Here is a 70,705-nt window from a genome sequence, read left to right as displayed (position 1 = left end):
AAAAAAAAAAAAAAAAAAAACTGATTTTGTTCCCCCTTTGGTATGTAGCCTATTTGGCTTAGGCTAGTTCCCCCCCTGGTTCTTTTGGGTTTGTTCCTTTTCGGTTTGTTATCTCCACCCCCCCATCATATTTTCTCCTTGGTAATGAATTTATTTATTCATCCAAAAAAAGAAAACCAACCCCTCCAATTCAAGATTGGTCAAGTTGGAATCGTTTTTAAGTCTCCAATGAGTTATGTGGCATGGGCCAAATTTTTTTAGGTTTTCTATTGTAAAAGGCCAATTCTTTAAGGTAAAAAATAAGGTTGAGTCCTATACGAGATTAGGTGTTAGTTTCTATTTCCAAAGTTCGAGTCTATCTAAGGCAAGGTTATAAATATATTTACAGCGCTACGCCCTCACACACGATTGGATAATTGAACAGAAGCTTTGCTTTGTTTGTTTATGTGGTGATTCAGTAGAATCCCTGGTAGAGATTCCAATCTGAGAATCAGGTGGTGATTCCTGATTCCTATGCCTCTCATCTTCTTCAATTTTTCTTTTCCTTCAATCAACCAAGAATCTTTCCTAATTCAAATAGGGTTTCAAATCTTTGAACCTGATCTTTCCTTATCTGCTCAAAGATTCCTGCAGTTATGGAACAGTTTCTTTTCATCTTCTGTCACTGGTATGTGGATGACCTTTAAGATAACACACTAGTATATCTTGGAACCCTTAAGAAGTCAGGTAAGTGCTTAATGAAGAATTTATTGGCTCTTAAGAGAGGAGCTCCTGATTTAAAAAAATTCCAGCAAAGGAACCTACATCAGAAATCCTAGCTATATTATCTTTCTTGGGCTGAACTTGTGTGTTTGCACTCAATTTATCTCCTACTGTACCGAATTTTAAGATCATTACTAATATATTTTATAAAATTGACAGGGTCCTGGATTCTGGAACTTGACCAGCAGCATTGGATTGGCTGTTTGGAGGCCCTCAATTATTCGAATTGAGACTTTACAGAAGCTGCATTCCTATTCCTACCCATGTTAAAAGTTTCATGGAGCTTGTGAATAGGTCACACCCCAGGTCATAGCATTGCTCCTGCACAAATGCGCAATCCCAACTCTTACAGATTTGGTGAAAGGCACATGTCAATGTTTAGGAGTTGCAGCATAACACAAAAACATACTTTTCCAAATCCAAATCCAAATCCGATTCCAGAGAACAAATGGAATGCTAGTATTCCTCCTTGAGGCACTCTATAGTAGACATTACGAACCACTTTAGCTTTGCACACACGTGTGCACTTCTACAAAAAGACCAGAAATAAACAACCCATACTTCAATTCCTCGAGCAGTAGAATCCAATAAAAGAAGAATCCCTTGGATGTGCACACAAACAGGAATCATCAGAGGCTTAAAGAAAGACATTACCGTTTTCACTGCGGACAGTTCTTTCATTATTCTCGGGTACATTTTCTTCCAAGAACAACTGAATTGACCTCCAATAGTGGTCGCCCCCAGCAAGCCACGTGTCCATGTGCATACCAGTGGGGAATTCAACAAAAGTACACCGCCTGTTATGTGTGGCTGCTTTTACATAAAGCATCTGCATGTGAGATGGGGGAACCATCTCATCTTGCAATCCAGAAAGAAATAGGATTGGCTGCTTGATCTGCAGTAAGTTCAAAAGACCCAGTGAAGACAACAAGATAAATGAGCATAATATGCTCAAAAGAAAGCTTCTTCACATGGTTGGCAGTCAGAAGAATTACAAAGGCTGCAGATCAATATTTTCTATGAAGATGCAAACTCACCTGTCCAATAATATCAATTGTACTCCACGGTGAACGTACAAGACAATTGAGAACCTTGGGGCCTTTAGAACCACTGCCTCCAATAAACCACTTGAGGAAGGGGAACAAAACTCCAGCCAGATCTAGGATGGACGTAAATGTGTTCTCCAATATCAGAGCAGCAACCTGCAATACAGAAGACATATTTACAAGCTGATACATAACAGGTAAACATAAATCATATGTAACTACTTAAGGTAAACCACTGAAATTGATGCTGCAGTCATCAAAGCTAGAGTTAGTGCAAAAGTCGTCGAAGACAACATACTAACATAGCATGCTAAGAAGCTACCTAGCAGAATTCCAACAGCTAGAGCAGTGGCCACTTGATCATATTGAATGTTCTCAAATTAGAAAAATTGAAGAATGTTATTTAATCTATCTGATTGGCAGGACTCTGAGAGGAAAGGAGAGGAAGAGAAGGGAGCAATAGGAAAAAATTAAAGAACTTATAGCAAGAAAAAAATGTACATACAAAAGAATGAGATTTTGTGAGAACTAGCAGACCTTCATAGCTAACAGAAGACAAGTGCAGTAACAATTTTATACTATGAAGTGCAATTAAATTAAGCACAATATATATGGAACAAGGAACAAGACCTCTGTAGCAGTCCATCTTCAAGGGGTATCAATACATGCTCAGCAAACAATGGTACAATACTCACATTTCTGCACTTCTCTCCGAATGGATACAGCTAATCAGTAATAGAATATGCAAGCCCATATGGTCATTCCACTTGAAACTTCGGATTGCACTGCACAATCCTGTACTACACTCATAGTTCAAGGTTTCGCTGAAATTTCGTGAAATATTATGGTTTCAACAATTGTCAAAATTAATTTTGAACAATATGGAAATATTGCAGTTTTTTTGTTACAATTTTGCTGTTTCAGTGAAATTTCAACAAAATGTATCTTTTTGACCGAAACAATTCATTCTTTTAATATAAAATGTCAGGTTTCAAACGAAATAGGTCGAAATTTTGACCCATTTTGTTCACTTTGCCGGTTTCAATAGATAGGGTTGATTTTTTGCCAAATCACTCTCATGCAAGCATAGAACAAGTTGTGAGGCCATAGTCGAATGCATCAGAAGCAAAGATTTGCTACATTTGTGGAAGATTTGTGCAAGAATTTCAATTTTCCCAAAAAACGAAAAATTTGGCAAAAAATAGGGTAGATACTTGGTGGTTGGCCTTAGAAAATGTATACAGCAATGTACAACATATACTACCAACTTAAGGGAAGTATAATCAAACTATCATTTTGCCACTTTCTTTCAATGTAAGGATTCCATTAAATTTAAAGGGCCAAAAATAGGGTTTCCTAGAAGTTTCAGGACCTAATTTGGGCATTTGGGCATCAAAACCCTCACTCAGAACAAACCATCAAAACCTTCAAGGTTTTCACTAAAATTTCGTGGTTTCACGAAATATTTCAGTTTGGAGCATGGTTGAAACCTGGAATTATGACTACACTTGCAAATAGTCAAAAGTTCAGAATCTCCCACTCAAAGACAAATTCTTTCCCCTTCTACTTCAACATCATATCTCCCATGTTCTTCTCAGTGTTTCTCCTTTGAGGCTTTGAATCCCTTCAGGGCTTCTCCATATCTTTTACAGCCTTATCTGCAAGAGGGAACCCCACACTTCATACTATTGCAGGCCCCTATTGAAAGAATGGTATCTTAGATCCCATGGATAACTATAAGTATTCACATAATGCAGGTCCGGCAACAACTCAATTATATTTATTAGTCCATTCTTGGAAACAATTTCCAACCTTTTAATTAAACTATTTGCCAAAAGGTTTAATCACCCAAACATAGGTAATCATCCACAAGTAACAAGTTAAAACTCAGTATAGGGGAAGTTGAGAAGGATAAGCTTCTGAACAAATCATAATTCAAAATTCATAACTCCAATACTCGAGGTGGTGAATAGTAAAGATCCTCTACCAGGAATACAACCCTTTTTTCCACAACGAGACAGATCAAATTATTATCAGTCATTCACTGAATCGAAACGCAAAAAGTTCAGAAATTGAATAGACTGTCAAATTGCTGAGTACAAAACTAAACCCCAACTGAGCCGAAGGAAAAGACAATTTACTTCGCAAGGTTATCTAGTATCTGTTTTTTCTTTAGCCCTATATAAAAGAAACAAATTATCCTCCAAAGAAATACCTAAACCCAAGACCTTAAATCGAGAGCAAACTTTGGCAGGTTCAACCTGTTCAGACCATATCAAAACCATATACACTGCCAAAGTTATAAACAAGTCTTAAAACAGCAAAAGTTTTTCCCCTTGTCCCTTGGTAGTTGGTACCCTAATTAATATAAGTAAACTACCTCCACACAGATCAGCAGACATTAAGCAAATCAAAACTTACAATCTCATTCCCCACCCCGAGATTTTTTTATTTTTTTATTTTTTTTTTGGGTTGGGGGGGGGGGAGAGGAGGTGGGGGAAGGGATTTAAATCTCGGGAATCAGATCGGTCTCCATTGATACTGTTCCGTATTGATCCGTATCAGTCAGTTTTACCCCTAATTTTTTTTAAAAAAAAAGGGTTTCTCTTTAATGATTTTACCCTTGATCCAATACCAATACCTAATCCAAGATCGGCCAGGTATCGGGCAATACAATCCGGCTGATCTGATACCGATATTTAGAGCTGAGGGGGAAAAACTGAAAATTCAAATGGGAGAAAACTGCAAATAAAATATGGTGAGAGAACACGGTAATTACCTTATCAGGATTGTTTTTGGCAAGCACGGCTCCAACTGCTCCTCCAAGTGACCTTCCGAAAACAACTATTCTTAATGTGTCAATGTCAGTTCGTTGGGTTAGATGATCCAACGCGGCCTAACCAAAAGCAACAGAAGCAAATGATCAACGCCATAGATAGAACACAAAAGAGTTGTATAATTAAAGATAATGGCCTTGTTCACATGAGGATGTAAAGGGCTGTATATTCTCCCTATTTTATATTAGCACATTATCCCCCCCCCCCAACACAACACACACACAAAACCCAAAAAAGGTAAAATTTTTAGCCAGAATGTATCTAAACAGTAGTGCATAATTAGAATTCACTGAAAACATACTCTACTCAACTAGCAAAACATTAGCCCAACTACCAATAAATGGAAGGCCAAAACAGAGACAACACAGACCTGAGCATCCCTTGTAATGCCAAGTTGGGAAGGGTAGCCATCACTTGCTCCATATCTGATGATAAAGAAAGAAAGATTTAAGCTTGTTTAGTGAACTGAGTAGCATGATTTAATGGATATCGACCCAGAGCCATAAACACACCCTCTGTAAGATAGCATGAAGACATTGCATTGCAATCTCTGCAACATTATGCGAACCATTTCAAGACGATGGGCGATATCTCCATGATTAGAGTCAAGGTCTCCCAAAAGAACCTGAACCTAATTAGCTATGCATAAATCGATTAAATAAAATTAAGAATACCAACAATATCATTGGGAATACAGAATTATTAGGATACTGCCGGCATTTTCTTGGAAGAAGAGAATGGTTGGACCTGCAAGACAACTTCACCCTTATAAGCGAAACCATAGTCACAATAATTCAGAACTGATGAGGATGAGAACCAAACAGAAAAAAGACTGACCAAATATGATTTTGGATCACAAATTGTGCAAAGCAACAGAAACTTTCATAGGAATTATCAATGTGCAGGTTGCCATAGACCAGCTAAAACTCTTGCACTCACACACTTCCAATTTTGTTTTTGCACAGAAAATGATACAAATCACCTCCGTGACAATTTCCTAGAGAGAGGTAACCTGGTCCAACTGAAACTTACACATAAGAACAGAAAGTTGGAAACCCCATTGACCCATACTATGGGGAGACTCTAGTGTGTCAATAGCAAACAAGACAGATTATTTATGTTATCTCCAGGACAATTCTCACAACTACCACTCGTTGCACTTTTTCTGTTATCTGCACTGCCACATTATTTAGGATTATAACACCCTTTCGAACAAAATCCATATAATTTAAGGGTTTTTTTATTTTTTTTGGGGGGGGGGGTGGTGGGGGGATTGTGGAGTAACCAGTAGCAGTAACAGGAATTGAATCCGAGCCGCTTAACCCTAACCGTACATACATTTTATTCCGCGGAATTTGATTTTGTAAAAACAAATGAATAAACTTGCAATTCAAATTACCAGACAGAAATGAAGAATAAATGGAACTACAACAATATACTAAACGGAGAGCAACAATCAGAAGGTTAAGCACTCAAGCCCCATCCGTAATCTCAAGTCGCCCATGGAACTTAAAAAAAAAAAAAAAGACGAATCGAGAAATAGAAAATAAAACGCGAGAGATAAAGCTAAAATGAAAATCCCAGAATCCACAGTAGCTCCACGAAAATCCAACTCGAGAACAGAAATGGCTCCAAAGACTAAGATGAATTAAAATTGAAGAATCAGGAGAGATATGAGGGACGGGGAGGGGAGGTATATAGTTTATGCACCTTTGCAATCAGGGAAAAGCTTGATGAACCAGGCATGAAGGCGAATTCCATCGGAGGATCTCAACCAGACGTCCTCGTACTGAAGGCGGAGACGAGCAGGGGTGATCTGGTAGGACTTGGCGAGGCCTGGCAGCACGGGTACATACACCAGCTTCTCCTGAAGCGCCACTAACAGTGCCAGACCCGCCACCATTATCCCTCCCACTCCGTAGAACAACAAACTCACATACGACACCATTATCCCTTCTTCAATTCCGTTTCTTCCTCTCTCTCTCTCTCGCTCAGAGGTCGAAGTAGATAGTGCTGAAGAAGAAACTCAGAAAGAAAGGTTTTGTTCCTTTGGGCTTTGGCATTGGCTGGCTGGACCGCTGGAAAGGAGCCGAAATATTGGAAGAATTCAACTTCTACCGGGGAGCTGTCTTTCCCTTTTCAAAATGACCCCTCCCTTCCTACCCAGTAGTGTAAAGTGTATACCGTCTCATTTACCAAAAAAAAAAAAAGTATACCGTCTCATTCATGCGGTTTGGGGGCGGCGTGGCTATCTTTTTTTTTTTTCTTTTCTTTTTTACCCTTTTTATTCTCAAAACATTGTTTATTTAAAAGTGACTATAAAATGAGAAACCTTAACAAATGGGTCCCACCTATTGGGAGGTGAAAAACAATAATTGAAAGTGGGAGAAAAAACAGATGTTATTTTTTCATTCCATGAAGAGTGCAAGAGTCCCACCTAAGGTGGAATTTTCCAACCACCTCTCAAGATCCATTTCCCTAACAGTCAAGTTTCTTTCCAATTTAATGGACTCCGTAAAAAATGGAATGGAAGGCATTTCATTTCAATAATCAAGCAAAACATGTAATTTGTAAGAGATTGTCTAGCAACTTTTTCACCACAATTAACCAAATACTTCATTTTTCTGCATGAATGAGAAAATAATTACTAATTTTTTTATTCTTTAAATCTCACCTTATGAAAAAAAAAAAAATTTGGCTAACGACGGGTATTCAGGCCTTCGACCTGAATAGTCCCGTGGGTCCATACTGACCCCACAATCACATGGACCAAGTCATACTGAGGTTGAATGATAACTATTCAACTTTCATTGAAAGCAGTGAAGAGCACTAAATACCTCCGTCTGAGTGGCCCAAGGTGTGCCTAGTGGGAGTCGAACTTAAAATGTCTAAGTTTACGGCTTGTACCTAGTTCGTTGTTCACCAACTGCGCTACCCCTTTAGGTTATGAAAAACTTTTTAAAACAAACGTGGCCAAGTAAAAAGAATCTCTTCATCAAGGATTGGACTATAAAATAATGAGTCTCATCCTCAACTCTCATTTTGTTAACTTTTTGGGAAAAAAAAGTTTGTGACAACAAAGTGCGAAGGAATCTACATGTCCTCTTACATAGTTACCCATAGGTCCAGATTAACATTCTCCATCTCCACAATAATCATGTGGCTCCCTTATTTAATGATCTGTCTCCATGCTCTCTCTCATTTGTGGAGTTTTTCACTCTGAGTCATGAAATGTTTTTAACTCGATACTTTTTCAAGAAGAATAAGTATTATAATTTACAAGATAATTATGGGAAAAGATTGGGTATGCCATCGATATCAAATATGCTAGCACCCATTGTGTCTATCTCTCTTTTCCTTTTTTTCTGAAATGACCCTCATATCTTTCCTAAATGATACTCCATCATGTGATTCTATTGATGCTATCCGCTAGCATACTTGATATTTGTGGCATACCTATCCCTCTCCCTTACATTATATATATATATATATATATATTTATATATTATTTGACAGTCCTCTTCTCTTAAAACTCTCTTTCCTCCATTGATCATGTAGACTTGTAACCAAGCTTCAAATACTCCATCTGCACCCATTGGCTTGATATGGAGATGCCAATACATGGTGGCAGGGCATAGCCCCACCCCGTACATGAATTATGAAAAACAATAAAAGATGAGAAACAAGAGAATCACTTGTAATGTTTGTTTGGTCTTCTTTGGATTTTATGTTAATATAAATTAGTTTTCCTCAAAGATCTTAGAGGATCATATTAAAAAAAGGGTTCATCTATTTGTAACCAGACATTAGATACCCTAGTACATAGTTTAGTTCAATTTTAATAGAGGATAATTGACGTAATTTCATAATATTAATTGACCACTATTAATTGATTTCCTTTCCCCAAATTCATCCATTTAGTTCAAGGGTATAATAGGAAATCCGACCCCAAGATCCCATCCCAATCTTCTTCTTTATTCACTTTCCTGTCTTAACTCTTTCACCCAAAAAACAATGATATGCTTAACTCGTCCGAGCAGTAAAACCAAAAATTGAAAACTTTCTTTGAAGGAGATCGAGTGTTTCATGAAGGAGATCAAGAAAGTAATAGTTACACAAGAGAATCATTGGGTTTGATTTCATATTGCGAGAGTTCAACCTATTACTAAGATCATGCATCATCCACGTGATTTGTCTTCCCCAATTCCCAATATCCAAATCCAATTCAAAAAATGTATATTTAAGTCTAATACCAAGGAAAGGATGTGTATGGAAGGAGGATTAATTGTAACCTTTTACCTATTTTAGATTAGTGATATGGGTCAATTTAGATCTCTCACATAACAATTATGAATTAGTGACATAGGTAGATTGCAATAAATAAAAAAATGACTGATTTGTATCCCTTTCCTTATTAAATATGATACCCAAAATATTTACTCCATTCAATCTACACATATTCTACTGCAAACAAAATAACACTTTTCACATAAGAATATAACTATCCCAGTTATCTCGGCAATGCTAATTATAGGGATGAGCTGGATCATATAATATTGTGCTTTAACCAGGCCTAATCCAGCCCAACTCAAATCGGTTTTGATTTTAACCCTGACTTATATAATTTAATATAGGGCAATCATCCTATCCTTTTATTTGAAATAATGAAATCTAGGTCATGGTTTCTTATGGTCAGAAATCAATATTTATGATCACTAATTCCAATCCAAATCAAGCGATTGAGCGATCCGATTTCCAATTATTGGTGAAAGAACCAATCTGTTTCGGAGAGGCAAAACTAATATTTCATTCACATGTAATTTGTTATAGATCAGGAATGTGTTTGAAATTTAAAAATAATTTGAAGTTAAATTATAAATAAAGTCATTCATATGGTATAAAAAACAAATAATTAAGAAACATGTCATAATGTGTAAATTACAAGAAATTCTTCTCCACCTGGGAAAAGTGAGTAACCAACACTCCCTCTATTGTTTTCGTGATAGTACCTTAATACCCATAAAATACAAGCTTTTAATAAATTTTCATTCAATTCACTAAAAGTGAAATGACAGTTTAATTATTAAAGTGGCAAGAATAATGATTATCTATTGATGGACATAAAAGAGAGGTTACAACTTATGTTGTAACCGCCAAAGTGACAAACAAATTAACCCTTAAAAAAAAAAAAATCAGTTAAACTTGGGCGCACTTATTCATCAAAAAAAAAAAAAGGTTGGGTGCACTTGGGATGCCCAACTTGTGTCATTCTCTCTCCTTCCCCATTGGTTGAACTCCTAACTCGAAGAAAGTTAGCGGCATTCCCAACCCTCTCCCCCTTTGTTTATGAACCAAAACAAAAGAGCACACACATAGTAATGGGACCTTACATCTTGAACTTATTTACCTCACAAAACACAAAATATGCTAATTATACTAGAGGATATTGTCTCCTAATAAAATTTGAGGGAAGCGTCTCTATCTAAGAGTGCAGTCCTTGCATCAGTATGGGGGACAATGGGAGTGCATACAGATGATCAACAAGACATCTATTGCCTTTCAGAGGGTGGAGCAATCATTTAGCACCTCCTGTCTAGCACAACCCGTACACTCTCTCCGCAAAAATCATTTTCCAATAATCGTTTTTCATAAGGCTCTCTTTGGTATGATTTCTATTTGTATTTATTAATTATTTTTAAAAAAACTATTTGCGACAATAAATTATGGACCACAAATAATATTTGTTTAGTTACTACTTATAAAATAGATTATATAATGAGAAAATAGGTTTCAGTTTTCACCTTCAGTTTTGAGCGAGAGAGATGATAAGATTTGAGATTTTTTATTGGAAAAGTATAAACATACTTAAGTTACCTATTTACCATTAATTTTGAGTAGTTTAACACATGTACTCATTTAAGGTAGTAAAAATCAACATAAATAATTTGTCGCCACAAATCACAAAGAGCTTGAGAGTAATTTGTGATTTGTTCTAATTTATTATAAATAGAAAGTACTATAAATTATACCAAACGATTGTAAAAATAGAAATAATTCGAATAAATAGAAATAGAAATCAAACCAACCATCATGTCCACAAAAGCATCTACCACATTTTCTACCTTTGATCTGATGGCTAGATATCAGCCATCGGGAGGGAAGTGCAACGCCACCTAATTCTCCGCAGCTCCAAACACTACTACTGTTTCGCAAACCATTCTGCGATTACAACTATGGTCAGGCTTTCAAATGCCAAAAAAATGTAAAAAACAAACCATTTGTTAGGTGAGATTCAGATTTTAAGCTGCCCAAGGTCCAGGATGAAACCTAGAGAACATATAGAAGAACTATCACCAGTATCTTCAAACAAGTCTTTCTCAAGTGTCCAATTGTTTTCACAGATCCAAGAAACCAGTTAGTAACACTCTCCATGTCTACTGGCTTTAACAAGCAAGCCAGCAAAGCATGGAATATCAAAACCGCAGTAACAGAGCCAAAGATGATGAAACCTAGAGAATATATAGAACTATCACCAGTATCGTCAAACAAGCCTTTCTCAGGTGCCCAATTGTTTTCACAGATCCAAGAAACCAGTCAATAACACTATCCATGTCTATTGCCTTTAACAAGTAAGCCAGCAAGAATGGAATATCAAAACCGCAGTAACAAAGCCAAGGATGAATTGCCTGAGGAATACCACGAGGCCAGAAAGAGGTTAATCATGATCCAAGATTCCCCTAGATGAACCACTCATCTGCCTGTAGCTCTCCCAATCTCTCAATGCATGACAGGTACACGGTGCTGCTACCCATCACCACCTTGCATGGTCGGATCCATGTCTGGAGGGTAGAGTAAGAATCTGGTATCTGATTGATGGTAGATTTCATCACCATTGGAGCCACTCGTCACATCAGAACAAGATGTGCAAGAAACACTACCATTCCCATTCTCTGATTGAAGTACTTCCGACTCCGAGAGATTTCCACCCAGCTGCAGATGACCAAAGTCTGAAGCATCCCTGTCATCAGCGGCTGCACCAGGATTGCTTTGCTGTGGCTTTTTCGCGTTAAGAAAGCGTCCACCAGAACCCCGAACCCTTTTCAATGCATGAAGATGACGAGACTCGTGAAGGTATGGCTGCAAATTTTTTAAGTGGGAGCACTGACAGATTAATGATCACAAGAGTCCAAAATGATTTTCAGGACAATCAATAATGAAGGATCAGTAAAAGAAAGATACCTTTCGACCCTTAATAAGTTTGTTTTGAGAGTCCAGCTTGGCTCGGGACTGTCTCCGTCTGACAATTGCACGATACTGCTTTGCATTAACATAGACAGGTTCATCTTTGGCAAGATCATGAGGCAGTGGAACTCGTGCAGGTGCAATCCCCATCATTTGGGGATGAATCTGGTCATGTCCCAATCATAGATTCATAGGTATGAAAAGAAATATCAACATCTACAATACTGTACATTGATTCCACATGCTATGTGGAAAGAAAGTTTTTGGAAACCATGTAAGTGGAATTCACAGTGCTGGAACCCACTAGAGAAACATGCATTGGTATGGAGCCCCCCCCCTCTCTCTCTCTCTCTCTCTCTCTCTCTCTCTCTCTCTCTCTCTTTCTTTTCCCCTCCCTACTTATTTTGAAAGCACCATTTCAGTGGGTGACCATCAGTTCCAGGTTATAATAGCAGTCAGATAAATGTCAATCAACCAAAGATAATGCTAGACACACAAGCAGATGATAAATTTTGGAATGAAAAAGGACATCTACCAAATTTTGAGTTTACTTTGTAGGATCCAAAGAGTCTTGACATTAATATCTTTAGATTGAAGAAAGGTTTGAGGAAAGACAGTAAGAGAGGATTATTTATTAAAATGATGCTTCAAAGCAAGATTTGGAACAATAGAATGATGACAACTTGAATATGATAAGATTTGAGCAATACTGAAGCATCATAAGTTGAAGTGTAACTTTTCAAAAGAAAAAATTGGGCAGGAAAGAGAGAGAGAGAGAGAGAGAGCAATATTTGGAAAAAACAAAAAACTCAGGAAAAAAATCATAAATACTTTCAATTAGCCAATATGAATTGATTAAATGCAGTTTAGAGAATGTAACAACACGAAGAATTAATCTTAAAAAGTTCAAATCTAAAACACAGATTCCTTTATACCTTTCTCACATAATAAATAATGAGACCCACACTGACACTCTCTCCTATTCTGACCATATGGACCCTATAAGGATTATACCCTTCTCCAGCCCCTCAATCGGTGTAGAAAGCTGATTCCTTCTTACACTGTCCTTGTAGGAAACCCTCTCCCATATATATGTAAGTGCATGTCTTTTCTATGTAATGGCGTATTATGTGATTGGGTGGATGGGCTGGCAGACTCCTGTGACTCATAAGTCAGAACACTCAATTGAATGTGGAACCCATAAGGATTATAACCTTCTCCACCCCTTAATTGGTGTAACATGCAGATTCCTTCTTACACAGCCTTGTAGGAAACCCTCTCCCATATATCATATATGTATGTGCATGTGTGTCTTTTATATGTAATGGCATATGATGTGACTGGGAGGATGGGCAGGCAGATTCCTGTGACTCTAAGTCAGAACACTCACTTAAAAATTAATAAATGAAAGATACAATGAAACATAGACTGTCTACTCCTCTGGGCTGCCTAGATCCTTATCAGTTGCTTCCGTAATCTCCAATGGTTCCTGGTCCCCTCCTCCTCCCCTATCAACCTTAAGCGACAAAATCCTCTGGTCCCCTCTCCAACGGGTTCCTTCTCTTCCTCGGCTTGGAACTTTATCCACTCTCACGGCCCCCCTGTCCTCTGGCACAAATTCGTTTGGTTTAAAGGTCACCCTCCGTGTCACAGCTTCACCGTCTGGAGAGCTCTCACCAATTGCCTTTTTCTCTTGCTCCCTCTCCTCCTCGGTCTGAAGAAAAGTCCTTTCTAATTGTTGGCTTGGCAGGAGAAACCCTCTACCCCTCTCTAGGGAATGGATTTGGATGGATATAACATTTAGTAGCTTTTTGTGATACTGCTAGGAATCTTGCCTTTTGCACGACAAACACAATCTCTGTATATGGACCTCCAACTCTTGTTCTTTTGACAAGAATTGGAATGCCATCTACTTTGATGTTGGCACCAATCTCCATTTGCTCCCCTTTAGGCCTGTTAGAGATACCCCAAGGAATAGGCTCATTGTTATGTTGTAGGGCCTTCCCCCCCCCCCCCCCCACAAAGCTTAGGGGCTTGTTGCCCCTCCAGTGTTTCTCTTATTTTCCCTTGGGCTTGTATATTCCGTCTTGTTTCTTTCTTCTTGGTAAGAAATTTATTATTCACCCTTCACCCAAAAAATAATAATAATTGGCTACATGTGAGCCACATTTAGGCCAAAAACCCTTGAGATAATTTCAGTTTCTACGAATTCACTCAGGAAGACATATGCATCCCTCTTTTCCCTGGAGATATATTTCAGTTTCTACAAATTCACTCAGTAAAACATATACAGCTGAGAAAGCACGGAAGTCTACCAAAAAAAAGAGAGATCACGGAAGCATATCTACTGTTTATCAGATTACATTCCTTGAAACACAAGAAGCACAAAAACTCATATCAGAGTGCAGAAATTCAGTTAGCTTCCTTTGTCACAAACTGAAAATATTAAGAATAAGAACATCTTAACAAATAAAAGCTTGAAATTACATTTCAATCCCTGCTGGATAAAAGCAGTGTAAGACAATAGGGAAGCAAACAAAGAAACTTAATGATACTCACAATAGCCTGTGGTCCATATGCGGCCACTAGTCCACCAACATATGGATCAGCATAACAGTATTGAATGGGAGCCTGAAACAGGATCAGGAGAAGCATTAGACCCAAAATTTCCTTGCAACCACCACCCAATGCAGATAAATTGGCTTACCACTGTCTGGCTGAAATCAACTTGCGAAGCAGGGAAGACAAAATCAGGATTTCCCAGTGAAACAACAGGTTTCATGTGACCTGTTCGCTTTCCATACCTTTGAACAATTCCTGAATAAATGGAAACAAATCTCCTTTGAAAAATGTAACAGAGGAGATCAAACAGACCTCATACATCGACCAGAAGATAATTGAAAGTTACTCTGAAAAATGTCCTTTCCAAGCTTGCACTATAAGTTAATGTTATACCCATAACAATGCCAGTTCATGACTTTGTGAAATATGGATTTTAAAATATCAGTATCTGCCAATTTTTTTAAGGAAAGTAGCTCTAATTAGAAACCAATTGTGTAAACCAAATTTTTTAAAACCCATAAAATTTTACTCGTTTGAGCATATGAGTAAGTCAAATCCCTGTCAAACTTTAATTTTAAGAATTACTTTGCATATTTTAACACCCAAATTACAGACAATAATTTATATAAGCCCCCTCCTAGTAGGTAATATCAACAAATTCTCCTGAGAGGACCAGAGATGAGTCAACTCCATGCAGAGGTTGGGCTAGTCAAGTAGGAAGGTTGTCCATGAAGCCAGTTGATGCCCAGACATTCCAAGATGAAGCATTTGAGTAGTAGATCGTCTAAAAAATGACTAGCTCATCCAAGAAAAGACAAAAAGTTTTCAAAATTAAGGGAAGGAAGATATCATGTATTGACAGCAATAAAGATAAAATGTAACACATAAAGTAACACCATCACAATTCACAAATGCAGAACGCATAGTCTAGTACGTTTTCTAGTAGTACTCTAACAGACAAATGGAAAAAATGAAAAAATATACACGGTTTTGACACAAAAATGTAAGACCCTAAAAGTGCACTCTCTCTCTCTCTCTCTCTCTCTCCCCCACAGCCACACTCGCCCTCACTTCCATCTCTCTGTTTGCGTGCAATTATCTAGCATGGTGTTCCAACCTAAGATAATGTAATTATGTATTTCATTGGGTTTACAAGTAATTGAGTCTCATTCACAGCTGGTTTGCCGGTGTATAGAAACATAGGGAATGTAAGATCCTCTAGCAAACCATCTCACTTCCACATTCTCCTCCCCACCCTCAACCCTTGAAATCTTGATCCAAAATATATATATATATATATAACCCAAAAATATATGAACTTCAGAATAGGGCACTAGGTTCCCTTAGAACATTCTATATTTATTTCATAGAATCAGACAAAAGCAAAAGAAAAGGGTTCTCACAAAAGAAAGCAGGTCACTATGTACACACACAGAATCTAACAGTCTGAGAGGCCATTCCCACACCCATCAGCTATTTCTTCCATGTGGTACTAACTGATGGCACTCAGAGTTTGTAAAATGTTGTCCACACCATCTAGTCATGTGTTGGTTTCAGTCTAATCTGGCAATGCTACAAGTCAGAGCAATGCTTAAAAATTATCTGGGTAAATTAAAAAAAAAAAAATAAATAAATAAATAAATAAATAAAAACTCAATTCTGCGGTAGATAGAAACTGATGAATAAACAAGGGGAAAAATTATAGTAGAATAAGCCAGTAAGGTTGAGATAGGCTACTACATTTACATGTGTTCTATTGAGAGAATTCCCAATCAATCCTACACTGAGACTGACCAAATCATCGGTATAAATGGCAGAAATAGGCAACAGTGAGGGAATGCCATTTTATGCTGTTAATCTGGGTTCTCTCTCTTAAGAAAAACTTATTGACAAAAGAAAGCAGGACACTATGCTTTACATGCCCAAAGTCAGAGCTATTCATCTTCACCATATAAACAACCGACTAAGATAGCAATCCTTGACTAGAAGTCTAGAACCAACAAAAACCCAAGTCCATCTGATTATATGCTGTGATGGGACTTCAGTCCACATCACCCTACCCAACAATAATTGGATCAGAACCCTCTTGCTGCCCAATTCAACCTAACCCAAACCACTGGAAATACCAGTCACAATCGTTCCCACCTTGTATGCTCAGGTTGATGTACCTCAGTTTTGACTGTGAACTGGATAGAATTCTGGAAGGTGTTTACTGCTCATCGTACCCTTTTCTTTCCTTCTTTGGATAAAATTTATTCATCAGAAAGATCAAGAAAGTCCCAACCACATACAAGGAGGATGGCGTGCCAGGTTGACCGCTCATGTAAAAGCTTTACCAAATTATTTGAAACCTGAATTTGAATTTTTTGTAACCAGAAAGAGAGAACATATTTTTAAAGGCATTTATACCCCACAAACACACGAAAAAAAAAACCAAAGTAATTCAAGATGTCATATATTTATACCTGATTGTGCTGAAATGCATTGCCCATGAAAAGCGCCTCCCCCAACAGCCACTACATCATGGTGAGACTGCCCAGTTGATTGAGTTGAGGATGAATCTTGATCTTGTAGTTGACCTAAATGTTTAGCATTACCATGCCAGGGTGGAGAGCCCATCTTTAAGCTCAAAATCTTGGATAGAGAAGATGTAAAATTTGTGAACCAATGGAATTACACAACAATGGGGCAATTAACAGTTGACAATGTTGAATGAACAGAACTTTGATCAGAACCCTCTTCGGTAATGTTTTGCCTCACTATATCATTTCCCTAACTCTTCCCCAGCATCTGTAAATTAAGATGCAAAATCCTCCAAAATCAAACAATGCCGAAAAAGATCTTTTTCACTTGCTTTTCGTAGTCCTGCTCAAAAGCCCATTACTCAAATAAGTTGTAGAGCAGTGTGGTTATTCAAATCTAATGCATCTGAGAAACAAATTTGCAATAGCATCACAAGTCAAAGCCAAAAAACTTAAGTAAATAAAGAAGAGCAATACAACGATCAGAACTCATAACTAGGGTATGAAATCTTTAGAGAAAGAGGAAAGCTGAGCCACTAGTGATGAATTACAACCTCATAAGAAAGCTACATGGGAAAAAAAAAAAAAGGATTGAAGAAAAAATTTAGCAGTGAACCCACCACAGCACCCATATGTCAATGCCAAATGGTTTTCCTGAAATTATATAAATCTGTTTGATGCGGAACCCGGGTCGGAACAACCCTATTGGGTTCGCTTATGGGCGCACCCAAACACTAACCACACTAAGTGTTGTAAATAACGGAAAAATCCGTAAATTCTACAACACTCCAACACTTAATAATGGTAGGTAACAAGTAGTGGAAGAACCGTAATTTAGTAGTTGTCAAAGCCACAAAGAAAACAAGTAAATGGGAACGCATGAATGAATGGGGAAGGGGTTGTAGAAACGCAACCCTAAAACGATGCAGAAGATAATGGAAAAACAGAACAAACAATGCACACAGATTTATGAGAATTGGCAAGATTGCCTACGACCCCGATGAGATGAGATCCTGCTTCACTATAAATGGAGAATAGGGTTATAGATCTCGTTCCTCACACCTCTCAGTATTGCGTGCATTACAGAGAAAGAAACCCTCACTACAAATATATAGCAAAAAACCCTAATCCGGAAAGTACACAATTGCCCTCAAATAAAAAATTCGAGCGGGGGGTTGCGTCCCCCTACACCCCCTGCTATGCAGGGGGGGCCTCTTGCCCCCCCCTTGCAACCCCCACGGCCCGCTAACCGACTAGCAGGACCGCCGTCCTACCTGTCGAGGCGCCGCACTAGTACTCCCTGGGTTAAACTGTGACGGAATACAAGACATCATACACCAACAAGGGTATATTAGGAATTGAAATAAATTGACGGCAAGTTGTAATAAAGATGAGAAGGAGGGGCAATACAAAAAGTAAGGGTGGGGATTCATAAAATCAAAGAGGGGAAGAAGTATCATCTTCAACCTTCGATTTCACAGAAACCAGCAAAAAGGCTGGTCTTTTTGCGGCCTAAGAGAACTCCCACGTACTATTTCTAGTCAACCCAAGACTTAGTTGGAATTTAAGAGTTGCAAGAATCAAGGAAGGTGGAAGAAGAAGAGAGAAAGAGGTTTTGGTGGGACTTTAAAGTGAGGATCGACTCTCCCACCCTACATTCATTCGCTCGTACAATAATGAAAGAGAAATTACATCTATGCCCCCAAGCCAATGTAACATATACAAGGGAGGTAAAAAGCTAAAAGTAAATGGTGGGCAACACACTAACACATTACAATGAATTACAACTTAATGGACATGTGTCTAAAGTACCCTTATTAACAACACTCCCCCTTAAGCTGGAGAATAAATGTCATACATTCCTAGATTGCAAAAAAGAGTACTGAACTGGTGAGGAATGAGTCATTTGGTGAAGGTAATTGTCAACTGATCACCTGTCTTCACAAAAGGAGTGCAAATGTAACCAAAGTTGATCTTCTCCTTGGTGAAATGACGGTCAATCTCAATATGCTTTGTTTGTTCATGTTGCACAGGGTTGTGAGCAATCCTTATATCAACCTTGTTATCACAAATTCACAATAGAATCTCATAAATGCATCAATATCAGATCCCAACTCTTGGACCAGCCTTCTCAACCATAGGACACACTCTATGAGCCATAGCTCTGAACTCTGCCTCTGCACTGGATAGGACCATAACATGTTATTTTTTGTTTCTCCAAGTGACCAGGTTACCTCCCACAAATGTATAACATCCTGATGTAGACCGTCTGTCATAAATTGAACCAACCTAATTCGCATCAGTGTATGCCTATACCCTCAGATGGTTGTGCTTGGCATACAACAATAGACAATAAGGATTGTGATAGTTTGTGATAGTACCATTACCTCTCTGGGTAAACAAAGTGTGGTCAATTTAATTCTGGAAATACCCATTTTTCAGGATGCGTTGTCTAAACCTCTCAAACCAAGCCTTTGGAGACTGTTTGAGGCCATATAAAGCCTTTTTAAGAAGGCACACTTTCTCTTCAGCAGAGGGAAACTTGAAACCTGGTGGAATTTGCATATACATCTCTTTTAAATCACCATGGAGGAAAGCGTTCTTCACATTTAGTTGATGCAATGGCCAATCTCTATTAAATGCCAATGATAAGAAGACTCTTATCGAATTGTGCTTGGCCACAAGAGCAAACGTCTCTTGATAGTCGATCCCATATATCTGATTGTACCCGTTGACCATCAACCAGGCCTTGTATATCCCAATAACAACCACCATTAGAGCGGTGCTTGATTATGTAGACCCATCTGCATCCAACTGGAACTCTTCCTCTGGGAAGATAAACCAATTTCCAAGTTCAATTCTTCTCAAGTGCTATCATTTCCTCAGACATGGCTTGCTTCCACTTTCGGTTAGACGTAAACTCAATGACATTCTTGGGACTGGAGATAGACGAAAGGGTAAAAGAAAAAGCAGCCCTTGTGAGAGAAAGAGCATCATAGAAAACAAAATGGGCAATAGAATTAGTACAAACTCTCTTTCCCTTTCAAATAGCAATGGGTAGGTCCAACTTAGAAGATGGAAGATGAATGTTAGCTGACTGAGGAGGGTCAATCTCAGGATGTGGACCCAAAAAGGACTCTTGGCACTCTTGGCATTTATTCTTTTCCCTTCTTTTGTAAACAAGTGACTCCTTCTCCTTACCAGAATTATCACAAATATCAACAATGTTAATCCCAAGTTGACACTGAGAGGGGGGGTAAACAGTGTCTATAAAATCTTTCCTGGAGATGTCTATATGAAGCTACCCTGTATTATGTTCAACACACACAATCATATGTTTGTCCACCTTGCACCACTCAATGGCTAGGTCTTCCAGACAAACATACCCATCCTGCACGCATTCACAGTCCACACACTCTAATATACAAGCATACACAAATGGCACAAGATACACGTGGTTCGGCTCCCTGCCTACTCCACAAAGCAATACCCTTTCTAGGTTTCGTGTTTTACTCAATACTCAACTAGCTTGTGACTGTTACAACAGTCCAGGTGCTATGACACATGCTTCAACCTGAGATAGAACTCAGGCTAGGGTTTCACCCCCTTTACAATGTATATGATGATAAATATGAGTACAAGTCTCTTCCCTTATAATCAATACCTTAAGTTATGCAACTTTAACAACCTAGGTCATACAAAATAGGACTTGGTGAGCAGAGATTACCTCCCTTGACTAGCAAAGAGTGGAGAGCTTCTCTGAGATTCCCAAATACACTAGAATCTTCAACTTTCCCTCTTTTGATGGATAATCTTGAACCTTCAAGAAAAAAAGATGGTTCATCATCTTCTTTATTTTCTCCTCCTTCTATCACACAAGGAGCTTCTTTATCTTTAATGAACTTGATGAAGAATCTTGAAACCTTCAAAAGTTAAAGATGGTGGTCCTTCTTTGCCTTCTCCTTCTTCTTCTTCTATCACACACCAGAAGCTTCTTTGTCTTTAATAAACTCCAAAACCCTTCTCCAACATTCAATGTCGCCTTTAATGGCTTCTCAAGCTTGATGGTCGTGATATTAAAGCATTCAATACACAAAAATCTTCAAACAAAGGTTTTTCTCAGGATTTAAGCATAAGAGCACACAAGCACTTGGCTTCTTCTTCCCTTTTTTCCTCTTTTCTCCTCTTTTCCTTTTTAGGGATTTTCTTCTTTTTGTTCTTCGAGAAGTTACGAAAGAAATCCCCAAAATCCATATAAAAAGGTCCAACAAAGGCCCCACCGGGTCCAGACCGGAATCTACCCTTGCAGATTGACATTACCTCAGTGCGGGAGTCATAACTTTTTATGTATAGCTCCAAATAAACCGATTCATGTTGCTTCTGAAAGTAGACTCAAATATCAACAACTTTTGTAGAAATATCATTCCTCTAATTCTTATTCAAATATATCTAAAAAATCAACTCAAAGTCATGTGAACTAAACTCGTCATAAGAAATTGGGTTGGCTCTGTTTCAGAGCGATCATACAAAAATGATCATATCTCTCTTATCCAAACTCCACCCGATTCTTTTTCCTATGGATAGAGGACTCAAAGAACTACATTTCTCATGTTTATACCTTCAACCCAAATGTAATGCATAAATGTCAAAAATGGGATTGAACCCAACTAATGTGTAAGACAATGCCTTTTTCAGCTTACACGTTGGCCTGAAGAACATGTCATATTTTTTCCGATATCCGATCGACGTGATTCCAATTGTGATAGACTCAGAGCTCAAGGATCTACAACTCACATGCACATGTCTTTTTTTTTAAATCTTTCATCTAGATTTTCGAAAATACCCTCAAATGTGCTGCCATTGTATAAAACAATGATTTCTTCCCTTTTAATGAAGGGTAATTCACACGCCACTTCCACTTTCACAGAGGCAATGTGTGACATGTCTCTAAGCACTATCAAGGTAACTTAGTGATCATACACAGCCACGACATCACCTCTGACCACATCATCATTGACATGTGGTCAAAGTTGCCAATAAGGACAAACAATATCCACCTCTTTATGTTTCCCAACATCAAGCTGAAATTGGGAATGGGTAAGGGGGTGAGAAAAGGAATAACATCAATAGCCTCTTCACTCCTATTATTCTCCCCCTGAAGAGGATGTTGAGAAGGAGCAAAAAAGGGAGGAGACTCAAAGAAGGTCACATCCTTGAAAAGAAGCCGATGATGGGAAGATGGATGATAGCATTTATAACCTTTGGTAGAAGGGGAATACCCAAGAAAGATGCATTTAAGGGCCTTGGGATCAAGTTTATTCTGAGCAGATTAGTGGACATGGACATAACAGGCACACCCAAACACCGTGGGAGGAAGAGAGAAAGCAGAAGCCTAAGGGGACAACATTTCCCAGCGGATTTGGAACTAAGGAATTTAGTGGGCATGCATTTGGTGAGGAAACAGCGGTAAGAAGAGCATCAAACCAAAAAGTCTTAAGGACATGCATGCCAAAGAGGAAACTCCGAGAGACTTCCAGTATGTGGCGATTTTTCTCAACCACCTCATTTTGTTGAGGTGTGTCAACATAAACAAGTTGAAGGATAATGCCATTGTCGGTCAAAAAGTTCTAGAGTCCACCATACATGTACTCACCCCCTTTATCCGAACAAACAATTTGAATACAAGTTGAAAATTGAGTAATGATCAACCGCTAAAAAAAAATTTAAATATCATAGACATCACTCTTATGTTTCATAAAAAAAATCCAAGTAGACCGGGAATAATCATCAACAAAGGAAACAAAATAACGATAACCAAATAAAGTAGTAAACTGGTAGAAGGTCCCCAAACATCATTATGCACAATATGAAAGGGAACAGAGGATCTATTACCACGATAAGGATAAGACGAACGACAATGTTTAGCAAACACACAGGGCTCACACTAAAACACATGGGAAGGAGGAATAGAGGAAAACAAGTGTGGTGATTTTGTCCTCATAGCACTAAAAGAATGTGGCCCAAACATTGATGCCACAACATCACAGAGTTAACAGTATAGTGTCATTACACCCACATACGTAGGACTGAACAATAGGTAAAGGGGAAAGTCCTAGATCGAGAGGGTAGAGTCCATTTTACTCACGTCCACTGCTAATAACCCTCTTTGTCATCAAATCCTAAAAAGCACAATGAGATGGATAAATGTAACACAACAATTCAATGATTTGGTTAGATGGCTCACAGATAAAAGATTAAGTTCAAAATTTAGGACATGAAGAATATAGTCTAAAGAAATAGAGGGGGTAATATGAACACGGCCCTCACTAAAAATGGAGAAAAGAAAGCCATTGGCTATCGTAACCTCATCCTTACCAAAACAGATAAGAGTAAGAGTCATAACATTAAGATTTACCGGTCATATGGCCAGTGGCTCCAGATTCAATGACCCAAGAAGAGGCAGTGGAAGGGGCAGACGTAAAGGCTTGTAAGGTGGAAGCTGAAGAATCTAACATTGTAGGTGCAGAAGATCTATCCAGGCATGACATAACTCTGTAAAATGCTGAAATATCATCCTGAGTGAGAGAACCTGAGTCTATCTATAGTCCAAATGGATATCCCACAGGTCCAACCTCAGTCCTCGTAGTGTGTGCTCTAGCTCCCCCCTCTCCTGCTGCCATGCATACTAGGGGGACATCCATAAAGCTTCCAACATCTGTCTCTGGTGTGCCCAGATTTCCCACAGTGACCACATATGAATCTTCCTGTATCATTCCCTCAGGGGTGGCCCTTGGCCTCTTTCTCTAATCTTTGACATAATGTAGGAACACAAGTAGAAAGTAAAAATAATAAACCTAAACAAATGGGGAGTACATACTTTACCCAAAAAAAAAAAGGTAATTCCTTCCAACCAAGGAAGTTCAAGTCAACCAAAAAGCATCACATCCACCATTCCAGAGATAGGTAACCAACCAGATGAAGATTCCATAGGTCCATTTTGGCTGCAAACAAGATGTAAGAATACAACTAAAATAAATGGTTGGGCATCCAACCCAAATGGGTAATACACAACACGCAAAAAACTTCTTTCCAGTACTCAGAAGAAATTCCAGCAAGTAAATAGATTATAAAAACTTGAAGAAAAGCAAATCAAACACATCTTTCGATACGTAGCTTCATCCCAACTCAACAACAAGTCTCACATGATGTAACTCATCAACCAAAAGCAACCAATCAATACAACACAAACCATTTCAGACAAAAAAAGGGGCTCAAAAAGCAAACTGGCGATACTTGGCATCTAATGAAAGGAGTTGTGCTCCAACAACTCATACATTCAGCCACCGAGACTATGGGGTATTAGAAAAGGACACTTAGGCGATTCTAGCAAGCCATGCCTCAACTTCAACAAATGCTGGATGAGAGAGATAGAGGGAGTTGACTCCAAGGCGCATGATAACCCAAAATAAGCACTCCCTTGCTGGCTGGAACTTCAATCTGTCTTCATAGCCTTCAAATCTCCTTTCAACGTGTATTAAACTTGATGATAGAACTCCATTAGGTCTTATAGGTGAATCTTCTGAGTGCCCATTTGTTTAGAGGGGAGTTGGGGGTGAGAATGTTGTCAATATGAGACCCACATGGTAGTGGAATGAGAAACAAGGAAAGTAAAAATGAGGTAAAGTTCATCTTCCCCACCCCAGCAACGTTTGGTTGATGAGAGAGATGGAGATAAGGAAAGGGAACAAGGGAAAGAAAGAGATGATCGATCAAAGTTCAGCGCTCCAATCAAGATCCGATGCTCCGCACTTCCCCGTGACTACCATCTCGATGAGAGCCGCTACATTGACTCGGACTTCGATGGAGAAGTGGGAGAGGACGGAGCGAGGAAAGCAATCCGACCATGTGAAGCAACGGATTCGCACTAGGATCCGGTTAGGTTGTGACCACCATAGTTATCATGGTGTTGTTTAGGCATCGCCAAGGCGGCGATTTGGCGTCCTGACGGAAAAAGAAGTTCATGGCAGTGCTACGATTTACGTGACACATGGCGATTGCCATTGGCTGATAGGTGTCACCATGGCACCACCATGGACTCTAGGTCACGCATGATTCACTAGGCGGTCGATTTTTTGTAAAATGCAGGGTGATTTTGATGATTTGATGTTACTTAATGTTGGTTTTATATGTTATAGGGTATATATTGTAGGCTTGTAGCATGCTAAATAACTTTAGAAAATAGGAAAAATAAAAAATAACGCATGAACGATTTGACCGCCATGTCAACGCCATAACGGGCAATTCATCGCCAAATCGATTAACCACCCCTCCACCGCCTAGGATCGATTTGACGCCGTGACAACTATGGTGACCACCATCTCGACTGCTCTCCGTTGCTGTTAACTCAGAGTTCCCGCAAAGATTCTAGACCAACATCGGCAAGGACGACGATGTCAGCTTCCTCTCCTTTTTCATGTGCTCCATGTGGGCACATCACATGTTTCCTTTTTAACCCAATCGCTTCACTATGTTTAATCCTTTTCTATTCAATCGCTCAGCTCCTCGGTTTCTTCCTTCTCTTTCCTCTGATTCGCTCTGTTTTAATTGTTTCGCCTCTTCTTTTATTGGGTACTTTGCCGTTTTGTTTTATTTAGCAAGGATCTCTGTTTGCTTGTTTAAGATTTAATAATCTTCTGCTACTTCTTTGGGTTTGGACTCTTCTTAACCCATCATTACTTCTTCTTTTTTTCTTCAATTTTCTTCTTAGGGACAAGTTTCTCCAAAGTTCGAATCAAGAAAATGACAGAAGGCTTTGCAATTGTTTGATGTTTGTAGCAATTGGAAGTTTGCAGCAAGGACGACAATGTCGGTTTGTGGTAAAGACGATGATGTCCGATGAGTGTGTCTGAGATTTTTGCAAAGTCCCCACCCCTCATGGGCAGACAAGAAAAAGTACCATGTTTCCTCATAATCCCACCCCAATTAAACAAACAACTCAAATCTTCTTGGGTGGTATAGTTCGTATAACTATCCCACCCCAGCAAAACCCCTCTAAACAAATGGTCCCTTACATGATATAGCCTCTATTGGACCCTTTTACTTTTCTAGGGTTCGAAGAGAGGAAAAAAAGAATGAGGAAGAGTTGTTGCTCAACTCTCAAACCTTCCTTGCTCTTATACCAAGTTGGAATTTAAGAGTTGCAAGAATCAAGGAAGAAGGTGGAAGAAGAAGAGAGAAGGAGAGGAAAAAGAAGAAGACAGAGAGGTTTCAGTGGAACTTTGGAGAGAGGATCAACTCTCCCTCCCTGTGTTCATTCACTTGTTCAATAATGAAAGATAAATTACATCTATGCCACCCCCCCCCAAAAAAAAAAAAGCAAATGTAACATAGACAAGGGAGGTAAAAAGGTAAAAAATAAAAAGTAAAAAACACAACACATTACGATAAATTGAAATTTAATGGGCATGAGCCTAAAGTACCCTTATTAACTCTAAAAGATTTCAGAAGTAATTTCCAAACTCCCAATCCTCCAAAATAAACCCCATAGCAGGTTCGATGGTCAACAAAAAAATCAAGAAAACATTCTGAAACCAGGTAAGGTGATGGCTATAAGTTCAGATTTGAAAGTGGTTCTTTTTTACCCAAAAAAGAAAGTGGTTTTTCGGAAAACAACTATTCACTTCATTCCATAGTTGTCAAGGCGTCGCCAAAGCGTCGCCTAGCATCCAGGCGGTTTGCCTGGGGCCTAGGTGACAGTGGCCATGTTGCACTGCATGCCGCCTTGTGTTTTGACACTTATTATTGCCAAATACCATTTAAGTAAATATTTTTTATATTATATATTTGTCAAGGCACCCCTCGTGTCCAGGCACCTTAGTTGACTTAGACACCTTGGTCGCCTTGTTAGTGTCGCCTTACCCTCGTCAACGCCTTGGGTTGCCTAGGTCGTGACAATTATGGTTAAAACTAGCAAATACATCTTTGCATGGAAGGTCATAGGGCAATTGATTGCAGCAAGAATTAGGGAGCTGTGCTGCCACTTGGCAAACCATGGATTATGTAACACATCCTTAAAATCCCGAACTAAAAACCACTACTTTATTTTGTTTTGTTTCTAAATATCCATATTTCGCACGCATGCTGTCTATGTTATAAGGTTGCTTCAACATGCAACCTGACCAGTAATTTTGGGTCTTTACCAGATCAGTAATTTTGGGTCACAAAAATTATGAGTAATTTATTTGGGAAGTGGTTCCTTCATGGCCAAGGAGAGAGGCTTCTCTTCACGGTTGCCTGTTTTGCAAGTGGCATGATCAGATTGGGCCCAATTTTTGTGGACAGACAGACCCCTAGTCCACATATCACATGTTGAGTTTCAGCTCAAATGGAGTTTGCCAAGTGCTTTATAAATCTAGGACTACAGAGAGTACACAATAGTAGTAAGAGTATTGCAGGCATGCATGGATATACATGGGGATGCATACTGATATACAGGGTGGTATATAGTTGAATTTGGGTCTTAAATTTGACAGGTGGCCTATCCAGACCATCCACTGTCTATTCAACTGCCAGAATTGCCACATCATCCTGCAGCATAGCAGAATTAGGGGTCCCATGGAGAGAAGCTTCTCTGCATTGGAACAAATAAAGGTAAAAGTGCCAATATATAATACCTGCAAATGTCAATGTATACATATAACTGAAAGTTTCTTAAATCTAAAGGCAGATTTCCAGCACATGCATTCCTGACGCCAATCCAGCACAAACAAGACACAACACGTAGCAGTCCAGTGAAATTCAAATTATTGTCCAGTCACTGAAAAATTCTCCAACCAAACTGATTTCTCCATGTGTCAATTTATGCCCAAAACTGTTTCAAAAAGTCAAATCTGCTAGAATAACAGGGAACACTCTGGGAAAAAGCCTCATGCATAGTGGACAAAAAGGTTGAGATCGGCAACCAAGTTCAATAGGCGGGCCTATCAAGGGAATACCAAATACAAAAACTTTCCAATGATGAGAATGACCAAGACAAAACTCCACATGGCAGTTATAGCATCTATATACCGAATTGGCTTCCAGGATATAGTGCCAGAGACAAGTTTTCACTTTTAAGATCCAAATCAAAGTTTATGTATGATTTATGACGTGGAATTTCTCTAAAGAATGAACTGCCATACGTGTGAAACTCTACACAGTTTCAGAGAAGAAAACCTATTCATAAGCAAGCCTGGTGCCATAAACCATCTGTTGTCAGGATGGCCAGTGGGATAATGTAAGAAACAAATGTTCCAAAGCCCAAAGAGGCTGACAAGCAATGATATAACTAGAACTGTCTGAAACAAAAATAGGCAAGATCCATTACCGTGGCCACAAAGGATTCATTAGTTAAAAATACATTCTTTGAAATCATCACTATAAAACAACTTATTCCTACCCCCATCAACTTCATGAACCACTTCTAGAAAGAAATTGAGCCATCATATGTTATATAGACCAAAATTCTATTCTAAACCACCCAGTGAAAGCATGTCAAACAGATTTTGCTGCCAACAAGTAAAAAAATTCTTTATTTCACACAAAAAGATTTGAATATAATATGCAAACAGACTTGTCAATTAGTCTTCCCAAAGTTTTTAATTTTTCTCACACCAGAAAATATTCAGAAAAAGGCAAACAAGGTTATCAATAAAATCAATCCACCAATCCCAGACTTCAACAAGTAACATGCAGAAGTCAAAGACACACCTAGCAAAATAAAGTACAAACCCAACAAAGATGCTAATGATCCATCCAAAAATGAAAAACTAGAAGCTAATTGAGTAACTTACGGAAATCAAAAGTGAAAAAGCTGATACACAACAACACAATGTCCTAGATTTTCAATCAAAATAGTGTCAGCTATAGGCCTATATTGCAGCAACACCCCTACCTCAAACAAAAACAGAAAAGTAGAAAGAAGAACTGCCCCCAGCTTAACATGAACTAGACCAGCTTCCTGACACATAAGAAAAAAAAAAAAGGTTAACATTGGGCTTTTCTCAAATCATTTGGCAATCACACCAAGGGCTTCTGGGTTATCCTAAGTTATTCACAAAACACAAAACATGCATGAACAATTTATGAAAAGAAGCAAAAATCAGGTGAAACTCTGCTGCAATTATAAAGTATCAAAGTGATTCCAAATTATGAACTTCAGTTTTATTAATTAAATAAAATTTGCAAGATAAATCAATTGTCTGTAGCAAAATAATGCAAATTACTAATCCAATAACTCTACTCGTGACAAAGTAGAAAATGCAGATTGCCATTTCATTACAAGTTCAGATGTCCAGTTTCAGTACATCTCCCCATTTTAGAATTATTACAGCCCTTCCCCATGCAATATCATATCACTAAATCAATGACCTATATTGTATTTCTATTCCACTGATCGGGCTTTGCTATCTTGATTTTCTTTTCCTCTTTGCTAATTCTTGTTGTTGAGTGTAGATTTTCAAGTTATGTTGTAGTTAGGGAATATTTTTGAATGATTATAATGCTAATTAACTTTACTCCTATATCAGATGTGCGTGTCTCGTACAATTCCTAGGTTTTCTTTGTCTTTGCAGTGAGAGGGGTTTTTTCTCAGAAATTTAGGAATTATTATAACTCTAGATTCAAGCACAGCAACATTAGGAGCATTCATAAAGAAAACAGCCAACAAGGAATACCAGGAAACCCTCAGACGCAGATGGACAGAACGAAGTAAATTTGAATACCAGGAAACCCTCAGACGCAGATGGACAGAACGAAGTAAATGAACCAAATTGAACCCAAGCGCCAAAAGAACAACCAAATTGACCCACTATATCCCATCAAACAGAAACGCTAGATGAATCAAATAAACAAACAACTATCCATTATCGAGATAAAATAAATTTAAATGATACACAAGAACAAGAAGAGGACAAAGAAAGTAAGAAGCTACACAGAAATCAGTAAAAAAAATGCCCAGAACGTAATCCACGGAGGAAGAACAAAATAAAGCCAAAGCACACAATAGAAGAGCAACCCATGATAAACCATAAATACCTTATACAAGTAAAACTCGAAACCCACTGATACACCAATAATCTCGCCCACATCCACAAAGATAATATTCCATATGGAGAGAGAGTGAGTGTGAGAGAGAGAGAGAAGAAAAGGGTTAAAGATGCAACGCTATCTGCATGTCAAGCCTTTCCATAAACCAAACATGCTTTCAGAACAAGAAATAAATAAACAACTGACACAGAAAAAGGAAGAACAAGAAACTTTTTGAGTTCAATTATTTAGAAAAAAGAAGAAAAAGGCAAAACAGGAAACAACTACTATGAAGAAGAAGGGGGGAAAACACTGATTAAAAGAGAAAAAAAATTAAAAACGAGACAAAGACAGAGACAGAGACCTTTGGAATTTGGTAGAGTGAAGAACAGTGATGTTTGGATGGATCTGAGCATGTCTCTCCAGTTGAAACTTGAACCCTTCCCCACTATCACAAATCTTCTCGGCCTTGCTGCTCTTAACTCTCTTTTCCTCTTCCTCTACACTTCTTCCGGAAAACAACGACACATTACTCCTTCTTCCTCCACAGTCCTCCTCACACCCAAACACAATAAAACATTACAACAGAAACCTGATGGCTGATGCTACCATTGATGATCAAACCACCCCAACACTTCCTTTTTCTGCTTCTGGGTTCTTGTTCTGGTTCTTCTTCCTCTCTTTTTTTACTCTTTCACCTCAATTAATAATGATGTATCATTATATAGTGAGATAGGCCATGACCCTATTTGTTTATAGTTTAAGGTTTTCCTTTTAAAGAGTCAGGGCTTCCTAGGTTAGATGTATCTCTTATTCTCTCTTTTATCTATGGATATAGATTTTATATTCCTCCCCCTTTCTCTCTATATTCTCTCTCTCTCTCAAACCCAAAGATCCCAAGAACTCTAGCATTTAACCAACAGCCGCCCTTTGCAGGAGTCCTCTCTTTAACCCCTCTTTTATTAAAGAAAACTATGGATCCACATTAAATGCCCTTCTTTCTCTATTTAATTTCCAAACTGGCCCTCACCCAAAAGTTTGACTTTCTTCATATTGATCATTGCTTTTAAATGGAAAGGTAGGACGTTGACTAGATCAGACAGTCAGAATTGTTCAATCATAGTGGTGAGCCGCCAATGTTATTAGAAATGGTGGGACTGATGGATAGGTGAGATAATTGTGTAGGTTAAGGGGTAGTTTGGTAATTTAGGATGAATAGTGATAGACCAGGTTGGAAATCCGGTCCACGGCCCTTTCTCTGTACCTGGCAGTTGCTGGTCATCAGTATTGTCTGGAATGCTAAAGGGTGGGCTGGGCTCCAGGTTAACACCTCAACTACCCTCCAAAAAAGTGGAAGTAGACTGTGGACCACAAGTCAAGGTGAGCTTGACCCATCACCATCGGCCCAGAAAGCCTGTTTTACCATTAATTACCATTAAAGGATTCTACCAAAAAATAAAATTTACCATCAAAAGCTTTTACTGTGCCAAAAGAAGCACAGAATTAAGACTCAAAAAATTACGATTTAAGGTATTGGTACGTATATGATATTGATGGATATGTAATGATGGTAGTAATGTAAGAGAAGGTGTGGTTGGTAGTCTAGTGATGAAAATGCCCTCGACCCATCATCACTTTAGTCAGTTAGTTGTGACTTTGAGTTTTAGTATGTCCCACTATTGTCTGTTAGTCTTGCAGAAACACCGTTTGTCATTTGTAGAGAAATTGAAATTAAGCAATCTAATAAAGGTGTGAGAATAAATGATTTAGGCCTTAAATAATATCCTAGAGCAATTCTGATAGTTGAATATCCGTTACATGCCTTAGCACGAGACAGAGCAACCTGATGTAGGATTTGACACCATCTCTAGAGTAAAGAGTGGGTGGCTCTTAATCCGACAAACGAAACGAGCTAAGGTTGACCATTTGACCCACTCTTTATGGAAGTAGGGAAAACGTATTTTGGCTCACTTTTTTCTAGATACGGTTCCCTGTTAATGGTCCTTAAATTTCCTGACAATCCAGCTGGCAGCGACTATGAGAAGTATAATATAATTGAAGGTATAGCCGTATAGGGGTACAATAACACATTCTCTTGTACTTGTTAGATCGAATATCCAATTTCTTAGCTCTTTGATATCATGTTATATTTGTTTATCTCTAAAGCTAGACAATTAATTACTCCTCTCAAAAACTTGAGTTGCTAAAAAGTGCACACAAGTGACAACATTGTACCTCATTGTCCCATTTATTAGGAAAGACAACGATATAAATCAATAAACTTAACCTAACCCAATAAAACCTAGCAGAAGCCTAATCCTGACCCAAAACTTGGTGTGAGAGAGAGAGAGAGAATGATACGGCAAGCCGCAAGTGTTTCCTGATCGAGAGTGGCCCTTTGCTTCCAAGAAGGACACGGTGGTTATTGTGCGGCTCTATATGTTTGTGGCATAGGGCCGTTCTCGGATAGAAAACTTAATCCAATATATATAAGAGCATATTCGATGCACGAGACCTCCACATCGATGAGGTCCGGGGAAGAGAACTACACAGCCTTATCCTAAGAATGTTGAGATAGAAAGAGAAAGAGAGAAATGTCAGAAAAATAAGATGATAAGAGAGATAAAATGTGAGAGAAATAATGACGAAGGTGGGAAAGAGAAAAGGGGTGAGAGAGAGAGAGAGAGAGCTCTTTTTTTCCTATTAGATATCTAAAACAAAACATTGTAAGTGAAATGATAAAAATATGGAGAATCAAGATTATATTAGTACTAACATGCGTGACAACCTCATGAAAAGCGAGTGTAAATAACTAATTAACATATAGACTAATAATACAACTATTGGATAACTCTTAAGAATCTCTCTGGAATATCAGATTGTCTACTATGGAATGAAAGTGTGTTTTTTTGAATTATTTGACTATTCCGAAGTCAGGTATTGTACTTTCCACACAGACATAATTATGTATCCCATTCTTTGGCTCGTCTTGGTGTATGTTCTAGTATAATCGTGTTTGTAATACATGGCAAAGGTAGCCTATTATCGATGCTCCTGATCTTGTCTGTAATTCTTACTCTAGTTGTTAACGCGTTATGCTATGGTACTTTTAAAGTATATAAAAAAGTGAATTATTATTATTATCATAAATATTCATTATTTTTTTAAATGTCACAAGGTACCTATTATGCCACATAAATAGTTGATAATATCCATTTCGATCATTAGATAGAGAGGACATGATTTTATCTTTTGTAGAGGATTTTCAATCTGTAAATCATAATAGTGGATTTTGGGACAAGTTGAAGTATTTGGGTGGTCTTTGGATCTAGATATATATTTTATAGGTAGGTAACTCATCTATTTGTGCTGCAAGGAAATTTAGAAGGTTGTTAAACCCTAAAGGTCTCTATCTCATGTCAAGTTTAATCTAAAAAATAATTGGCCACATTGCAAATAAAGTTACCACGGCTAAGAAGATTTATGGACATAAAAGAGAGGGTACATTTGTGTTAGGGTGGTTGTAGTTCAACTTGACCGTGGCAGATTGTAAATCAATTGCAATCAAACTATTGTGCAAACATGCCCATACAACCAAGAAAAGACTGGACTAGTTGATCTACAATTGCAATACATGAGAATGTATGCAACTAAATCAAAGGTCGAAATGGGAAAAATATCTTCTTTACCTACAAATCTACCGTCATATTTACTAACCCCTCGTATGGTGAAAGTATGAAATGCTCTTTATTGTTTTCAAACACTCATCGAAGCTAAGGATATAAATGGATCAGCTATGGATCAAATTCAGATCTAATGTGATCGGATCCAGATATTTCCTCACTAGATACGAATGCAGATCAAATTCGGATTTTCAACCACCCATTTACTTATTGACTTGTGTAATCTAAATCTTCATCTCCCCTAATGAATATAATTTGCTTTTAATTCATCTTCCCAAATTGTCTTAGCTCTTTTCCTCATTCTTTATAATCGGTCTAAACTTCAAGAACCTCCAAAATTTTTAATTAATTATTTAATCGGAACTGAATAATTATGTTATAGATAATTCGGATTTTAATTTAAATAGCCTTTGATCGGATACATTTTCCATTGGGAGCGAAAAAAGACTCTCTCTCTCTCGCTCCCGCGCTCTCGCGAGCTCTTTCTTCTCTTTGCTCTCTTTGTGTTTTTAGCCACATCTCCAAAGTCCCTGTTAATACGACGAAGAAATGGTGGGATTATGTTAGGAATAGATACGACAGAATCCAGACCATAAGCTTTCTGTATGTACGTGTGTTTGATATTGTTATTGGCTTAATCCAAAACTATCCAATACAATCATCAACTTGGTGTACGGCTACGATTATGGACATTATCCTCCAGTGCTTCGGGGTTGTGGTCTTGTGGGTCCTACCTACTCTTCGAAAGACTGACAAATGTCGTAAAATAGAATAGCTGCAGACAAGGGGCCCATGAGTCTGAAAGCTTGAACTGTCGTTTTGTGATAGAGTGAGTTTTTTGAATGATAAAGGGTCACAAGGCAGCAGAAGCTTACAGCCACAGAGGCCGACTTGGGGCCCTCCAGGTTCCAGCAGAGTGGACTGTGGAGAACAGAAGAAGTGGAGAGTCCAACATTTATGCTGCCTTTGGCAAATAACGATTCTTCAGAGTCAAAAACGAAAATTTTCTGTGTTAAATATATTTTTAATTAAAAAAAAATAAAACACACTGTAAATACACCAAATATTATATTTCATTTAACTCCAAAAACAATTTTTTTAAATATTACCAAAGGCAGCCTTAAAAGGTTGAAGAAACAGCTACAGCTATAGATAACTTTGGTAACTCAAATCTGATAAGAGCTTTCAGTTGTTCGTAGTGAAAATTTGGGATTGATTTAAAAGATTCTTTCTTCATCAGAGGTGGGCAGAAATTAGGTCAATCTTTTTTGTATTTTCCCTCACAAAGGATCCAATTTTTTCAATCACTTTTCAATCCTTTTTTTTTTTTTCTCTTCTCATTTTATTTTCAACATCTCTCCCCCACCCACCACTTAAACCCTTAAAAAAAAATCTAAATTTCCTATTAGTTTTCAAGTTAGAAGTTAAGATATTTTGAGGCATCATAATAATAATAAAAATAAATAAATAAATAAATAAAAAGGGAAAAGAACATGAAACCATGATGTACTTCCTTTTCCCTCTCATGCAGTCAACTCTTCTCCAACAACTAATGTTCCAATTGTCCTCCTTGTTGAAGAAATTGGATTATGTTATACAACTTCTCCTCTTAGGATCTAGTGAAATCAGGAGGAAAGAGAGGAGATTGCAAATCGAAGGCATAGTTGGATCAGGTTTGAGTGTGTTTGATTATGTCCGAGTGTTGAGTATATGCATTTGACCAACCAAATGGGGTTGGTTGTTCATGATCTTTAGATTAGAAAAATACCACATGTCAATTTATGAGACTATGTGGAGGATGGTTGGAGAGTCAATCATTGGAGCAAAGTCGAATTCCCCTCTCATAGTCTTTCTTCATTATATATGTGGATCTCCCTATATGACGCACTCTGACTCACCAAAACACTTATTGCTTGCCATTGATATGACGTATAAGATGCCAATATATATACCCTTGCCCTAAGGAAAAATTGACTGAACTAAAACTTGAACTAAACAAGCCAAGCCATGAGCAGGCTAAGCAGAAGAACGGGAACATGGAGCAACCGGACTGCACTGCCCAGCAACCAGAGCAGACCTTCTCAAAATCTACGGTGGAAGTTGATTCTTCATCCAACACGAGCATTAAAAAGGAGAAAGGAGTTGAGGGAAAATTAGAAGGTATGCCAGGGAACCTAGGTCCCATAATTCATTTAGAGATTTAACTTTCCCTCACAAAATATGGTTCTCGAGTAACTTCGATCTCCTGTGAATTCTGACAACCTACGTTAACCAATTTGAATGAACTCTTAGATCTCATGTTTACTCTGATAACCTACGCAAACCAATTTCACTGATTCACCAGCATTGACTATAGGGAATCCAGTTGATATGCCATCTGATAACCTCCCAGAACTCTAAATTATCATCTCCAAGGATAATTCAGTATCACACCCCACTCAGAATGATCAAATTAGGCTCCAAGTTAGATGAGTTCGCTACCACATCAAGATGCTACCCACTTCTATATGAAACAGAAATTGATCAGACTAGGTCCCAGAATTGAACAAGCTTTACCATCTCGACATGAATTTTCCTATGGCTCCAGCACTTCAGTTTTGTACATCAAGCTGCCCCTCCAAATGTCAACTTACAGCAACCTGGACTCCTGGAGGATCATATTTGCTGTTCTATCTTATATGACCTTAGATTTGTGGCTGAAAGAAAATATCTATCCTGATTATTTTGAAGAGCACTTCTTTTGATTCTCACAATCCAAGAATCACATGGAAGAACAGATTTTTTGCCAAACATGCTTACTCTGTGGAGGATGGAAAACTCCTCAAGACCGCTCCAAAGAGGCTTATACCAAAGGCAACCACAGTCAACTAGCCTCCATTAATTGCTGCCGGTAGCTTACAACCATACTCATTTAGTTTACTTCTGTAACTAGCTATGTCAAGTATTTTGCATCTCCTGATCATTTCCTTGAACACATACTCGGCATCAGATATCCTACCTTTCCCACACAACTCCTTCACAAACACTGAAAAGCTCTGAAGATTGATAATGAATCCCTTCTCCACCATCTCAGAGAACATGCCCAAAGCCATCTCTAGATCACCATCCTCACAGTGCCCCTTAACTATTTCACTGTACATAGAGGAGTCAAGGCCATGACCTCTACGAACCATGTCAACAACAAGGTCTTCAACATCTCTCATCCTACCTTTGACTCCACAAAGGCTACAGATCACGGTGCTATAAGATAAGAAGTTTGGGGAGCAACCCATTTGAGGCATTTGCTTCAAAACCAGAATTGCTCTATCGTACTCCCCGGCATTGGTGAGGGCCCTGAAAAGTTCATTGAAGCTCCAAACACTCGGATTGATGCCCCTCAATTTCATGTCATCCAGTAGGGCAATTGCTTCAGCTGTTCGCCCGTGTTTGCAGTACTCATTGACAACCACTCCATACGACTTCACATCAAGTTTCAGCCCAAGATCGATCATCTCCTTGAGATGTTCTGCAGCATCATCTGATCTCCCCACTATGCACAGTCCTTTCAATAGACTTGTGTGGGTAACAACATCACTCTTCAATCCATTTAATCTCATTTTAGTCATCTGCCTCTTTGCCTCATCAACCTTTCCCATCAAACATAAACCATTGATCAATGAATTGTAGGTCAAGACATTCGGCTCGCAGTTCCAATTTGACATCTCATCCAGACATTTTTCTGCCAACTCCAATTCACCTTTTTTGCAGTAGCCATCGATCAAAGTCGTGAAAGTCACGGTGTCGGGCAAACAAGAACTATCCTTTTTAGCAATCATATGATCAACAATCTCTTGTGCGTTCTCCACAAGCCCTTTCCTACAGAGCCCCGCGATAATCGTATTATAAGTAATCAAATTCGGTTTGCAGAGCATTTCATCAAACACTTTCTTTGCATCCTCGATCATACCCAATTTGCAGTAACCCCTAATCATCGTCGTATAAGTAGAGACATCTGGTCTCACCAAACGCTCTTTCAGAATCTGATCGAAGATAGCTTGGGCTAAATTCATGCGATTCGCTCTCACCAAGACTCCCAAAATTGCATTGTACGAAAACAAACAGCGACCAGATTCAATGGTCTTAGCGCGATCAAACCAGTGGATTGCACCTCTGATATCACCGCGGTCTCCATACGATTTGATGAATTTCCCGACCATGAAATCGCGGAGATTGTTGGACGACTGAAGAATCGATAAGGCCGTAGAGTACATGCTATGGGAGAGTAAAAGATCGACCATGGCGGAGTAACAGCGTTGAGTGTGGAAGTAGTTGTTAGGGTTAGGTTTAGGGTCGGAGGCCCACTGGAAGAACAGCAGAGCAGTATGAGGTTCGTCTTGGGCTTTGATTACTTCGATTACCAAATTAGCGTTTAGGTGTTGTGAAAATTGTAAAAGAGGAGAAGGATTGAGGTTTGAGCAGCGGGGATTCTGATGTTTCAGGGATTGAAGAACAGAGGTTATGGAGCTCACCAGTGAGATTGCGGCAGAGCTGCCGCCGAGAGTTCGAACTGCAATCGCCATGGCTGCTTCAGCTCTGAATCTCTGATTCTCCAACTACATTTCGTGTGTACAATCCCAAGGAGAGTAGGTTTTAGTAATCGGTACTGGGATCGGGATTGGTATCGGCCGATACCGACTAAGATCGCCCTGAATTGTGTTTCTTTTAAAAAGAAATGTATTCTTTACTTACCATTGGTCTGTAGACTCTGTATCGGTATCAGCTTCTGCTGATTTCGATACGAATTGAAAACTTGTAGCTGACATGTACTTGTGGCTTATGCCTATGATGATGATGATGATTTCACGGAGGTTGAGGATATCCATACTTGATTATAGGTGGGGAGGAGGTGTCATGTAAACGCATCCATGACGATGAGGCGGTGGCAGTGTACGTCGGAGGATGTGGCGATTTTGTAGAAACGTAACCCTAAAACGTTGCAGAAGATAATGGAAAAACAAAACAAACAATGCACACGGATTTTACGAGGTTCGGCAAGGTTGCCTATGTCCTCGGTGAGATGAGATCTTGCTTCACTATCAATGGAGAATAGGGTTACAACGCTCGTCCTCACACCTCTCAGTATTGCTTGCATTACAGAGAAAGAAACCCTCGCTACAAATATATAGCGAAAAAAACCCTGATCCGGATTAAACTACAATTGCCGCCCTAATCCGGATTAAACTACAATTGCCGCCCTAATCCGGATTAAACTACAATTGCCCTCAAATAAAAAATTCGAGAGGGGGGCTGCTCCCCCCTACACCCCTGCTATGCAGGGGGGCCTCCTGCCCCCCTTGCAACCCCCACGGCCCGCTAACCGGCTAGCGGGACCACCATCCTGCCTGTCTAGGTGCTGCACCAGTACTCCCTGGATTAAACTGCGACGGAATACAAGACATCATACACCAACAGATTTGTATTCGTATACCGGTGGTGGAGGGGGTGGGGACTTGTATAAGTACACCGGTACTGGTGGTGGAATCGGCGGTGATTTATACCCGTTCATAGGTAAGCCCAAAGGATAGAGTTGTGGCACTCTGGTAGCCGCCGAAGCTGAGGAGAGGGCAAGGCCGAAGCACAGGCTGAGCCATTGCTCATTGCCCTCAATCAATGCCTCCAAGCCCCCCCCCCCCACACACACACACACAGGACTACTACTGGTAGTGGTGGACCCAACCCCGTGCTTGCTTGCTTCATTAGAGTCTCAGGCTAGAGAGAAGAAGCCAGAGATAGAATCCATTAACGATCAAAATCCCATTCTCTTATAAGTGGGTTCTGGAAAAGCTGGCGAGCCATGAAAAAGATTCGGGAAAGGAACTGGGATTCCTTTTTGCAGGGATAATCCGGGCGTGCTGCACCTTCCTGTGACTGTTGACTGTAAAAGAGAGGGAGAGAACAGTCCGATGCCTAGAAAGAAAGCAATGCGCGTGGGTCCTTTATTCTCCAGACTTCTCTGTGAAAAAAGCTGAAAAGGTATATTATTCTCCACAATGGGACAAGACCAGCAATTCTGTACAGCAACCCAGGTCCCATCCAATTTTTAAAACATAATTTTCTCTTAGAAATGTGTTGATCTTCGAACCCCATCCCTCCCCCTCAACACCCCAAAAAACAGTGAACTCTTTATCTTTGTTTGGTCCATGATAAGTAATAATGTTTCCTCCACCTTAAGCTACTCAAGGTCATGATCTACCACTTCAAAACTTCTAAACAGTGAACCGAGATGCAACAAATAAAGTCAAGTCAATGGATCATTCGCATAAGTACCGAATTCATCTCAACGAACCATCTAGTTATACCGGTTCAATTCGAGGTCGAGGCTTTTTGCCAGTCCTATAAGTATCCATGATTTGCTATTTATACCATTTCCAGGAGAAGAAAAAGTTAAAAGGTACGATAAGTCAATCCAAAGACATCATAGTCATGATAAAGAGTATAAGACACACATAAAACTAATCAATTTTACAAATACAAATGGATAGTGAATATCCTAAAATGAGTGAAACTCCCATGACTCCCAATAGTGCTCTAGAATTATTGTTAACTGAATACCGAGCTTCCCCGCTCAAAAAATTGTCAGTTCATTCAGAAGCATCTTATTTACAAGCACAATTAGTAGAGCACACATTGGCTGACCAGCATGAGTTAGAATTCTCTCCCTTTGTATGGCATTTCCTGTCCAGACATGACCAAAATATGTGAGAACAGAGAAGATAAATGGGCAGAATCGGGATTTTTATGAACTGTTATAAGAAAAATTCCCAGGACGACGACCCCCGGGGGGTTGCTCAATTGGTAGAGACCAATATCACAAATTAAGAGATCATGAGTTCAACTCTCTTTGGGTCCTAACTATCCAAAAATTAAATAAAATCCCAGGCCATTAATCCAACTTTCTTCAGCAAACCACAGAAGTTAACCATATAGTTAGTTTAGGCTGGTTGTGAGATAATGCATAAGATTTTAAAACAAGGAATTAGGGGCAGGATCGATCCCTGTCAATTCTGATCCGGGTAGAACCCTAGAATCAGCCCATGGATCTGAATACTCGCCGATTCTAGGTTTTCTTCATATGAATCTTCCGTATCAGATCGGCTGGAATCGGAATCGGAATCGGAATTGGCAGTGACCGATTCCAATCCAAATTGGCCGACTCACCGACCTGATTCCCGATTCTTGAAATGATGATGATGCAACAAATGAGTCTCAGAGACTTCTCAGAACCAAGCAAAGGACTTAATACTAAAATCAAATTCTTAAAATGATTGTGAAGTGTAGGAAGAACTTACAGGGGGATAACCTGGCATGTACAGAACCTGCCTAGGGTGGCCAAGAATCATCTGTTGCCCATACTGAAATCAATTATAGCACAAAATCATACTGAGCTGCTTTTTTTTTTCCTGGACAGAGATAACTAAAGATGCCTAGATGGCTCAGTGAAAAGTAGAAAACGCAGAAAACAGAAACACATACCAGAGGTCCATTTGGTTGGACATATGCCTGAGGTGTTTGCATTGGTGTAGCTGGTGGACTGTAAATCATAGGCTGGTGTCCGAATGAGGGTGCAATCTGCAGAAGTCAGGCATACTACTAGCTATTAATAAAAAAAAAATACCAAACAGATGAGGATGGAAAAATCAACAGCAATAACAGCACAAGATGACTGTAAATAGCTTAAAATAAAACTGAAACAATTTAAAAGTGCATACAATTATAATCTACCAAATCAACCAGCTTCTAGAGAACTATTGAAAATAACTCTAACCACGGTAGACAATATTCAGTGGACAGGAATTTTTTTTTCAATTAGGGTACATTCTGTCATTTCACATGTTTTCTCGGAAAATGTGCAAGAAAATGACAACTTTTGATAATGACATGATGATAAGTNAGAAGGCATGCGATTAATCAAGTGATGTGCAGTTAAAATTCCATCACACAAAAAATGTTTAGGAACATGCATATGTATCATAATAGTTCGAGCTACCTCGAAGAGATGCTGGTTCTTGCACTCTGCTACCCCATTTTGCCGTGGGGTATAGGCACAACTAGTTTGGTGTATCATTCCACGGTTGGCACAAAAATCAAAAATATCATTTTGGTATATTCTAAAGCATTATCAGATCGAAAAATATTAATTAAAATGCCAAATTGAGTTTTTATTTCATTATAAAATTTCTGGTACACAGATAAAAATTCAGATCTGTCCTTTAACATATACAACCATGTAAGACGAGAATGATCATCCGCAAAGGTCACAAAATAGCGAAAACCAAATCTATTACTAACTCTGCAAGGACCCCATACATCAAAATGGACTAAAGAAAATAAAGACGGACGACGAGACACAGAGCGAGATGGGAAGGACATACGGTGATGTTTTCCCAATTCACAGGCCACATTCTAACCTCAGCACATACTTAAAACTAGGAAATAAAAGATTCAACCTAGACAAAGACAAATGTCCTAAACGACAGTGCCATTGGAAATGATTCACATCCCCAACAATAGTAGCAGTAGCAGAAGAAGCAGGAGAGCCACAGTTGAGATAATATAAGTCATCTTTTTCACGCCCTCCACCAATCGTCTTCCTCGTGTGAAGATCCTGAAAAACACAGTAAGAGAGAAAGTAGGTTACTGAGCAATTTAATGAACTAGTTAACTGGCTCACAGAGAGAAGACTTAATGGAAATTGTGGTACATGTAACACAGAAGATAATTCAGTGAGGATGTAGGTGAGATAGTACCATGGGCTAGAACCGGTGTGGAAGCACTGTTGGCAAGAATAACAGATGTAGATTGGTACTAGAAGAAAATGTTTTACAAAGTGATGACTTACTAGTCATATGGGCAGAAGCCCTTGAATCAATGATCCAGGGGGTAGAAGTAGTGGTAAGAAGGGCTGAGGTACCTGTATGAGCTAGGGTGGCAGCAAATGTAGACCCACCATTGGATGTATTAGAGGATGCCTCGAGAGTGTGCAAGCGCTGGAGCAACTGATTGATGTCATCGCGTAGACTGGTAGATGAATCTCCTGAGGAAGTTATCGACTTAGTATCAGTGGAAGACACTGTGTCAATACCATCGTTTGACACTACATGATTGGTTAACTAGGTCGCCCACTTTGGCTTTCTATGCTTTGTCCAGCAAGTCTTGACAGTATGGTTGGACTTCCCACAGTAAGTGCACTGACGAGATGCACGATCAGACGGCTATCCACTGGAACCTCGACCAGCCGACCCACGACCTCCCCCACGACCGCGACCACGACCACGTCCACGGTTAGTAAGGAAGGCAGAATTGTCCTTGGAAGACTGATCAGATTTAGTTGATGAAGTAATACGCTGTAGTCGCGAATAAGTGTCATTCAGAGTAGGAACAATATCGCTTGCAAGTAGATGGTCCTTCACTGCCTTCAAATCATTATTCAACCCAGCCAAAAATTTGAAAACAAAAAACTCATTGCGCTGAGCCTTCAATTTGTCAATATTGTTGGTCAAGGGCTGGAAAACATTGAGTTTTTCAATCATTCCCTTGAAAGCACTATAGTACTCTGGAAGAGATCTGTCAAACTGAAAAAACTGAAACTTCTCATAAATATCATAAATACAGGTCATGTTCTTTTCCAGAGAGTATGTTTCCTTCAAGTCATTCCATACTCCCTTTGTAGTAGTGTGAAACATGACATTTGCAGCGACATCTGGTTCCATACTATTCCACAACCAGATTAAAATCAAGGCATTCTCCTTCATCCGTTCATTATAACCATTGTCAAATGATAGAGGAGGTTCAAAAGTAGTATACTGAAGTTTATCCTTGGCCATAAGTTAAACCTTCACAGACTAAGCCCAAAGTCGGTAATTCGAACTTCCCTTGAGCTTGATAGAGGTAATTTGAACATTAACATTGTCCGAGGTAGATATAGTAGTCACAGAGGTAGTAGACTTGGTCTTAACCATGAGAACAAAAAATTAAGTAGGCAAATAGGGTCGCAAAAAGAACAAAAAACAGCAAATCACACCTGAACCACAGCGACTAGCGCTAGCAACCTTGCAAGAATCGAATAGGGCAGGGAAGAGGATGGCTGCGGTCCAAAGTCTTAAAACCTTCAGCGTATCAATAGTAAATCATGATCTATACAAAAAATAAATCTCTACATGTGATTTAATCCATAGTAGTTGTAGCAGCAGGCAGCTGCACATCAGAAAGGTTTAGCGGAAAATCGAGATCAGCAGAGACTGATTCTGAAAACCTTTGATTTGATTATAGAGGCTCTGATACCATGTTACAATCCCAGATACCTGTAATCAAAACAGAGAAAGAGAGGAAAAGAAGAGAAGAAGAAAAGAGGAGAGAAGAGAGAGAGAGGTGCGATTGAAAGAGACTCCCAAAAGAGAGGAGTGACCTGCGATCAGACCAGAATAGATTGATCGCAGGTTATGCCTAAAAAATTATATTAAATGGTGCTGAAGAAAAGTACAAAAATACCCCCATAAAGAAGAAAAACCTAATCACAGAGATATGGGGCCGATAGGAGTTATGCCTCAAAACTTATATTAAATGGTGCTGAAGAAAAGTACAAAAATACCCCCATAAAGAAGCAAAACCTAATCACAGAGATATGGGGCCGATAGGAGTTATGCCTCAAAACTTATATTAAATGGTGCTGAAGAAAAGTACAAAAACACCCCCATAAAGAAGCAAAACCTAATCACAGAGATATGGGGCCGATAGGACATAAATGCCCCTATCGGCCCTATCGCTATTTAGAATTAGCACCTAGCGCTAAACTCAATAATTCCCATGAATTTGAAAGGGGAAAGCTATGCTATTTTCATATGGCTCGGCTCCAAAATTTCAACCTTCGAGCTTTACACTTGGAGCATAAACTCTGGCGAAATGTTAGTTATTTTCTCCTTTTACAACTCTTGGCCTAAGATTGAAACCTCAGTCATGACTACTCTTCATCCTGCATAAAGTCGCATTCAATATTTTGTCTTTATTTTTTGTTGTAATAACTTGTGGGAGTACATACAGTTCATTCTTTATAGCTTCTACCTGCATAGCGAGGATTTTTGTGATCTATCACCCACCAAGGGCCAAAAGAAGAAAAAGAGCTGCAATTGAGAATACCATCATCCCTCATGCAAAGTCAGGATTCTTTGGATAAACACATATTGTCTCAGGAGGTTAGAAGGGTTGATCCTTTCTTGCTCAGTCAATCTCCAAGCCAGATGGGTTGAGCATCAATCAACAGCTGACTGCCCATCGCATTCCTGTCCGGCTGTTCCAGACTAAAATCAGGTCAGGCTGCCAATGGTGACTTGAAGGAGGACATGTCAGAGAATTCCCAAACCTAGCATGTTCTGGATTCAAGATCTGGTTGAGACCAAACGGGGGGGTTTGACCAGTTTCATCAAAATTTGCTTCCTTTCTCAGGTTGACGAGACCTTCAGCAAAACCCATCTGAACATGAACTTAGTGTGGGGCCATTTTTATGTAGTTTCCCCCACCTCCACCCCCCAATATTGGGGTGATAAGTTTTTTTTTTTTTTTTTTTTTTTTCCTTTTGTCAAACTGCACTTTGCAGCGAGTCGTCATAATTGCAAGGAACCTTGGTTTCACTGTTTGATGGATGGATAGGAATATATAATGGAATGGAGTACTGGGTTCAGTTAAATTTTGTAGCACTGATATAAGAGTATAATTTAAATGACACAGAAAGATAACTGTGATGATTCCAGTAAGCAATCAAAAGAGATTCTGGTTATGTTCGATTCATTGGCAGAATTTTTGACATCATACACCAATCAGAAATGGTTGAATCCTAATGATCCCGTGGCTTATAGTTGACCTGGAAAAACAATTTGGGTCCAGTTCATTGTTTCATGCCTCTTAATATATTAGCACTTTGGTAGTTTTATATTTTGCAGCTAGCAATGAGATTTCATTCTTTTACTTACTAATTGATGATTGGTATACTAATATCATAGTACATTACTAGATTACTGTTTACTTATTTGTTGTTTGCTTAATAGGTATCAAAAAATAACTTATTCCTACTTGTTTCTGGTTTTATCTACATTTTTTTTTTTTTTTGGAAAAGTTGTGTTGCTTCCATCAGGCTTGCATCTTGTGCATCTAGCCTATTGAAGGCCTTTCTGCCATGTTTTGTCCTTTTGCCTTTTGAAAACACTGAGCAAGTTGATCATTGTTATTATTGTCATTTTTCTTTTTGGGCATCTCAGGATAAAAGATGGAAATGGTGAGAAACTATATCCAAGATCATCCTTTGTCATTAACTGTACAGGTAGAGTGCTTTTCGATATATATATATATATATTTTTTTTTCACCTTCTGATAGTGTACTGACATTTATTATTGGGGAAAAAATGCAGGTGATGTCTGCAAAGGTGATGTTGTTTTGTTCACACAGAAGGTTTATGAGAGGTACTTGAGTTTTCAGATCCTTTTTGTTGTCCCGCAATTCACGTTTTGTGTGATTTTCCATCTGGGACCTAAATTTTGTTACTTGTTTGAACTTTTGAGATTCTGATTATAATAGATATGACAAAGTGACAAGGAATGGGAATCTTCTGGGAAACCGAACCATTGCTGGAAGGGTTGTGAAGGAAAGTTATGGTGCAGCCAAACAGCAACATACATTCACGGTAAGATTGCCCAAAAGGATAATAAGCAGTGTGATTTTTTGAAGAAATATAAGTCGACTAGAAGGTGGAGTCTTGTGATTACCAAGTGTCACATGGTCTGGGGTCCACTGTTCACTGATCTTCGAAAAGGAGGTCTATTATCCCTAACACTAGACCAGCCCTACATGCCTTGGGACTGTATATTCGTGTGCATTTGACTCTTCACTACAACCTTTGCTACATCCAGAACATTTTGTGCAATTCAGTTAGTTGTCCTACCCTTTTGTGCAATTGACTTTTGTGACTGCTGATCCTTGCTTGGATGTTGGACCCAGTTATTGGTGGCTTTGGTGCTCGTAATGCCCAAGATGTGTGCCACCTACCACTGCAAAATCGGTATCATAATTTTTTAGGTGTCCTTATGTTTCATCAAGCTAGTAATTTTTGTTTATCTATGATAAGGTTGAAATACTCTGGAGCAAGGGTTTCAAGAGATTGCCTCCACTGTTTCCTTTGCTTGTGAAGGGCCGCAACCTCTACAGACTGAAAACTTTTCGACAGGTAAATTGGCCATATCTGTCTCAAGGATTGTAAGATAATTAATTAATCAGTTCAAAACTCAAGCCAGCCTTATCCCAACTATTACATGGATCTTCTCTCTCTAATCAACTCTATTCAAAAACCCTTTTTTTTCTTCTTTTTTTTTTGGATAAGGAAGAGGTATGTACTAATGAGAAAAGAGAAGAGGAAAAATTACAAAGAAAGGGAACCCCAACCACCCTTTTTAGACAGACCTAAAGGAGGGATGGGGGACCCTAGACCATGTGGACAGACCCCGCACAAAACCAAAAAAAAAAAACCAGTACGAACCATTATAACCTCCAATAACCATCCCAACAGCATCATTACTAACAAGAGCTATTCAAATACTTGTTACTAGTCCTAAGTTGCATATTTTTCCCCACCACTTCTCCTAATTCATTTTAAGTCTACCCTTGGCTCTTTTAGTTCCTCCAATCTGAATCATATTACTGCTCCTTACTGGATCATTCAAAACCTCCATCGCACATTCTATATGCCACCTTAAACGACTTTTCTATTCACTTATCATGTATCGGAGCTACTCCTAAATTAATTATAATTTTGTTCGATATTTTATTACCACTCATCCATCTCTACTTCCTCATTTCAGCTACACTAATGTTTTGTTATATGTTGTTTCTTCATTGCCCAACATTCAGCTCCATTCATCATTTCTGGTCGTATAATTATCCTATAAAATTTTCCTTTGCGTTTTAAAGGAATACATCAATCATAAAACACTCTGGATGCACCTCTCCACCTTATCCACCTTGCTCATATTCTTTGTGCAACACCGTCCTTTTAATTTACCTTCTTTATGATTGATCCAAGGTACCTAAAATCAAAACTTTGCAGGATCTCCATATCATCAATTTTCACCACCCCACTTTTGGTCCTATTGTTATTTTGGTAAAATTTTATTCAAATATATTTTTTTGTTTTGGATGGAGCATTTATAACTCTTGTGCCAGCATGATCCCTGGGAAGATGAAAAACGTGGAAGATAAATTATGGAAAAACTAGAAAATTTACAGTTCTTATCAAATTTTTGTTCTAACCTCAGTTCCCATAGTACACCTCACTCTGCAACAGGTCATGGTATATATTTCAATGATGTAATACTCTAATCTATCCATAAGTAGTCACTGAGCCTTAACTTGATGGGGTAGTTTACACAATTTTTCTTCTGTCATCCTATCCAATTTAAGGCCATATCTAACTATAACCACTCAAGTCTTTTCTGACTAGCTCAAGCAGTTCAACTTTTTCCTACCCCTCAATGTTTTAACACCTCATGTTTACATCATATCAAAATCCTCACTGGTGTATTAATTTGTTTTTGTTGCACAAGACTGAATCGTCTGTATTGATCTTCCTTGATCTTATCACACATTGCTGTTACTCAAACATCTCCACATCCTAACTCCTTAGACTCAATCCATTCTATCCTATTAAATTACATTAGTCAGAAAATGATAAATTATATGAGCATTGACTTTTGAACTATTAACTAAGCATGATTATTAAGTTGGTCAGTTCTCAACTTTTTCTGCAGTTACACTTTTGTTTTCTTTTTAAAGAATATTGTCAAAAGTACTAATAATGAACATTAGAATTAAGATGTTCATCTATGGTGGAATATACATTGGAGAAGAGAGAAAAATCCTCAAGAGTCGAGACAATGTCTCAGATAATAAAGTAAAAAGTAAAACTAAAGAACATAATGACTCAGCCACATATGAATACATTGAAGAATGTTGATCAAGTGCTTTGACTGTACCAAATAATATAAATTTAGCCTTTACGAGATTCACTTTGGGAATGACAAAAAAATGGTCCATCAAGAATATTTTCTATCTGAATTTTTGGCAAGCTGCTGCAAAAAAAAAAGAGAGTAATAAATAAATAAAAAACCTTACGAAAGGACTTCTGCCTTGAAGTGGATATATATATATATACACACACTAGAAAACTTGTACGTGTGGCAATATGTTGGAAAGGTGAGATCCAAATTGGAAACTCACGAAGAAGGACCGAGTATCCATACCCATGGTGAAGGGGATAATCCAAGATGACTAAGGGGAAGGGCATTTTCTGATCCTTCAAATAGGGTGTGGGAGTTTGTTGATGGGATAAGAGTCCCATCTTATGTTCGCATCGCCAGTGGGAAAGGGATTGGCATGAAGAATGTGGGTGTAGTGTATATGGAAGCAAAGTATAACCTTAAATTCAAATTGGAGCTTATGATGAATGATAGACCAATGGCAAGCAAAATATGTTGAAAACAAAACACTGTCAATTTTCTATATGGTAGTCTTCGTTTTAATTACATCCATCATTGAAAAAGAAAAAGTTCACTCTAGAATAGGAGCATCTAGAAGAAAGAGATTATACATCAGAATTGGGGGACATGAGGGAAAATTATAAGTATGAACCATGGTGAAGCAATGTACCTTCTAATATCTTAGGAGCCTTCCTATTCTTGCCCTAATCCAACACTCTCATCTCTAAGATTTGAAACAGAAAATCAACATCAATGGTTAGATCATAAGATATTTCATCATCAGGCTAAAAATAAATTCATTTATTATATTTTTTATTGGTAGTCTTGCATATGAAAAAGAGTATACAGAAAAATGACAGCATTGCAGCATTATAATGGCCATGGCTATGAGATTTAGCTGTCTTCGTTTATTAGAAGACTAAGTAGGGAGAGATATGCTTATTGTTTAGATGAAAAAGGTGGAAGATATTTCATGAGATTTTAGGAATGAAAGAGTCTCCATTAAAAAATAAAGTTTCCTTATCTAAATTTCCTAAAGATCGTCAGAGAGAAAGGTGGGGGAACGTGTATGGTGAGAGATTATAGGTTATAGGTATAAGTGGAAGTGATGAAAGGAAATATGTGTGTGTGTGTGTGTGTGTGAGAGAGAGAGAGAGAGAGAGAGAGAGAGAGAGAGTTAGTTACTTTGGGGTTCCCAAATTCATCTATGACAACATTACACCCTACAAAGAATTTTGACATCATGGTAAGAAATAAAAGCAAAAGGAAAAGCAACAATTCTAAGTGCTTTCCATAGGTAATGTGGGGTAAGGATTGGTAAGTGGAGGATCAAATCGTATGTGGCATAAAGAGGGTGGAGACGTGAGATAGTGAGAGAGGGGAGTTGATGTGAAATAAGAAGAAATTATTTTAATAAAAAGTGGAGTATATTTTTGTCAAGTGATGATTGGAACCTAGGGGTACTTTTAGAAAAATAATGGAGGGTAAAGAGGTCAAGTGAAAAGTTTGTCATGAAACATGAGTTTATATATATATGAATCACTTGGGGAAATTCCATTATGCTGGTTCAGTCTTAGGCTAACAAAGACATGGTTGCATGACTGAGCAGTAACATCTGCCAACTGTGGGAGCAAACACCAAAATGTTGTAGCTAAGAAATTGTGGGAAAAGGTATGGGACTTTTTGTTACAACTTACAAGTGATGACTTGGATAAGGTGAACTCATGCCAGGATTTGTTGGCTAATCTCTTTGACTTGAAGATCTATCTGAGACATTTTAGCTGAAATTAAGTCAATCTGTTAATATTTTCACACCTTTGTCACCATAGCAGCACCTGAATGTTTTCGCTTAATTATTTGATTGTTGTATTTATTTATGAGGTATAATTGTAACAAGTTCTTCTGTGTTGTTTCCTCTAGCGATGGGATGATGAAAAAGAGAGAGCCAGAGTTCTTGCAGAAAAGCACAGAAGGGGCACAGCAGCAAGGCGTCTTAGAGCGATGAAGATTGCACAATCTGCAAATCGAGGTTTGAAATCTTCATAGGGGTTATGTGTCAATTAATTTCGTCTACTGCTTGTCAGTCTTAATATTGGTGGTATTAGGTAGCAAGCGCAGGAGACAATCCTACCGTGCAGGATCTCCAAAGAGGAGGAGAAGCCAAGAATTTGTACCTTCAACTGAAACCAAAAGGCGCAAATGCATTGATTCCCGTGGAAAGGCTCCACTACATAAACAGGAAAAAACAGAGAGAGTTCGTAAGGCAAAACTACATACACAAGCAAAAACAAAAACAGTTCCTAAGGCAATGATTCCTAAATTATCCTTGAGAAACCTGCAAGATAAAGTTCCCATGTTTCATGCTTACACCCAAAATGGAGATCCCCAGACACAGTTATGGTCACAAATGCAATACAGACCTAGAAATTCTCAGTTTATGGGTCATGAAAGTGGAGGGCCATGCCATGTTTCCAATTACAAGGCAGGCCTTGCTCCAGATGCATTGAGATTGGCACCTTTCAGGCCTTATACAAATCCAATGGTGGCACCTGCTTTGAGGCATCAAGAATACAATCAGAGGACCAATGGCTTTCCTACATATGCAGATTCTGTGTATCAACTTGGTGCGAGGAACGTAAACCATTTTGTGGACCAAGGGAGTACTTATATCCAAAACATTATGGGAGCTGAGATCTATAGAGGACAAAGGAGTTGTTTCTTGCATTGTTCTATGCCAGGTTGTGGAGACCTGGGAGCTAATGGCTGTGTTGTTTCTTCATGTTGGAAATGCTGCAGGAGGACAGGGAGGAAATGCTTAAGACACCAATGAAATCCCCCCATTATAGTTCTGATTTCGTCTGCCCTTTTTTTTCACACTCCTGGTTTGGAGGAGAGGGTTGGTGGGGTCGGGGTCGGGGTCGGGGTCGGGGATGGGGATGGGGATGGGTTCACATAATATATGGGAGGAAATGTGGAATTTAATGAACTACTTGATTCAAGATGTAAGATAATGTGCATCTTTTGAATGTGCACTTTCTTTGCACACACCCATTTTGGGTCAGGAGGTTGTCCTTTTCATTACTAGAATTCAAGAGCTTACAGATTTCTATTAATTCTGCATTTCCTGTTTTGTGTCAAGTCTGTAGCAGTAGATATGGACTGCGGGATAACTTTGGCATGGCAATTTGGATGAGGGGAACAAAAGAAAGGAACCTGTGAAGCTTTTACTATTTTTGCAGGCGTGGAATCCCTTGTGTTGTTTTGGTTAGGTTCAATTGAGTTGGGGTTGACCGTTCTGGTGACAATTCATTATATCTCAATGCATCTATTTCAAAGTTTTCCCATTATGGCTCCTTGTAGTTGGAAGTGTAATGTTCTAATCAAATATCAAAGCAAGAACTGTAATGGGAAGCTTTGACATTATTTTTCAACAATAGCTGTATCACCTACTCAAAAGGTTACAGGTTACTTGGGAGTGAACAACAAATTGCGAGTGGGTTTAAGGCGCTTATGTTGGGTCTTATGATGGGGAAGACTAGCAGGTATTTGAAGTTACGGATTGAATGTGACTCGGCATCAGTGGTGGTCATGGTTTCGAAGGGTGTGATTCCTTGGTGTATGTGACAGCATTGGAGTGCTCTTCAGAATTATCTCCAAGGCATTGAATGGAAGATTTCTCATTGTAAACGGGAAGCTAATCTCATAGCTGATCATTTAGCCAAGTCTGCAGCAAAAGTTGAAACTTCTGATCCCTTACTAGAGTGGCCTGTTTTGTTTCTAAATTATCTAAGTGATGATGGTCAAGGAAGACATCAGTTTAGGATGCTTTTAACTCTGGCTGAGGTCTTTTTTTTTTGTCTTCTTCCTTCAGTCCTCTTTTCCTGCTGCTGATGGCAATGACAAAGGTGGGAAGGGGGTCGCAGGTTGTTTTTGTTTTTGCATCTCTGATGTTTTCCAGTGTCATGTATTCCTTTTGTTTTTATTCTTTTTTATTTAAATACAAATGATCCATTAGCTGACTAATTGTTTTACGCAAAAAAAAAAAAAAAAAAGTGGGGGGGTGTTGGTGGGGATGAACCTGTGCGAGGGTGGCAAAATAACACTCCCACCCCTTGCCTTCCACCCTCTAAAACCCAAAAAACCAACCCCCTGGTTAAGCCCATGTGTGCCTCTCTCGTTTGAAGCATCAAGAGTTGACATTCTCCAAGCACTCCAAATACCCTTTCTAAGTGTGTGAGCCACAATCAAAGCAGCCTTCGATGGGATCTCTGTTTTTTTGTCTTTTTTTTTTTTTGGCAGAAGGGAGCTCATTTATTTAGGCATGAGCCGTGCAAGATGTCCAAGTTATATACTGGATATGGACCATTCAATCCTACACGCATAGGTCAATGCCCTTTGGACCGACGAATCAGTCACGCTATTAATCTCATGAAATAAAATAAAAATCGCAAGAAACAAAATAAGAAGATAAGTCGTTGATATCTATGCACAATATCGCAATCTCAATATTGGTAGTCTGGCGGTTGGTAAGGTGTAAGACACCAGAGCACTGTTGTCGGTTTCGGCCAGAGTGTTGGATTCACTCAAAAGGGAGATTGACAACTTGAGGGTTGTCAACGAGGAATTGAGGGCCGTGCTGGAGGAGGTTGTGGCCAAGGGAGGGCATGGTCCAAGGGAGGTCTCTAAGCTTTGGGTCCCTAAACCGAAGCCCTTCAATGGGACAAGGAATGCAGAAGTCTTTAAAAACTTCATTTGTCAAATGGAGCAATAGTTCAAGGCTTCCAAGATGAAAGTCGAGGAGGAGATGGAGAGCACAAGTGTCATATGCCTTACCATTGATGCCATGTTGTGGTGGTGATAACAATATGGACATATTAAGACTATCTCAACATGGGAGAAGTTGAAGAAAGAGTTGAAACTTCAATTCCTACCCAAAAAAGTGGAACATCTTGCTGCAAGAATCGGAAGAAGCTGAGGCACATAAAGTCTCAATGACAAAACGTCACCATTAAGATTAGGGTCTAGAACCCACACATAAAACAAATTATTGAGTCCACTCTGAATTGATTTTATCAAAGATTGGGTTCGTGTTAGGTTGTGGGCCGAGGACAATGTTAGGCATGTGGTTCCACTTAGTTAAGTCGGACTTTTATCATGGATATGGATTTGGCAACAAAATCCTTTGCTAAGTTACGGTCACCTGACCATATTGGTGTGTGCGTGGGCGTGCCAGAATCCTTCATGGTCGGATTCAATAGTAGATCTGACTTCGATCAAGTGACTTAGGCTCTCCTCTTGTCTCAATTACTCCAAGGGCTTTTAATGTTCTGTGTGGAAACGTGATGCAAGAATTGAAAAAGATGAAGACAAATGATAGTAACTTATAGACAAGGGAAAAATATAATTATTGTAATAATGGGTTTTATGGGTTTTAGGAAAAGTGTCAGTTACCAAACAGACCTTAAGGGGTTTAATGGTTTTTGTAATTCTCTAGAACATTTTCTTCATTGTTATAAATAAAAGGAATAGTGTCATATGACACACAAGTCATTACCCTATTCAACATGGTATCATAGCCATAGGATCTGAAACCCTAAGGGTTCTCCCTCTTCTCCATCTCTTTGCCTCTTTCTCATTTCTCTTTTTCTCTCTCTCTCCCAGTACCTCTTTCATTTGCACCTCCCTTCATCTCTCTTCATCTACTTCTCTCTCGTGGTAGGAGCTTCTTAAATCACTAAAAGTGTTTCTAGCATCCATCCGTCCTTCCCCTGGGCTCTCAGACTCTCTTCTACAATAATTTGAGAGACCTATAACATTTTTTTTTTCATCACTTTTTTAGGATTTTCTGCCTAAGAACGTTTTTTCATTGTCGAGATGCTTTTTTCCTACTCGATGTTCCAATCATCTTGATATTTGTTGCGATTGGTGCCTCTTATCCTTGTCATGGTATGTACTGACCAATTTTTTGTTTGAGGTCTCTGTTTAAGAGCTATCCCCGAAATCGTTTTCTCAGGGTTTTACCCTTTATCAATTTTTGGGGCTTCTAGATTTTTCTGGATAGTTTGGTGTTTTCTCTATCTTCAGCTAGTGTTTCTTCTATTTGCACAGCCCCCTTGAGTAGCAACCATGTCTACCAGCTCCTCTGCTTCTACTAGCAGAGACACCACAACTCTTCCTACCTTTCTTCCTTATGCTATCAATCTTGATGGCACAAACTATCTTATGTGGTCATGCTGGGTCTGCATCTCCATCAAGTCTCATGGTTATTACTAGTATCTCACTAGAACCATGAAGTGTCTGACCACCGGTACTGAGATTGACAAGTAGGAGTGTGGCAACTCTCTATTTATGGCATTCCTTGTCAACTCCGTGTTGTCACAACTTTATCGTGGCTATCTCCTCCTTAAGTCCGATGTGAAGATCTGGAAATCTGTCTAGGATATCTGTTCCCAGATAGAAAATGATACTCAGGTCTTTGAGCTCGCCAGAAGGTTCGTGATCTGAGGAAGAGAGGGCTCACTCTGTCACAATACTACTATAAGTTGCAGACACTATGGACAAAGTTGAAATTCTATGAGGAGTATACTTCTTCCACTCCTGAAGATGTCACCAATTTTCAGAAGTGAGAGGACAAGATCAGGGTCTATGACTTTCTAGCAGGTTTGAATATGGAGTTTGATCAGTTGCAGTCCCAGGTTTTAAGTCGTGACCCCTTTCCTACCTTAGATCAAGCCTATGCTGTGATCCAACTTGAGGACAGTTGATGTACCACTATGCTTCCACAGCAAGCTGCCACTCCAACTAAGAGATTTGCACTTGTTTCTGGCACTCAATCCCTTAGTGCGGCCCTACAGTCTGGTGGCTCCTCTACCAGAACTCCAGTGAAGTGCGATTACTATGGGAAGGAGCATCACACCAGGGAGCACTGCTGGAAGCTTCATGGTCATCTTGTTGATACATCTGAAAAAGGGCCCCTTGGATTATAAACTCTGGGGCTTCTAATCATATGACAAGCCACTTGTCTCTTTTTTTTATAATACACTACTTGTCCTAGTAATGTCAAATTGGCTAATGGGGCTTATTCCACTATTCTGGGGAAGGGCTCTATTAGCTATACCCCCTCTTTATCCCTTTCTATTATATTGCATATTCATTCTTTTCTCGCTAACCTTTTGTCCATTAGTAGTCTTAATTGCAAAGTCATCTTTTTTTCGCCTCATTATGTTTTTTAGGATTTGGTGATAAGGGCAATGATTGGCTCTGGTAGGGTACGTAGTGGTCTGTATCTGCTTGATGATGACTAGCCATTGGTCTCTGGTCAGGCTCTTCAGACATTTCTACGTCACCTCCCATCTCTGAGTTACTACAGTGGCATCGTTGGTTGGGACATCCACCTTTGGGAACTTTAGCTAGAGTTTTTTATTCCTTTAAAAATTGTAATTCCAGTCAGTTTTTTTGTGAGGCATGTGTTTTGGCCAAACAAACTTGAATCACTTATTTTGTGTCTGGAAATAAAAGTATCACTCATTTTTCTTTGATACATTCTGATAATTGGGGTCTATCCCACTATGTGTCTGTCAATGGTTATCGGTGGTTTGTCTCTTTATTGATTATCATTATCAGACTACTTGGATTTATATGATGAGAACCAAGGTCGAGACCTTCTTTTGCTTTCAGCAGTTTCACCGCATGGTTCAGACTCAGTTCGGTGCTACCATTAAGATCCTTCGAAGTGACAATGGCCGAGAATACTTTGAAGGTCATTTCAAGCTTACCTTTCCTATCATGAAATGATTCATCAGACTAGTTGTGTGGATATTCTGGCTCAGAATGGTGTTACTGAGTGGATGAATCACCACCTTTGTGAGGTAGCTAGGGGTGTCAATTGGACGGTTTGATTCGATTTCGATCGGGTTGAATCAGTTTCGATGTAGGAATGAGGGAGACTAAAATCAATCCGTTAAAGAACTTCGATTTTCAGTCGGTTTCAGTTTCAATTTCGGTCCAATTTGGTTTTGGTTTATTTTGATTTTTCAATATCGGGTTAATACAGGTTTAGATCGGTTTATTATTGGGCTTGAACCATAATGAATCTTACATTCATAACTTATAGTGACAAGATTTGATGAAAAAAACACTTTAAATTTATGATTAATTAAATCATGGTTTATCATTGCAAGGGAAAGATAACTAATATTGAAACCAATAGATAACAAATTACTAAGAAGTTAACTAACATTGAAATCATAAAATGAACCCTATTATCCAATCATTCATTTAACTATCCAACTAGTTTTCTATAGCGAACAAATAAATCAATGGAAGCATTATTATAATTTACAAATCAATTTCTCTATTCATAACCTAATATTCAATGATTTGTAACAATTCCCCTTACAATAAAAATTTTTCTCACTTATATTGTAAAAAATGGATGGTTAATTCACCAATTTATAATCTCACAATCATTTCTTTTTTTATCGGTTTTATTCGGTTTGGTTTCGATTTGATTATTGGTCGGTTTGATTTAGATCGGTTTTCAGTCGGTCCCAACATACCTCAATCCAAAACCAATCCAATAAGGATCGGATTGGTTTGGTTCAAGTTTTATCGATCAGTTTCGATTGATTTTATCGGTTTAGACTAGGTTTTGACACCACTAGAGGTAGCACGCTCTCTTTTGTTTGAGATGCATTTTCCTCCCTAGTACTGGAGCGACGCAATTCTCACTGTTGTCTTTCTTATCAACCGAATACCTTCTCGGGTCCATGCCTTCCACTCCCCTTTGGATCTTCTCCAAAGTTCCGCTACCTTTCATATTCCTCTTAAGGTATTCAGTAGTGTTTTCCATGCTCGCGATCATCATCCTCATGGAAAGTTTGATCCTCGTGATCTCCGATGTATTTTTTTTGGATATACTCCTACTCAGAAAGGCTATCGGTGTTTTCATCCTCATACTCGGCGTTGGTTTGTGACTATGGATGTTGTCTTTCACTAATTTGTGGCATACTACACCGTGAAACCTCTTTAGGGGGAGTCTCCTCCCATTGTGGAAGATTTGTCGCCATCTCTGCCATCTCTTGAAATTACTATCCCAACTAGTATCTTGTTTCAGGGGGAGAATGACACTGCTACTTCTCCTACTTTACCTCAGCCGGAGATACGTGTGTATAGTCACAGAGAGAAGACTTAGACCACTACACATCCAACATCTACCCTACCATGCAAGTTGTCTCCTCTCGAGCCTGATCTCGTCCCCTTGGACCCTAGTAATTCTCCTTCTCCTTCTGTTGATCAGTCTCGTGAGTTGCCTATTACTGTTCATAAAGGCATTAGGTCTTGTACTTTACATCGTATTGCTAAAACTATTTCTTATGACTCACTTTCTCCTTTCTACTATAGTTTTGTGTCTTCTCTTTCCTCTGTGTCCATTCCTTATACCTGGCAGGAAGTGAGTGCAGACTCACAATGGCAGGCAGCTATCATTGAAGAGATACAGGCTCTGAAGAAGAATGAAATATGGGATCTGGTGTGTCTTCCCTCACAAAAGAAGATAGTTGGGTGCAAGCGGGTCTTCATAGTAAAATAGAAGGCTGATGGTACAGTGGAACGGTATAAAGCTAGACTTGTTACCCAAGGCTTCACACAGACTTAAGGGATTAACTACCAGGAGACTTTTGCTCTAGTTGCTAAGATGAACACAATTCGTGTTATCTTGGCTTGTGTCACCAATTTAGATTGGGATCTCTAGCAGTGAGATGTGAAGAATGTCTTCCTTCATGGAGAACTTAAGGAGGAAGTGTCACACTCCATTCCACACAGAACCAGATCGGTGACCGAGTTAACCCCTATTAACTCAAAACCTGCTAGGATCACATGACGCAGTAACCACAGCACCACATACACTCGCTAAGTGAAATAAAATTTATATTGTAGCGGAAGTCTTACCTGTATATATCTGTAAATACACCAATACTCTTGATACCCAAATTGTATTATATAACATAATTACATGCGGGGTCCGTAGGCGTGATATATACATAAGAAATATAGGTTATGTGCTACTCACAACCACAGTGCACGTATGCCCCGGGGTTTGAGTCTCGAACCTCATCCCGCGATACGCCCATAGGGTTGCTGAAGAAAGCCAGCCGTTGGTACTGAAAAGTAAAATGCTCACCCAGAGGAACATTAAAGTAAATTGCTCACCCAGAGCGACATGAAAGTAAAATGCTCACTCAGAGCGACATTAAATTTAAAAGCAATACGATTAGCCCTCTATTATATCACTGAAGTTGCCGACAGGATATACCCAACACCTAAACCCCTACTGGGAAGGGTCATAGTACAAGGATATGTCAATCCTAACCGCATACTCCTATGTGAGATAGTACATCCGTATAGTGCCACTACGTCCCATACCACGGGCCACCAAAGCATTCGTGTCCAAGCCAACTACGACATCTAGTCTAAAGGTTTGGTTGTGTCAATAGTTAATGAGTAATGCTTTAATAAATCACCACATCTTCTCTTTGCCCGTGATAACTATAGGATAAGTCATGAGCTCCTTGGATGAGACACTGAGGAAATGGACCATGGACATGAGTATAATGGCACCAGAATTGCTAGAATCCATGAATATGTCAGTGCTTAGTCGAATTGGGTGTATAAAGCTGCATCACCGTCTACTTCGATAGATGCCTCCATATTAGGATACTAATCTTCATGTATTTCAGTTTGGGCTGGTGGAGATCTGTCCAACTCTTGAGGAATTCTGAGTTTATATGTTAACTCCACTTAAGGGCAAGTTGATTCAACCATTTTTGAAGAAATATCACTCAGAAGAGATTCAATACTTTTTCGGATGGGAAAAAAAGGAAATGAAGCAATTCTTCAGATATGGAAAGATTGATTTTCTTAAGGTGGCTAGGAGCTTCATTCAATACCTACCACTAGGAGGAATCCATCAGCAAAGGTCACAAGATGCTTATCTACTGTGCATAATAGCTCGCTATGTTCTCCGAACTTCGAGACGTGGTACACCAACTGTCTTGATAGAAGTGATAAAGCAATTGAAGAAAGGAAGAGATGTCATTCCCACAGTTCTTACAGAAACATTCAAAGGGTTTGATGATATAAACCATAACCATAGATTTAGACTCGATCATTATTGAGGAAGTCCTACCATTTTCCGACTCTGGCTATTTGATAAGTTGAAGCTGAACATGCCATCAAATAGAGGTCAACTCGGGGCTCATGGTTACTAAGAAAAGATGGAAGCCCTAGAATTGAAACTCATTGATGATTGGAAAGAGTACCTATAAGGAAGAACTATAAAGGACATTGCATGGAAATGCCCAGGAAAGCCACAAAAAGATTTTCTGATAAAGACCCCTGGCTACAACTATGTCAGGTTAATGGGATTGACTCACACATCCTTTTATTTACCTGTATACATCAGCCAATAACATAGGCTCGAGGTGATGGACCCAGAGGAGTTAGTGAACTTTCACCCACCCCAAGAGTTGTCTACCCACCTTGTTACTTATCTATCTTGGCTATGGTAGGAAAGTTGTTTCCCTTTCCATATAATTCACTTGGTAGTACAATGAGGAAGTATTTGGATTTTTGTGTCACCCAATTGCTCTAATGAAGACTTGAGTTGTGGAATTGATTATGCCTACACATTGCAGGCCATAAACCATAAAGAGAGAGAGAGAGAGAGAGAGAGAGAGAGAGAGAGAGAGAGAGAGAGAGAGATCTTCTTTATGCCAAAGATAAGTTTTCATTCATAAGATGCTAAAATTAAATGATGAACAAACAAGGGGGAGGGAAAAATAAATGAAAATATACATATGTTTGTGTTTGCAGGAAATACAAGAACAAATCCCTATGATCAAAATTCAAAGTTCAAATCAAGAGAAAATCAAGATTCCAATTTAAAAATCCAAATTCAAGATTTCAATAGTCCAACAGATTAAAACTCCAAAGAAGAATAAAAAAATCAAAGGTTAAAAATCACAAAATCAAGAATCAATTATTAATGTCTTTTATAGGATTGAAAGAGCAGCGAATTTCTTTCCTATAATTGACGATACCTGATAGCCTAGACCGATTCGGAAGAACTCACCTAAATACCAGATAGCTCTGACCGGTTCGAAAGAACCCACCTGAAGACTAGATATCCCAGCCCGGTTCGAAAGAACCCACCTGGAAGACCAGATAGCCCAGCTTGGTTCGAAAGAACCTGCATGGAAGACCAGATAGCCCAGTCTGATTCAAAAGAACCCACCTAGAAGACTAGATAGCCCAGATCGGTTCGAATGAACCTGCCTGGAAGACCAAATTCCCTGACCTAGCACATGTGAAGCTTAGCTAAGGAAAATCCAAAAATCAAGTACTAACATCTTTTGCAAGATTGGAAGAGCAGCAAATTTCTTTCCTATAATCAGCATCCCAGGTAAGTCCTAAGCTTCAAAGTAGTTAAGAGATATTATCTGTTGCATTTTCAACTCCATCATTAATAAGCAAGATGACGGCAGTACATGCTCCGGGTGACAAAATGTGGTAGTTCTTTTCTTTGTCCTTCGGATGTTGGCACAGGCCTCAGCCAAAGAGGGGCATTCTGTAGACACCCAATTTTCTCATCTCCCGGCTATGATGACACATGGATCTTGGATGCGACCTTTCGCTTTCAATTGACAGAGATGAAAATCGACTAATGTAACTATTCCCAGGAGCATTCCATACTCATCCAAAATTCCCAGAAAACCCACGTGAAAGAAATAAAGGGTCCAATTATGACATTTCATATAAGAAGGAATCCGATCAAAGTGACAGGATAGATGCATAGTACTTCGAAGTTACAATTTTAATGATATATGGTACGTCAAAATCGGACAAACGGATCCCCTGCAATCATTCTCAAAAATCGCACTTTAAGCGCCCAAACCCTGCCCATACGAGCACCCATGCCTTGCCTTGAGTGCCCAAACTCTACCCATGCAAGCACCCACACCATGCCTCGAGTGCCCAAGCCCCGCCCATGCGAGCCCTATGCCTTGCCTTGAGTGCCCAAACCCCAGCCATGCGAGCCCCGCGTGCACATAACCAAGCCCCGCATGCACACAGTCAAGCCTCGTGTGCACACAACCAACCCCCGCGTGCAAGCAACCAAGCCATGTTTACCCACAACCAAGCCCCGCATACCCACCACCAAGCCCCGCGTACACTCAACCAGGCTCCATGTGCACGCAGCCAAGCCCCACGCATTCCCAAATATACATATGTTTGTGTTTGCAGGAAATACAAGAACAAATCCCTATGATCAAAATTCAAAGTTCAAATCAAGAGAAAATTAAGATTCCAATTTAAAAATCCAAATTCAAGATTTCAGTAGTCCAACAGATTAAAACTCCAAAGAATAATAAAAAAATCAAAGGTCAAAAATCACAAAATCAAGAATCAATTATTAATGTCTTTTATAGGATTGAAAGAGCAGCGAATTTCTTTCCTATAATTGACAATACCTGATAGCCCAAACCGATTCGAAAGAACTCACCTGAAGACCAGATAGCTCTGACCGGTTCGAAAGAACCAACCTGAAGACCAGATAGCCCATAACGATTCAAAAGAACCTACCTGGAAGACTAGATAGCCCAGCCCAGTTCGAAAGAACCCACCTGGAAGACCAGATAGCCCAGCTTGGTTCGAAAGAACTTGCATGGAAGACCAGATAGCCCAGCCCGATTCGAAAGAACCCACCTGGAAGACTAGATAGCCCAGATTGGTTCGAAAGAACCTGTCTGGAAGACCAAATTCCCTGACCTAGCACATGTGAAGCTCAGCTAAGGAAAATCCAAAAATCAAGTACTAACATCTTTTGCAAGATTGGAAGAGCAACGAATTTCTTTCCTATAATCGGCATCCCAGGTAAGTCCTAAACTTCAAAGTAGTTAAGAGATATTATCTATTGCATTTTTAACTCCATCATTAATAAGCAAGATGACAGCAGTACATGCTCCGAGTGACAAAATGTGGTAGTTCTTTTCTTTGCCCTTCGGCTGTTGGCATAGGCCTCAACCAAAGAGGGGCATTCTGTAGACACCCAATTTTCTCATCTCCCGGCTATGATGACACATGGATCTTGGATGCGACCTTTCGCTTTCGATCAATAGAGATGAAAATTGACTAATGTAACTATTCCCAGGAGCACTCCATACTCATCCAAAATTCTCAGAAAACCCACGTGAGAGAAATAAAGGGTCCAATTATGACATTTCGTATACGAAGGAATCCAATCAAAGTGACAGAATAGATGCATAGTACTTAAAAATTCCAATTTTAATGATATATGGTACGTCAAAATCGAACAAACGGATCCCCTGCAATCATTCCCAAAAATCGTACTTTATGCTCCCAAACCCTGCCCATGCGAGCACCCATGCCTTGCCTTGAGTGCCCAAACTCTACCCATGCAAGCACCCACACCGTGCCTCAAGTGCCCAAGCCCCGCCCATGCGAGCCCTATGCCTTGCCTTGAGTGCCTAAACCCCACCCATGCAAGCCCCGCATGCACATAACCAAGCCCCGCGTGCACACGGTCAAGCCCCGTGTGCACACAACCAAGCCCCACGTGCAAGCAACCAAGCCCAGTTTACCCACAACCAAGCCCTACATGCCCACCACCAAGCCCCGTGTACACTCAACCAGGCTCCACGTGCATGCAGCCAAGCCCCACTCATTCCCAACTGAGTCCCGCACATTCCCAATTGAGTCCCACACATTCTTGACTGGGTCCTACACATTTCCAACCCATTTTCACACCCATGCAGCAACCCAGCTGATGAGCACATTTATGTGTGAAATATAGGATAGTAAAATATGCATTTTACATATTTAGAATGGAGCTACCTTGGGCTTTACTCTCTTTTTGCAGGTTTTATATTTTCAAGGCCTTAAGGACTATCGGACGCTATATTTCTAATTTTACACATAAAGATGTCCTATTTCTTTTCATGGTTGCAAAGAAGATGAAATTCTGAGTAAGATGGACGTGTTCAATTAAAAGTACACATTCGTTTGATTAACCATACAAGTGATTATTCTTTTCGGGTCAGAAAAAGAATAATGGATCAGAACTGAACCGAGATGCAGAACCAGCCCGTCTGCAGTTGTCTCAGGGATATAAGGAATATTCTAAATGCCAACAAGATTGATGGACCACATCCTTAAGTGATTAAAGATTCATTTTTTATAACAACTACCTAGCGTAGTTGGTGAGTTGTGGTGTGCAAAATCCCTTGCTTATTAGGAGGTCTTAATTTCGAACCTCTTAGCTGCCATTTTGTTGAGTTTTTTTTTTAGAATATTTTCTCTCTCCTACTCATCATTTAAAAAAAGGTCGGCCAAGATGGAAAATAGGAAAAAAAGGGCAAGAAAAATCGTGGGAGATTCTCTCTCCACACGTTTTCTCTCTTCTCTCTCCTCCACCTTATCAATAAGATAAAAAAAAACCTTTTTTTATTTTAGAAGCTAAAATCATTAGCTTCCCTCCCCCATTCTCTATATAATAGAATTAACACAAGGGGATGAGGCACTTCATTATTCTTCTAGGTTTTTTTTTTTTTTTTTTTTAGTTGCTCTATCTCTTTCTCTAGTTTTCTTTCTCTAGCTCTAGTTCTAGGTTTATGCTTTAAACACTTTTGTTAGTTCTTTTTATTCAATTAATGCAAGCACTTTTGCTTTTGATTCAGTCTTTTATTTTTATAGCTTAAACAATTAAAGTTGTGATTTTCAAGTTCTAGCTCTAGGTTTAGTTCTAGGTGATAAGAATAAGTTGTGGAGCATGTCTTTCAAGTTCAATTTTTTTCTTCAAGTTTGTTTTCTCTAGTACTAGAAATTTTAAATTTGGTTTATTCCAGATCTAATTTTTAGTACTGGTAGTATCTCAAATCGATCAAGTTTTCAGTTCAAGGGTTGAAATTCGAGTAGGTAGGCTCCTTCAGTAGTCTTCTCACCCCCCTCTCATTCCCTCTTTAGACTACCCTTTCTTTCTTAATTTAGGGTTTTAATTTCAGTCATTACATTATTGCTTTCCCTTTCCCCCAAGGTTCATGTCTAATATATGTGTTGGCTTTGCTCCTCCTAGTCATAGAACCATCATTTTATTTTATTGTTTCTTATTTTAATTGCCTCCCTTTTCCCTAAAGCCAAGTAGAGTAACCCTTGTAAGAGTGACTCTCTGGTCAAGTAGGGAAGCTCATATTATGATGCATCCCTTGGACTGAGTAGAGAAACCTACTTGTGAGTCTCTCTCTAGCTTTATCCCCTTTTTTTTACTTTATTTTTATTTTAGCATTTTTTCCTTCATTGCTTTTTAATTGCTTGGGGTGTTTATTTTCAGTTATTTATTTATATAATTTTAATTACGTGGCTTGCGTATTTAAATTCTTAGATGACGAATGGTTAGGACGTTATTTTATTTTAGATACATATTTTTAGGACGATAGTTAGAATTAGATCACAACTATTAATCGGTTCACTTTCGCATTATTAAAAGAAGCAAAAAAAAAAAAGGTGGCTACTCTCCCTGTGTTCAACCCGTAGCACACTGATCCGTACGCTTGCGGTTACATTTTAAAATCTCAAATAAGTCTTTGACGCCGTTGCCAGGGAGACAATTCCATGTTTTTTTTTTTTTTTCGCTTTCTTTTGATAAATCGGAGTGCTTTGTTTGCTTTATTTTGTTTTTCCTTTTCTTTTATTGAATTCCTGAGAAGAACTTGCAATAATAATTGTATCGGTGGAGGTCACCAAGCCTCACAATATGATAAAGATAGGTTTTGTCTTGTAGTAGTACCTCAGGAATTGACCTGAGCAACCCCGGATCCCTGCTGGTAAGCTCCCAAAAGGCTAAAAACAAAAATAATAAAAATAATTATTTAAAAAAATGTTTTATTTTCATTCTTTTGTGCTTGTCTTACTCTAGTTGTGGGTAGTTTTCTATTGCACGAGTGTTAAATGGGTACATAATACTAAGAATCGGTTAGAAAGAAGAGATCCAACAAGTAATGACCCTACACGTTTGCTCTCTTTAAAACCCTTAAATATGGGAGACCAATAGCAAAACCCTCCACCTAAATCTCTAAAAGATAGGTTCTACCCTGCTAGAGCAGCCCAACCTTCCTGCATAGTTCTACCACAAGCCCAGGGCAATAATTTTGAGCTCAAATCTCAGTACATCACTATGTTGCCCCACTTTCATGGGCTGACCTCTGAGGATGTATACCTATTTCTAAGGGAATTTGAAGAGGTATGTGTTCTAATTAAGATCCAACAGCTTTCTGATGATGCTGTTAAGCTTAGGTTCATCACGTTTACATTGAAAGACCAAACTAAGAAGTGGTTGTATAAGTTACCCACAAATTCTATAACCTCATGGGAACAATTCATAGTTGTCTTCTTTAAGAAGTTTTTCCCAACTCACAAGACCAATAAGCTTAGAAGTGATATCCTTCAGTTTAGGCAAAAGCCTAGTGAGTCCTTTTCTAAACTTATAGAGAGATTCAAGGATCTACTCCAAGAATGCCCTCACCATGGCTTATACTTATGCATTTATGTCAAATAATTTATAAGGGTATTGATTACCCAACTAAACAAATGATAGAGTCTATATGCCCTGAGGGATTCACATCCTTTACAGATGAAAGAAAGGCATGGGAATTCTAACTTGACTTAGCTGACAAAACCTGTGAGTGGGAATCAACCCAAGAGAGTGAAAGAACCATAGGAGGGAAAGGATATTTTGTGGATGGGATAGTATCCAAGGAAGCCCATTTATATAGCCTAATCAAGAGGATTGAGGTTATTATTCTTAGAGAGCCATCATCAATCAATTTGGTTAAGATTTGTGCTTGGTGTCAGTCCTCTGGACATGTCATTGAAGAATGCTCCAATACCTCTGGGGGCACTTCTAATGATAGTGTTAATGTCTTATACCAAAATAATCTATATATTAACACCTACAATCCAGGATGGAGAAATCACCCAAATTTCTCCTGGAATCAGGGCAACCAAACAAGGCATTCCAATTTCCATAATCAAGGTCATCCTGGATCCCAAAGGCCTCCCTTCACACAATAATATTTTTCCAAAATACTTTTCCTAGGTCATATGTAGGACCTCAGGCTAGTTTTTCTAGGGCCCCTCTCCTATCATCTTATCGGTAACCCCCTAGATTTACCAACACTGGAGAGGCAAGTAGAATAAGTGAATTAGAAAAAAATATGGCCCTCCTCATGACAAGCCATCAAAATATTACAAGAGAACTCACCCAAGTTGTCTCAGTTATGCTTGAGAGGGAGAAGGGAACTTTGCCCAGTTAACAAGAGCCTAACTCTAGGCATCATCAGCTTGTTAGTTTACAAGCACCAACTAATACACCACTGAATATAGTATAAATTCATATCCAACAAGGGCCCTCTAATCAATGTAATATTTTTCATGCCCTTAGGAGTGGTGGAGAGTACCAATAGAGTGTTCCTAAATCTTTCCCATCTATTACTCTTGTTAACTCTCCTTCAGTTGAGGACACAAGTGTGCCTCTTATTTCAAGTTTGTCTAATGAACCTAAAAATTCTTCTGAAACTAAAGATGAATTGGTTGAGGAAACCAAAAATGATTCTTCAGAAAAAGGGCAAATCCGTAACAGTCCTTATGTTCCTCCTTTCTCATTTCCTAATCACTTGGTAAACAAAAAGAAGACTGCTTCCATGGATAAAATTTTAGAAGTCTTAAAAAAGGTAGAAGTGAGCATCCCTCTTTTGGATGCAATATCCCAGATCCCTGCTATGCTAAGGTACTGAAAGATTTATATACTCACAAACGCATCATTAGCGTGCCCAAAAAGGCGTTCTTAGCAGGTAACATTAGTTCCATAATTACTCAGCCTATAGCAACCAAGTATAAGGATCCAAGGAGCCCTACCATAGCTTATGTCATAGGTAACACCTACATTGAGCATGCCTTACTTAACCTTGGTGCAAGTGTGAATCTTTTACCTTACCATGTGTACAAGCAACTAGGATTGGAAGAATTGAAAGCCACTGGAACTACTCTTCAGTTGACAGATAGGTCTATTAAGATTTCTAAAGGGATGGTTAAGGATGTCTTACTAAAGGTGGGAGAATTTATTTTTCTTATTGATTTCATTGTGTTAGATATCAAGTCCTTCTCAACCAAGGATGAGATCCCAATAATTTTAGGAAGACCATTCTTGGCTACCAGTAATGCATTAATCAATTGTCGGAATGGTTTCGTAAGGTTATCTTTTAGCAGCCAAACTGTTGAGTTTAACATGTTTAGGATAGGCAAGCAACCACATATAGAAGAAGAGATCAATATGCTTGAGGATTTTTTAGATTTTTTTGATGATTTAATTATCAATTTTGATATTAATTTTGATTCAGAATTCCAAGAGTGTATGAATGAGTTGGATGATGATTGTGAAAATTTATTTTCTGAAATCTTAAGTCTTCACACACCTATGGAGCCCTTAGGACCCCTTTCCAATTTCATTCCCAAACCTTTCATAGTTGAGCCCCCTAAGCTAGATCTTTAGGAGTTGCCATCTAATTTGATGTATGCTTTCCTAGGACCTGACCATACTCTTTCTATAATAATTTCTTTAAATTTGACTTCTAGCTAGGAAGAAGAATTACTTAAAGTGTTAAAAGATAATAAGGAAGCCCTAGGTTGGACCATGGCTGATATCAAGGGTATAAACCCTTCTATTGTGTAACATCATATACATCTTATGCAGGTTTCAAACCATCCACAGAACCCCAAAAAAGAGCTAACCCAGTGATGATGGAAATCATTAAGAAAGAGATCCTAAAGTGCTTGGATCATAGAATAATTTATCCTATTTTTGACAGCCAATAGGTAAGCCCAGTTCACATAGTGCCTAAGAAGTCTGGTGTGATTGTAGTTCTCAATGCCAATAATAAACTAATTTCAACCCCTGCCCAATCAAAGTGGAGAGTGTGCATAGACTACAGGAAACTTAATGTGGTAACCTGGAAGGACCACTTCACATTGTCATTCATTGATCAGATATTAGAGAGATTAGCTGGACATGAATACTATTATTTTCTTGATGGATATTCGGCTATAACCAGATCCCAATTGCTTTAGAGGACCAATATAAGACCACTTTTACGTGTCCATATAGAACATTTGCTTATAGATGTATGCCCTTTGGGCTTTGTAATGCCCCTGCTACGTTCTAATGATGCATAATGAGCATCTTTTCTGACATGATCGAAAAATTCTTAGAAGTATTTATGGATGAGTTTTCAATTCATGGGAATTCCTATTCTGAATGTCTTCATCATCTTTCTCTAGTTTTGAAAAGGTGCATATCTAAGAATTTGATTTTAAATTGGTAGAAATTCCATTTTATGGTTAAATCTGGTATTGTTTTAGGTCATGTAATATCTAAGGAGGGAATTAAGTGTTTGGATTGAATCTTTTGAACTAATGTGTGATGCTTCGGATTTTTCCATATGAGCAATTTTGGATCAAAGGATTAATAAGTTACCCACTAGCATTTACTATGTTAGTAGGAGCTTAAATGATGCACAACTCAATTATACAACCACTGAAAAAGAATTTCTAACTGTTGTGTTTGCATTAGAAAAGTTTTAGTCTTACTTAGTTGGTTCACATGTGGTAGTATATACTGATCATTCTGCTCTTAGATACCTAGTTTAGAAGAAGGATGCCAAAGTCCGTCTCATTAGGTGGGTTTTACTTTTGTAAGAGTTTGATTTAGAAATTAGGGATAAGAAATGAGTTAAAAACCTAATTACAGACCATTTATCCCGACTTCCCAATTCCTTGACTGTCGATTCTCCAGTCAATGAGAACTTTCCATATGAACAGTTATTTGTAGTGTCCAGTGAATCATGGTTTGCTGACATTATCAACTTCTTAGTTTCAGGTGTGACTCTGGATCACTGGTCCACCCAAGATAAGTATAGGTTTCATTCCCAAGTTAAGTACTTTTTCTGGGATGATACTTATTTGTTTAAGATATGTCCATATCAGATTATCCGATGATGTGTTCCTGATCATGAGCAACATTCCATTCTCTCTTTTTTCCATGATCATGCATGTGGTGGACACTTTGGACCTAAGAAGACTATCGTAAAGGTTCTCCAATGCGAATTTTATTGGCCCACTCTTTTTAGAGATGCTTTTGATTTTTGCAAGGCTTGCCCTGCCTGCCAGTCTTTTGGCCGTATCAATAAAAGGAACATGATGCCCCTCAACCCTATTTTGGTAGTTGAGATCTTTGATGTATGGGGCATCGATTTCATAGAACCATTCCCTAATTCCTTTGGAAATTTGTACATATTTTTTGCTGTTGATTACGTTTATAAATGGATAAAGGCCATACCTTGTAAATCTAATGACCACAAAATGGTGGTCCAATTTCTCAAAGAGAATATTTTTTCCCGCTTTGGTGCACCACGTGCAATAATTAGTGATAGGGGTACTCATTTTTGTAATCGGCCTTTTGAGGCCTTAATGAAAAAGTATGGGAACACCCATAAGTTATCTATCCCTTATCACCCCCAAACTAGTGACCAAGTGGAGGTGTTTAATAGGAAGATCAAACAAATCTTAGAGAAAACTGTTAATCTCATCCGTAAGGATTGGTCTCTTAGGCTCATTGATGCCTTGTGGGCCCATCGGACTGCATTCAAGATCGATCTTGGTCAATCTCTCTACCGTTTGGTGTATGGGAAACCTATCACTTACTAGTTGACTTGGAGCAGAAGGCCTTTTGGTCTATCAAGAAGCTCAACTTTTATTTATCTGATGCGGGAATTCATCGTAGGCTCCAACTATCTGAGTTGGAGGAA

At 38.9% G+C, this 70,705-nt stretch overlaps 4 protein-coding genes, 1 long non-coding RNA gene and 1 other non-coding gene across 9 annotated transcripts in view; 1 reads left to right on the top strand and 5 right to left on the bottom strand.

Moving 5' to 3' along the window:
- LOC122083179 (alpha/beta hydrolase domain-containing protein WAV2) overlaps positions 1-6,786 on the bottom strand; it is a 9,821-nt gene extending 3,035 nt beyond the window's left edge. The window contains exons 1-7 of the mRNA XM_042650887.1: positions 6,356-6,786; positions 5,357-5,392; positions 5,158-5,236; positions 5,016-5,070; positions 4,588-4,704; positions 1,800-1,964; positions 1,417-1,657 (exon numbers count right to left, since the gene is read on the bottom strand). Coding sequence (XP_042506821.1) covers positions 1,417-1,657; positions 1,800-1,964; positions 4,588-4,704; positions 5,016-5,070; positions 5,158-5,236; positions 5,357-5,392; positions 6,356-6,593 — 931 coding nt within the window. The 5' untranslated portion in view covers positions 6,594-6,786. The remainder of the gene's footprint in view (positions 1-1,416; positions 1,658-1,799; positions 1,965-4,587; positions 4,705-5,015; positions 5,071-5,157; positions 5,237-5,356; positions 5,393-6,355) is intronic.
- A 4,359-nt stretch (positions 6,787-11,145) lies between these two features.
- Positions 11,146-30,935, bottom strand: LOC122084188 (nuclear transcription factor Y subunit A-3-like). Of its 4 annotated transcripts, none has more exons than XM_042652269.1 (7): positions 30,401-30,935; positions 28,904-28,969; positions 16,915-17,314; positions 14,595-14,704; positions 14,447-14,518; positions 11,885-12,052; positions 11,146-11,782 (listed from the first exon to the last, which is right to left on the bottom strand). In XM_042652269.1, the coding sequence occupies exons 3-7, from the start codon at positions 17,066-17,068 to the stop codon at positions 11,450-11,452; spliced, it is 837 nt and encodes a 278-aa protein (XP_042508203.1). In that variant the 5' UTR covers positions 17,069-17,314; positions 28,904-28,969; positions 30,401-30,935; the 3' UTR covers positions 11,146-11,449. The 4 variants fall into 4 exon arrangements, with proteins under 4 accessions (XP_042508203.1, XP_042508204.1, XP_042508202.1 ...); XM_042652270.1 differs by lacking the exon at positions 30,401-30,935 and adding an exon at positions 30,046-30,128; XM_042652268.1 differs by lacking the exon at positions 28,904-28,969.
- Positions 30,936-35,868: 4,933 nt separating this feature from the next.
- Positions 35,869-38,524, bottom strand: LOC122083620 (pentatricopeptide repeat-containing protein At1g09900-like). The gene has a single exon (XM_042651487.1). The coding sequence runs from the start codon at positions 38,276-38,278 to the stop codon at positions 36,587-36,589; it is 1,692 nt and encodes a 563-aa protein (XP_042507421.1). The 5' UTR covers positions 38,279-38,524; the 3' UTR covers positions 35,869-36,586.
- A 1,658-nt stretch (positions 38,525-40,182) lies between these two features.
- LOC122085161 lies at positions 40,183-41,486 on the bottom strand. The gene is made up of 4 exons (XR_006142033.1): positions 41,468-41,486; positions 41,232-41,345; positions 41,048-41,110; positions 40,183-40,433 (listed from the first exon to the last, which is right to left on the bottom strand). It is a non-coding gene; the product is annotated as an uncharacterized LOC122085161 (long non-coding RNA).
- A 3,984-nt stretch (positions 41,487-45,470) lies between these two features.
- On the top strand, positions 45,471-51,911 carry LOC122084180. Its single transcript, XM_042652261.1, has 7 exons — positions 45,471-45,596; positions 45,963-46,068; positions 46,157-46,208; positions 46,324-46,429; positions 46,871-46,969; positions 50,694-50,802; positions 50,879-51,911. The coding sequence occupies exons 1-7, from the start codon at positions 45,471-45,473 to the stop codon at positions 51,601-51,603; spliced, it is 1,323 nt and encodes a 440-aa protein (XP_042508195.1). The 3' UTR covers positions 51,604-51,911.
- Positions 51,912-66,270: 14,359 nt separating this feature from the next.
- On the bottom strand, positions 66,271-66,377 carry LOC122085305. The gene has a single exon (XR_006142082.1). It is a non-coding gene; the product is annotated as a small nucleolar RNA R71 (small nucleolar RNA).
- Positions 66,378-70,705: the final 4,328 nt, after the last annotated feature.

This window comes from Macadamia integrifolia, chromosome 7, assembly GCF_013358625.1.
Source record: "Macadamia integrifolia cultivar HAES 741 chromosome 7, SCU_Mint_v3, whole genome shotgun sequence".
NCBI lineage: Eukaryota > Viridiplantae > Streptophyta > Magnoliopsida > Proteales > Proteaceae > Macadamia > Macadamia integrifolia.
The sequence above is the reverse complement of the archived record's forward strand: the minus strand, read 5'-3'. Positions and strand labels throughout refer to the sequence as shown.

Coding starts and splice junctions, on each gene's coding strand:
- LOC122083620 (XM_042651487.1), bottom strand. CDS start 38,278: ATGGCGATTGCAGTTCGAACTCTCGGCGGCAGCTCTGCCGCAATCTCA.
- LOC122084180 (XM_042652261.1), top strand. CDS start 45,471: ATGACACAGAAAGATAACTGTGATGATTCCAGTAAGCAATCAAAAGAG. Junction 46,069..46,156: donor CTTTGTCATTAACTGTACAG/GTAGAGTGCTTT, acceptor GAAAAAATGCAG/GTGATGTCTGCAAAGGTGAT. Junction 46,430..46,870: donor AACAGCAACATACATTCACG/GTAAGATTGCCC, acceptor ATCTATGATAAG/GTTGAAATACTCTGGAGCAA.
- LOC122084188 (XM_042652269.1), bottom strand. CDS start 17,068: ATGGGCTCTCCACCCTGGCATGGTAATGCTAAACATTTAGGTCAACTA. Junction 14,705..16,914: donor ATGCATTTCAGCACAATCAG/GTATAAATATAT, acceptor CCATTTATTCAG/GAATTGTTCAAAGGTATGGA. Junction 12,053..14,446: donor CATATGGACCACAGGCTATT/GTGAGTATCATT, acceptor GGACATGACCAG/ATTCATCCCCAAATGATGGG.